The following is a 55,809-nucleotide window of genomic DNA, read 5'->3' as shown; positions in this document are numbered from 1 at the left end:
TGATCTCAGGGTTCTGGGACTGAGCCCTGTGCTGAGCTCTCTGCTCATCAGGGAGAAACTCTGCCACTACCCCTGCTCATGCCCTCTCTCTTTCAAATAAATAAAATTTTTTTTTTTTCAAATTTTAAGGTTTGAGAAAGAGAGTGACCATGAGCAGGGGGAGAGGGAGAGGGAGAAGCAGACTCCCTGCTGAGCACAAAGCCCAATATGGGGCTCAGTCCCAGGACCCTGAGCTCATGACCAGAGCCGAGGTCAGAAGCTTAACCGGCTGAGCTATGCAAGCGCCCCCGTTTTGTGTTTAGTATCATTTTCCTTTAAAAGGAAAGCTATCAACAACACATTTATTTTGAATTTCCAAATGCTGTGTCAGGTGACTAGGAGATAGCTTCCATATTTCATACCTGTAGGTGGACGTGCTGTGGACACTGCTTGTCCTGTGGCTTCCTGGGTACCACTTTTTCCTTCTGTTAAAATAAAGAGAAGACTATTTTTTCCCCTTCCTTCTTTACCATCAAAACATAATGAATCTAATTTAGGGGCCTATGGGGTGATATATGTAATCAAGTGATGGCAATTGTATGAGTACTTGTTTCATGCTAGTTTGACTAAATGGGTTTTTAGCTATTAAATCATATTTTAAAAGAATCCCCAAAAATGAATTCACATTCATTTTCACTCAGTGTTTTTATCTAGTGTTACTTGGTGAATGTCAGGGCATTCTGATTACAGACAATGCAAGTTTCTTTTTCTTCTTTCCCTCTCTCTCTCTCTCTTTTTTCAAAATAGGCTCTATAACCCAGCATGGAGCCCAACATGGGGCTTGAAGTTAAGACCCTAAGGTCAGGACCCTGAGATCAGGACCCAAGCTGAAATCAAGAGTCAGATGCTTAACTGACTGAGCCACCCAGACACTACAGACAATGCAAGCTTCTAACTGCAGTCTTCTAAGGGCAAGATCATTCTTCCCCCATTCAGCCAGGTTTAGCTTGAGTGGGTCTTTGCGTGTCCAGTCCCCTGACTCTAACCCATTGTTGACTCCTCCAAGTCTTGATTGCAGGCTTTTCCATCAGAGTCAAAGAGGTTGGATAAAGAAAAGCAGAAAACGTTTTTTGGGGAGGGGTATGTGTGAAGCAATATTTATACAAAAGTAAGAATAATGTAATTGTACCTACTTGTCACTGTGAAAGAAGCAGACCACCTGGAAAGTGTTTGAGACTGAATGCCATTGGCAGCTACTGAGGAATAGTTCTCTCGACCTGGTAGGCTATATATTCGCACGGGTCCCCCAGAGTTGCTGATTACTCCCCTGTAACACAGAAAAGCAGCTGATATTCTACCCAGGGATATCTGGCTGACTTCTAGTGCCATGGTACATCTATTGTTCTGATTAATCAAGAAAACAGTTCTTTGGGGAAGATACATAAGGATGCTGCCAGCCTTTTGAAAAACTTGCTGACACAGGTATAAAATAGGCCTGGGAGAAATAGTTTTGTGCTGTCATACTTCCTAAATGTTGACAGGAACATACCTGTGGGATCCTGTTCCCTACAGATCAGAGATTCAGAGTTAACAGAACCAAATAATTTTCTTAGTTTTCTAAGGTACTTTATATGTCCTTGGACTTCATTTAAAAAAAAAAATAGTCTTGCAGGATAGCAGAGTGGGTGGTGGATATGGGCTCTGGAGGCAGCCTGGGCTTTCAGTTCTAGCTTGGGCACTTGCTAACAGTGGCAAGATGGTTGGAAACTCTGAGTTCAGTTTCCTCATCTACAAATGGAATGAAATTGTATCTACTCCTACAGTTGTAGATGTCATGGAAATTAAAACAATGTCTAGCACATAGCTAATTCACTAATATATTACATGATTAGGCATGCTCTAAAATCATAGGGATCTAGCTATCAAGAAATAATACAATTTACCTTTAGTCAGAAAGCTTCCTTTGTGTAGCTGGTGCTTCAAGGATATTTATGAAAACCTTAAAAATGTATCCATCTTCTGTGGTCAATATTGACACCAAAAGAAAGAAGGTGGGGGTGTCCATTTGGCTAAAGAGGGAAAGGATGTTATCACACTTGGATTCCTCTCTCCTTGCATGTGTCAGCTTACCTGTGGACAGCTGCACCACATATACTTGATACAGACGCATACACTATGTTCCCAAACACGGAGAATTCCTCAAGAGCGCAGCCCCCTGGGCAAAGGACATCTGCTTTCTCTTTCCTGATGTCCAGGCCTCGGGTAAAGCATGTGATAGCAATGGGAACTGAAAAGAAAGGAGGGAATGTGATGACATTATTAATTCATTCTAGAAAAATAAAAATCTCAATTACAATGATAACTATGGACACAGTTACCTGAGGTAAAGATATTAAATCTGGGCTGAGCCTTGAGGAACATTTTCTTTCTTTCTTTCTTTCTTATTTTTTAAGTAGCCTCCACACCCAGAGTGCAGCCCAATGTAGGGCCTGAACTCACACTCCTGAGGTAAAGACCTGAGCTGAGATCAAGAGTCCCACCCTTAACCAACTAAACCACCAAGGCACCCCAATGAGAAGCATTTTCTATAGACACATGCACAAACCTCTCTAGGTCCCATCCTTTGCTTCAAGGATCAGTTATACCAGTTTTTCTCCAAATGCAGTGTCTTAAAATTATATCTTAATTTAAGGAAGCCAGTAAATAGATGTTTCCCTTTACAGAATGTCATTTAGCTCAATCACTCATATTACAGATGCAGAAATTAAAGCGATGGGGTTAATTTGCCCTAGGTCACACTGCCCAACTCCTGCAGGAAACAGGGAATTTAGTCTCTATGAAATGAAGCATTTTTATCTGAATGGAACCTGCTTATTCCTGCTCCAAATCAGTCCCAAGAGATTTATCAGGCAGTGAATGCATTTTTAGAAAACCGCATTAATACTCTCAATTTTTACATACCAACCTAAACTAATAAGGAATTGAAGTTCTTACTACAAAAGACATTAGGTAGACGTCATTGGCAGCATGTAACAATGTAAGATAATATATTAACTCATCAATTTACAATAAATATTGAGACTAATGTTATTAAATATTATTCTCCAAACATAAGAGAGTGTGGTTATCCAAAACTTTTTGAAACAGATGTTAATTAAAAAAACCAAAAAGCACATTCTTTTTTCAAGACAGGGTAATACTGTCGGGTCAAGCCCATTTGAGTAGCCTGCCTCTACCAACGACCCTTTTCTACGAACTGTGTTGAGCTGCACCATCAACTGTACTTGTCTCTGGAAGGGAAGGCAGAATGCCAGGTACAGTGCTGATTCCTTAGCTCTGAAACACTCTAGATTGCTGGGGAAGTTAAAATCTTTACCAAAAACAGTGGACTCATACCCGTGAGCCTTATACATGTGATCAAACAGCCTTAACCCTTCCTCTCACTTTCCATGTCATCAGAGGCTCTGCATTTAGCTGCCAACACTGACTTGAAAGAGGGAGAGTGAGGGTGGGGGGCGGGAGGGGGTGCTGAAAACAGCCTAGTGCAATGCTTACCCTCATTTCTCCTTTCAAGGAGAACAGGATAGATTTTGTAAAAGAGTTTGCCTTTTATATTATAGAAAACACACACGCCCATACTCAGACTTTTACATGTGGAACAAACTGTTTTTAGACTCTCTCCAATATGAAACAGTCCTACAAATAGGGGTTACTCCTAGAAACCAGGGGTTCCAGCAAGGTGGGACAAGGATGTAAGCATCTCTCTCTGTGTCAGCTCTGACAGTGTGAAGTCGGATCTGGGAGGCTTCTCCCTGTCCTCAAACGCCGGGGACAGCATGAAACTAGGTGCCCCTCGGTGGGGCTCAACGAATACTCCCCTGCTTTGACCTTTCCATGCCGATGCTCGGCTTGCCAGGTGCCTCCCGCGGTGTGAGTGTGGGTTCGGGGACGCTTGCTTCTCCGCGCCTTGGGAAGAGCGTCCCCGTCGACACGAGGGGCCCCCTCGCGTGGGAGAAATGGGTAAGCCGGAGCAGATACTCTGTGGGTAGGTATGTGTGTGTGCCGGGCAGCCGCTGCAACCTTGGCGCCCTCCAGCTTTGGTACCTGGGGCCAAAGTCTAGGGCCTCGGTCTGAGCGCGCTTCTACCTGCCGGCCCCCAACCCCTCCCACCGCCTGGACCAAGCCCTGCTTCCCCGACAGAGGAACCCGCAACTCACCAGCTCCCTCGCTGCCCGCAGGCTCCGGCAGCAGCAGCAGACATACACCTGCGAAGAAAGGACAGCGCGAGGGCTGGCTCCAGCCTCCACCCCGCTTGGTGCGACGGGAAGGAGGTGGGGAGGGGCGCGTACCCACCGAGGCAGAGAACGGGGATCCAGGCTGCAGACATGGTAGTCGAGGGGCTGCTCGGACCTGGGAGACAGGGAGAATGCGAGGGAGGCTCCCGGGAACCGAGGCCCCCATTTCCCCACCACGCTACGCCCACCACCCCTTTGGAGATCTCGCACCCCTCGGAAACCCAGGGGCGGTGGAGGGGAGGGAGGTGACCTAAGAGGCCGCTGCCCCGGAGCTAGCGCCTCTCTATCTGGAGGCGACGCTCTGGCTGCAAATCGAGCCAAACCCTGCATCGATGTGCAATCCCGGCCGGGGAAAGGGGGTGCGACGTCAAGACAGAAAGAAGCTGGGAACGACAAAGGAGAGACTCGGACAAGCAGGGGTCAGGGCCCCTCACGCCCGCCGCGGGACGCCCAGGGTTCCGCACCTGAGTCGGAACCGCCCGGCTGCGCCTGAGTGCGGAAAGCGCGGCTCCCTTCGCCGCTATAAAGGCCCGGCCGCGCGCATGAGCACTGTGCGGGGGGCGTGCGAGGAGGGGGCTGGGAGCCTGTCCCGCGGGGCTGGGCGGTGGCCGTCCAGCTCCGCCCTCACCCGCTCGCTGTCTCGGGTTGAGTCCCGCGCGGAGGCGCCTCCCCCCCCCCCCCCCCCCCGGCCCCCGGCCCCCTGGACGCCGCGTCCATCCCTGGGGAAGGCGCGAAGGCCCGGGTCAGTGTCGAGGCCCCCCGGGGGCCCGGCGTCAGGAGTGTCGGAGCGACTGTAGAACGGCGGCGGGACCCGTGCCTGGGGACTAGCCGGGTGAGCCCCGGGTGCACGGCGCCGACCGCGCAGGCTTCGCTGCGTTCCGGGCCGGGCGGCTGCCCGACGCGCGCGGCCAGCCTCACTCGGGCTGGGGAAGGACGGTCCCCTGCGCACAGTTCCCGACGGCGGAGCTGCGGCCCTCGCGGGGAACCTGGCGCTGCTTCGGCCGAGGGGGCGCAGGGCCGCTTGTCCGCCCGGAGGCCTTGCGTCCCCGGAGAGCTACCAGCTCCACGCGGCCTCAGAACCAAACTTTACAACTTCGTGCTCTCGTGGAAATGGAGTTCCTACTTGTAAATTAAAAAGCAACCTGGGTTTTGCAAACGCGGTCCTGGTATTTTTAGAAACTCTGTCAACTGGTGGGTTATTCTTTCGACCTTAGGATCCAGCCTTACGACTTGGTTTCTGCTGGAATCGGATTTTCCCCAGCGGGCTCCCTTTACTGTAATGGGGAAGGCCACGCTTCTGAGGTAGCCCGGGCCCCTCACTGTATCTGTATCTTCCTTTCTAGATCAGAAAAGATTTATGCTTGATTGCTTTTCCAAATTCCCAGACCTGTGGTGATTACACAGAATCGCCGATTTGGTAATGTGTCCTCAGTCATCCCAGTAACTTTTGACAGGTGGAAATGGGACTAAGAGCGGAATTCACAGGGCGTGTTACAGACAAGCGACCTCCATGCCAGCCTAGGAACCACCTCCAGACCCGGGAGAGGTGGCAGGATGCTCTTTTGTTTTTGTTTTTGTTTTTCCCAAAGAGTTTTATTTAGTCCAAAGAATAGCATTTTATTTTGGTCCAGAGGATAACCAATAATTTATATGCCCTAAAATCCATTCCTTTAAGTGTAAAACGCATAATTTTTAATGAGTTTACAGAGTTGTGCAACCATCTCCACAATCCAGTTTTAAAACATTTCCATTACTCCCAAAAGGATCCGTTCTAATCATTGTCAATTCCCTTTCCCACCCTCCACCCTGATTTGCTTCCCGTATATACATTTGCCTTTTATGGGCATTTTATATAAATGGAGTGATACATCTGCTTTTACTGAGCATATTTTTTTTTTAAGATTTTATTTATGTATTTGACAGACAGAGATCACAGGTAGACACAGAGGCAGGCAGAGAGAGAGAGAGAGGGAAGCAGGCTCCCTGCTGAGCAGAGAGCCCAATGCGGGGCTGGATCCCAAGACCCTGGGATCATGACCTGAGCCGAAGGCAGAGGCTTAACCCACTGAGCCACCCAGGCACCCCTGAGCATAATGTTTTTGAGGCTTATCCAGGTTGTGGCGTGTATGTGTTTTTCCTTTTTATCACTTAGTAGTATTCTCACCCATTTTGTATTAGGAAAGAAACCTACCACCATCACCTTGAAGCCAAATTTTGTAGTGGTTTTACAACTATTCTCCATCTGGAATGAGTCAGTATTTGTACCAGGCAAAGGGGGAGTGCTGATTTCATTCCCTTTACTATTTGAATGTCTTCTGAAGAGAAAGAGACTCATTAAATAACATTTGTTGGCTGGGAGGTTTTTTATTCTTATTCTCATGGCTGCTTTAAAGATTTAATCTCTTCCATGGTAGACAGTTAACGCTTTTCTTAGAAACCCAGTAATCTGGCCACACTCCTGATATTTTTCTTGGGAGAAATTTCAAGCCTTCAGGACTATTAAAGCTGTCTTTTCCTTATTGCTTATTGAATGTCTTCAATCAGCATTGGGTAATCTCCTCCCAACTGGGCTGGGCAAATTGTCATAATGCTACATCATGATGGAGAGTTCACATCCTGGTAAAAAGCAACCATTCCACAGCTCAGCAGGCAGGTGCCCAAATGGCCAAAGGGGTGACTGCTATTCAGGACTCCTATGGGGCACACCCCTCCTGTGATGTAATTTCACTGAACCGTTTGGCAGAGTCGAAACTATGCAGCTATTTCCATGACTGACCCTGAGTCTGTGACTATTGAAAAATAAAGGAAATACCTCATTGAGTTTCATAGTTGTTTACCCAAAGATACAATTTTAATTATTTTGTTTTGAAACATTTAAGAGAAGTTATTCTTCAGTTATTTTTCTGGTTTGAAAGGCCAACCAAGGAGGGTGGGGGAGTGGGGATGAGGTTTCTCATTCTCACTTACTTTGTACCTCATGCTCACCATAAGTAAAATGGGGGAAAATATCTGAACTTAAGAGGTAGTTTTCTCTACCGTGGGACTATCTGGAGAGGGAAAGCCAAAGAAATCTGGGTATGTTTGACTTCAAAAGACAAATAGATAAAATTATAGTTTTGTATTCAGTTGGGAGACATTTTTGGTTATTGTTCTCCTGAGATGCCTAATCAGTTTATCCTGCTTTAATTCAGACTATTTGATATTCAATATTTAGACTAATGAGTTTACAGAGTTGTGCAACCATCTCCACAATCCAGTTTTAAAACATTTCCATTACTCCCAAAAGGATCTGTTCTAATCATTGTCAGTTCCCTTTCCCACCCTCCTAAGTGGGCTATACAATGGAATCGCCTGGGGAGCTTTAAAAATTACAGAAGCCTGAGTCTCACCCAGGAGAGTCTGTGTAATTGGTCTGGGATGGGACCTAGGTATTAGAATTTTTTAAAGCTCCCAGGTGATTCTAATGGGCTGCCCAGGGTACTTAATACTTAGCTCAGAGTTAGAGGTTAAGCTAATAATTCTAGTTTTTTTTTCTTTTTTTTCATTATCCTTCCATTAAAATTCCATCAAAAATATGCCTCCTGTGTTTCCTGGATAAAACTTGGAAGCATCTTCTGGCCTGATTGTTGTTTAAAGACAGTTCTTAATAGAAGAGTTAAAAACTCAATTTCAAAAGTAATTTTTCCTAAATGTGCTGTCTGGTCACATTTCTAACTTTGTGTGGAATGGGCTGGCCTTGTTAAGGGAGTGAAGTACCTCTAAAGCTAACACCCTAGGTGGCATCTTTACGCTTCAGGATGCTGTTGACAGCTCAAAAGAGTTTCTCAGGAATGGTATGGTTATCGGATTAGATTTGGCTCATTACCTTTATGGATAAGCTCTAGGTTGATAGGTCCCCTCTCTGTTCTGTTTTTACCTAAGTATGAATCTAGTGTTACCTGGAAATTTTTGTGTTTTTGTTGTTGGTCTCTCATTCTTATCTTTAAAAGGAGTATCAGTCCTGTCCCACCACCTAGGCTAGTTTAGCTCCCTTGTAAATTTACTTAGCTAATACAATAAATAGCAACCTGGTTTTATTTCTGTTACAGTGACCTTAAAGTGAATTTATTCCCTTTAGACAAGTGTACATTTATTCTTCAGAATCCCATAGACTCCTATGCTTGGTTATAGACCATAATCATGGTGATGAAAACTCCCATCACGTACGTTATTTTACCACATTGATGTTTTTAACGGATCTAGTTTTCCTGATTGTTTTTGTTCACGTCTAATACTAAGCAAGTACATACATCTAGCCTTTTGGTTTTCAGTGATTTCTAGCAATGTAATAAATGTCTACAGCTTCTGAGGAGTGACAAATCAAAGAGTTGATTCACACTAAATTCTACACCTGAAACTAATATTACATCATATGTTAACTAACTGGAATTTAAGTAAAAACTTGGAGAAGAAAAAAGTTGATCTGAGATAGCCTTATGACCACTAGGAATCACCTTCTTTTTCTGGAATTCAGTTCCCTTTCCTATAAAGTGAAGATGATTAGACTAGGTGATTGGAAGAGACCTCTCACTGGCCATTTTCTGTGTTTGGGCGAATGCTGCCCTGGCGTGTATTGGCTTTGAGGGTTATGCTGTTTTTCTGGAGTTTGGGAGGCCTTAGGAAACACTGCTGTAACCGTTGTCCCTCAGTTGTCCCCTAGCTGTCCCAGGACCCTAGCTGTCCCAGGACCCATCCTGTCTTACACAAGTTCTCTTTCTACTCACTTCTTACTCTTAAACTATGAACTGGATCACATTTGCCCCTATTTAATAAGAAATAGTAGAGATCACATTGGCCACTAAAGTGCCACCGAGACTTCCCTCCTGGGCTAGGAAAGCTGTGACAGGTTACTAAATTTGTGTTATAAGGCCCAGCATACATCCCACATAAGCTTCTCAAGATCAAGCATCATCCTCTTTTTGATCGCTCTTTGATGGCTATACACTTAGTTCCCAGTGCGTGTCTAGCACATAATGAGTACTCAAGAAATATTTGTTGAATAAATGAATCAATCACATTCTATCTTGTCACTTGCTCCCTTATAGTGATATTTATTTATTATTTTTATATTATTAATAAAATTATGTATTAATATTTAATATTATTTATGTTTTTATTATTAATTTTTAAGTAGGCTCCATGTGCAAGGTGGGGCTTGAACTCACGACCCTGAGATGAAGAGTTGTATGTTCTATGTATGTTCTATGTTCTAAGAGTTGTATGTCCCCCTCTTGTACTGATTTTTAAAAATCTTTTTATTTTAGAGCAGTTTTAGGTTTACAGAAAAATCAGTAATACAGACGACTTCCTATTATTCCACTCCCAATTTTCCCTATGAGTAACACCTTGTATGAGTATGGCTTGGTTGTCACAGTTAATGAACCAATAATGACACATTAAGATTAACTAAAGCCTGTATGTTATTCAGATTTCCTTAGTTTTTACCTAATATCCATTTTCTGTTCCAAGATCCTATCCAGGGTAGCACATTACATCTAATCAGCACGTATTTACTCAGCCTTCTCTTGGTTGTGAGGCTTTCTCACATTTTCCTTATTTCGATGACCTTGACAATTTGAAGAGTACTGGTCAGATATTTTGTACAATGTCTTTCAATAGACATTTGTCTGATGTTTTTCTCACTATGGGTTGGGGTTATGGTTTTTGGAGGAGGGCCAAAGAGGTGAAGTAACACTCTCATCACATCATATCAAGGGTATGTAGATCCTATCAACATGAATTATTACTGTGGACATTGACCTTGGTCATGTGGCTGAAGTGGGGTTTGTCACATTTCTCTACTCTAAAGTTACTCTTTTGTACCCCTTTCCATGCTGTCCTCTTTGGAAGGATGTCATGATGTGCAACCCATACTTAAGGAGTGGGGAGTTATGTTCAATCTCTTTGAGGGCAGAACAGCGATGTAAATTATTGGGAGCACGGCTGCAAGTGATGTTTTGCCTCTTCTCCCCTATTTATTACTACTTGGTTTTTTATATGTGGTAATTCTCCTCTTAAAGACTATAAGCTTCTTCAAGGCTGACCATTCTATATGCTCCCGTATAGTCCCAGTGTCTTACACAATGCTTTGGTGTAAGGTGGAAGCTCAGTTCCCAGTATAAAGTTCCCCGGGTTCATAGCTTCCAGTCCCAGCAGATCTCTGCTGATGACTTATTTTTATTTTTTACTGCAAGACTTGGGCCAGAAAGTTGCCCAATTGGCTCTTGGCAAAGGTGTAATAAAAATACTATTAATAATAGTGGTCCTGGCACTGTGTTAGGCTCTTTATACATGTCCCCATAAGAATTTTTGCAACATACCTGCAAAGTGGATATCATCCTAATTTTATGAATGGAGATACTTATGTCCAGACTGATTATAAGATGTGTCCCAAATCACACAGCTAGAGCGCAGAGCCAGGACTCAAATCTAGCTCTCTAAAGCCCGTACCCTTAACCACCAGGTTATACTGTGTTTCCCCTCATAATAGCCAAGTAAATCCACAAGGAAAGCCAGAAGGTCATGGATGCAACAAAGGCTAGAAGGAAATAGAAGAAGAGGAAATAAATCTCTGAGTGACTGGTTTGTGACTCTGAGATCTGCTATGAAATTGGTACATCCAAGAGAAGCACATAACCCATAGATTAGCATAATAAGATAATTATAAAATATTATTATGTATTCCAAACACAAAGAGAGCAGATTTTGCTCATATTCTTAACGTTCAGGTCAAACAGTAATTTCTAAAATATATCCATATGGAGCAAAAGCCTAATGTGATTCAGATACCTTTTAAGATAGATGGGCATTAGTGACGATCCCAAACCTTGTCTTCCAGAGGTCCATTTTATCATATACATACAGTGGGATTATTCATTCTTCTGTATCCTAGGAGATGTGGTTGATTTTCAGTGGGATCGTCAAATGATAGTGACAGTAATGGTGATTTGAAGTCATTAATCCAATGGCTTGCTTAGTCTTTAGATCTGAAATAAAATATCTCTACATGTGGTTCTGGGGAATTACACTGTTGCTAAAACATTTTCTACTGGAAGAAAGAGTGTAAGCTAAAGCAAAATATTTCCAAATAATTATGTACAGGGAAAGCCAGTTCCTTCATTACGCATTAATCTTTATTTAATTTTTTAGCTTGATAAATTTTTTTTAATCTTTGGTAGGATTATATACTTTTTTAAAAAAGATTTTTATTTATTTATTTGACAGAGATCACAAGTAGGCAGAGGCAGGTGGGCGGGGGTGGGAAGCAGGCTCCCTGCTGAGTAGAGAGCCCGATATGGGGCTCAATCCCAGGACCCTGGGATCATGACTTGAGATCCTTAGAAGGCAGAGGCTTTAACCCACTGAGCCACCCAGACGCCCAGGATTATATACTTTAAAAAAAAGTTTTCATTTAATCAACTGGTGCTTATCACAAGTGTACTCCTTAGTCCCTATTACCTATTTCATCCATCTCCCCACCACTAATTTGTTCTCTAAGTTAAGAATCTATTTCTTGGTTTGTTCTTCTCTCTTTTTCCCTTTGCTCCTTTGTTTTATTTCTTAAATTCCACATATGAGTAAAATCATAGGGTATTTGCCTTTCTCTGACTGACTTATTTTGCTCATCATTATACTCTCTAGCTCCATTCACATAATTGCAAAGGACAAGATTCCATTCCTATTAATGGTTAAGTGATATTGCAGAGTGTGTGTGTGTGTGTGTGTGTGTGTACCAATTTTCTTTATCTGTACATCAGTTGATGGACATTTGGGCTCTTTCTATGTTTTGACTATTTTAAACAATGCTGCTGTAAACATCTGGGTGCATATATCCCTTCAAATTAGTGCTTTTGTATCCTTTGTGAAAATACTTAGTACTGTAATTGTTGGATTATAGTATAGTTCTATTTTAACTTTTTGAAGAACCTCCATACTGTTTTCCACAATGGCTGTATCAGTTAGATTCCTACCAACAGTGTGTGACTGTTTCCCTTCCTTCACATCCTCACCAACACTTATTTCTTGTGTTTTGTTAATTTGAGCCATTGTAACAGGTGTGAGGTGGTATCTCATTGTAGTTTTAATTTGCATTTCCCTGATGATGAGTGATGTTGAGCATCTTTCCATGTCTGTTGGCCATCTGGATGTCTTCTTTGGAGAAATGTCTGTTCATGTCTTCTGCCCATTTTTTAATTTGATTTTTTGTAGGTTTTTGTGTGTGTGTGTGTGTTGAGTTGTATGTTTTTTATATATTTTGGATACTAGTCCCATACTCTATATATCATTCGCAAATATCTTCTCCCATTCTATTGATTGCCTTTTAGTTTTGCTAATTGTTTCCTTCACTATGCAGAAACTTTTTATTTTTATTTAATCCCAATAGTTTATTTTTGTTTTTGTTTCCCTTGCCTCAGAGGACCCATCTAGAAAAAGTTGCTACGGCTGATGTCAAGGAGGTTACTGCCTATGTTCTCTTCTAGGATTTTTATGGTTTCAGGTCTCATACTTAGGTCTTTTATCCATTTTGCATTTGCTTTTGTGTGTGATAAAAGAAAGTAGTCCAGTTCTATTCTTTTGCATGTTGCTGTCCAGTTTTCCTAACACCATTTGTTGAAGAGACTTTTTTTCCCTCATTGGATATTCTTTCCTGTTTTGTCAAAGGATAGTTAACCATAAAGTTGTGGGTTTATTTCTGGAATTTCTATTCTGTTCCATAGACCCATGTTTCTGTTTTTGTGCTAGTAGTATACTAGCACAAATGTATGATCAGCTTTGTAATACAACTTGAAGTCTGGAATTGTGATGCCTCCAGCTTTGCTTTTCCTTTTCAAGATTGCTATGGCTATTCAGGGTCTTTCGTCGTTCCATATAAATTTACAGATTGTTCTAGTTCTGTGAAAAATGCTGGTAGTATTTTGATAGGGATGGCATTAAATGTATAGATTGCTTAGGGTAGTATGGACATTTTCACAATATTTTTTCTTCCAACCCACGAGTATGGAATTTTTCCATTTCTTTTTGTCATCTTCAATTTCTTTCATCAGGGCTTTATAGTTTTCAGAATACAGATCTTTTACCTCTTTGGTTAGGTTTATTCCTAGGTACCTTATTGTTTTGGTGTAGTTGTAAATGGGACTGATTCCTTAATTTCTCCTTCTGCTGTTTCATTATTGGTATATAGAAATGCAACACATTTCTGCACAGTCATTTTGTATCCTGTGACTTTACTGAAATCGTGTATAAACTCTAGCAATTTTTTGATAGAGTCTTTTAGGTTTTCTAAATAGAGTATCATGTCATCTGCAAATAGTGAAAGTTTGACTTCTTCCTCACTGATTGGATGCTTTTTATTTCTTTTTGTTGTCTGACTGCTGAGGCTAACACTTCTAGTACTATGTTGAGTAATAGTGGTGAGAGTGGACATCTCTGTCTTGTTCCTGACTATAGAGGAAAAGCTCTGATTCTCCCAATTGAGTATGATATTAGCTGTGGTTTTTCACATATCACCTTCATTTTGCTGAGGTATGTTCCCTATGCCCTTACATTGAGGGTTTTTTTATCATGAATGAATGTTGTTCTTTGTTAAGTGCTTTTTTTTTTCAGCTTTTGAGAGGATTATATGGTTCTTATCCTTTCTTTTATTAATGTAATATATCACATTGATTGATTTGTGAATATTGAACCACCTTGCAGCCCAGGAATAAATCCTCCTTGATCATGGTAAATGATTCTTTTAATGTACTGTTGAATTCAATTTGCTAGTATTTTGTTGAGAATTTTTGCATCCATGTACATCAGAGATATTGGCTTGTGGTTCTCTTTTTAGTCGAGTTTTTGTCTGGTTTTGGAATCAGTATTGCTGGCCTCATTGAATGAGTTTGGATGTTTTACTTCCGTTTCTATTTTTTAGAATAGTTTGAGAAGAATAGGTATTAACTCTTCCTTAAATGTTTGTTAAAATTCACCTTTGAAGTCATCTGACTCTAGACTTCTGTTTGTTTAGAGATTTTTGATTACTGATTCATTTTCTTTGCTGGTCATCAGTCTGTTCAAATCTTCTATTTCTTTCTGTTTCAGTATAGTTTCTTGAAATTTATCCTTTTCTTCTAGATTGTCTAATTTGTTGGCATATAATTTTAAATAATATTCTTTTATAATTTCTTGCATTTCTGTGGTGGTGGCTGTTATTCCTCCTCTCTCATTTGTAATTTTTTTAAATTTAGGTCCTTTCTTTTTTTCTCTTGATGAGTCTGGCTGGGAGCTTATCAATATTATTGAGTTTTCCTAAGAACAAGTTCCTGGTTTCATTGATCTATTATATTGTTTTTTAAAATCTCTACATCATTTATTTCTGCTCTAATATTTATTATTTCCTTCCTTTGGCTGTCTTTAGTCCGAATTTGTTGTTCTTTTTCTAGCTCCGTTAGATGTATGGTTAGGTTGTTTATTTGAGATTTTTCTTGCTTCTTGAGGTAGGCCTTTTATTGCTATAAACTTTCCTCTTAGAACCTCTTTTGCATCCTAAAGGTTTTGGACCATTATGTTTTCATTTTCATTTGTTTCAATGTACTTCTTTATTTTTTCTGTTATATCCTGGCTGATCCATTCATTGTTTGGTTGAATGTTATTTAGTCTCAATGTATTTATGATCTTTCCAAATTTTTTTCTTGTGTTTGACTTGTAGTTCCATAGTGTTGTGTTCAGAAAAGGCACATGGTATGACTTTGGTCTTTAAAAAATTTTTAAGACTTGTTTTGTGACCTAATAGTATTCTGGAGAATGTTCCATGTGCACTTGAAAAGAATGTATATTCTGCTATTTTAGCATGGAATGTTCTGAATATATCTTTTAAATTCATCTGATCCAGTTTGTCATTCAAAGTCATTGCTTCCTTGCTGATGTTTTGTTTAGATTATCTGTCTGTTGATGTATGTGAGGGGGTTATTAAAATACCCTACTATTATTATATTATTATTGATTAGTTCCTTTAAGTTTGTTAACTGTTTTATGTATTTGGGTGCTCCCACACTGAGTGACAAATATTAATAATTGTTATATCTTCTTGTTGGCTTTTCCCCTTTATTATGATATGGTGCCCTTCTTTGTTTCTTGTTATAGTCTTTTTTCTAAAGTCTATTTTGTCTGATATAACTATCATTATTCCTACTTTCTTTTGACATCCATTTGCATGATAAATATTTCTCTGTTCCCTCACTTTTGATCTGCAGGTGTCTTTAAGTCTGAAATGAATCTCTTGTAGGCAGCATAGAAGTGTGCCTTGGTTTTTTATTTATCCTGTCACCCGCCTTTTGATTGGACTCTTTAGTCCATTTACATTCAGTGAAATTACTGGTAGATATGTATTCATTACCATTTTGTTACTTGTTTTGTGGTTGTTTTTGTAGTCCTTCTCTGTCCCTTTCTTGTCTTTTTCTCTTTCATGGTGTTCTGGTTTTCCTTAGTGATATATTTGGATTTCTTTCTCTTTATTCTCTCATAGTGGCAGTTTTTGATTTGTGGTTACCATTAGGTTTGTGTATAATATCTTCTGCATATAAGAGTCTATATTAAGCTGATGATTGTTTAAGTTTAAACCCATTGTTTACCTCTCCCCATGTTTTAGGTCATATTTAAATCCTTTTATTTTATGAGTTCCTTGATTAATTTTTTACAGAAATAATCATTTTTACTGCTTTTGTGTTTCCTACCTTCATACTGTCATTTTTGGTCTTTCTTTTCCACTCAAAGTGTCCTGTATAATATTTCTTGCAGGGCTGATTTAGTGATGATGAACTCTTTTTAGTGTTTATTTGTCTGGGCTCTTTATCTTTCCTTCTATTCTGAATGATAGTCTTGATGGATAGAGTATTCTTGGTGGCAAATTTTTCTCTTCAGCCCTTTGAATGTATCATGGCATTCCTTTCTGGCTTAGAAAGTTTCTGCTGAAAAATCTGCTGATAGTCTTATGGGGTTTCCTTTGTATGTAACTGTCTTCTTTTTTTTCTTGCTACTTTTAATGTATATATATTTTTGGTCACCAAATTTTGCTATTTTAATTATAATATGTCTTGGTGTGGCTCTGCTTTTGTTGATTCTGATGGGAATTTTCTCTGCCTCCTGCATTTGGATATGTGTTTCCTTCCCCAGATGAGGGAAGTTTTCAGCTATCGTCTCTTCAGATAAATTCTCTGCCCTTTTTTCTCTCTCTTCTTCTTCTGGGACTCCTATAATATGGATGTTATTACAGTTGGGGTGTTTATGTATGTATGTAGTCACTGAGTTCCCTAAGTCTATTCTCATGTTGCATAATTCTTTTTTCTCTCTTTTGGTCAGCTAGATTACTTTCCATTACTCTGTCTTCTAGGTCATTAATTCATTCCTTTGCTTCTTCCAGTCTACAGTTCATTCCCTCATGAGTGTTTCTCATTTCATTTATTGAGTCCTTTTTCTCTGCTATGTATTCTTCATCTCTGTGCCAATAGTCTGACTGATGCCCTCCACTCTATTCTTGAGTCTTAGGATCATTATTTAAATTCTCCATTAGCCATCTTACTTATATCTGTTTCACTTAGATCTTTGACTGTGGCCTTGCCTTTTTCTTTCATTTGGGACAAATTCCTCTGTCTTCTCATTTTGTCTAAGTCTCTGTGCCTGTTTCAGTGTTTTAGGAAAGTCAGCTACATATCTTGTTATTGAGGGTAATGGATTTATGAAGAAGAGTTCCTGTAGTCTCCTACAGTATAGTGTCCCCTATTCCCCAGGGTCTGATGCTTCCTGGAGTGTCTCCAATGTGTGCTGTGTGTACTCTGCTATTGTGTCTGGCTGCTTTATCCTTTAGGCCAGTCATCTGAAGAAACTCTCTTTGCCTTTTGGGGGCAGTTTTGTCTCTGAATGTGGTGCATTTTAACTAGGTGTGCTCTGGTCTGCCTGTGAAATGACACTTGATGTCACCACTGCCAGAACTGAGACTCTGCAAAACTCCCCTATTGGGAGACATAGTGTGAGCAGGGTTTTGTGCTGGTCTTCTGGGGGAAGAGGTCTGGTGCACCGGGCCTCAGGCAAACATGACTGGGAGGGAGAGTTCCAGCAAAGCACAGGGGGCAGGGCTTGGTGTAAGTGAGTGTCGGTACTGAACTTTTTCCCACAGGTGGCCCTATGCTTATGCTGAAGGATAGGTGAGGGATACCTCACTGTTTCTTTGCTATTCCTTTGTTCCCAGAATGGTCACTTTGTGAATGCTGCCTCTCTGGGACTTGACTCAAGAAGAGCAAATAACTTCTCCACTATGTGCCCCAGGCGCTCCTCAGATTGCTGTTTTCACGCTCTATGTCTGCAAGCTGTTTGCCTCCCCTTCTCTCCAAGAGAAGCCCCAATGCCACCAGTCTTTCCCAGAGCCAAGCCCACTGACCTTTTGAACTCCAGGCTTTAAGCTCTGTTGGTTGCAAGAAGCCATGAAATTCAGCCTCCCTTGCTTTTTAAGCCGGTTGCTTTGGGGAGTCATCTTCCCCATGCACTCCCCTGTTTGCTACTCTGTTTCTCATCCCTCTTTGCAACAACAGCTCCTTCTCCACAGTAGCCGCCAGGATCTACTTCTCTTCCAAATCATGTTTCTGCACTTCCTACCTTCTTTGATGTGTCCTCTTCTCTATTTTTAGTTGTGGAGTTTGTTCTGCCAGTCTTCAGGTCAATTTCTGGGGTATTTAGGATTATTTAATAATTATCTAGTTGTATTCATGGGATAAGGTGAGTCTAGGGTCCTACTCTGCTGCCATCTTCTTCTTCCTTATTACACATTAATTTAAAAAAAGTCAGGCATGAGAGCTCCCTGAAATTTAGCATATATGAATTGAAGTATTTAAGAAGACTTAATTCCATCCCTAGTTTTTACTGCTCTGCTGTGATAGTATTTTCATGTTACAGAATAATTGTTGAAGACATTTTAATATTTTGCAAATCTGAGCTGCAATAAAATATGATTCATCATTATTAATGTAATTTTAAATAAGAAAAAAACTGGTTTATATTGATTGTAAGATGCATACTAATTTGAAAGGTGCTAAAATGTAAATGAAATATGCACCAATGACTTAAGTTATTACTAATTCTAAAGGATACAGTTTTATAATAAGTGACTCATAAATATAAAAATATTTAAACCACATAAAAGGAAAGGGGGATGCATAAAAAAGCAGGGAATACTTGAATTTAGCTTTGAGTTTCATGGAAAGTGAGACAAAAAAATTTTATATATATATATATATAATATATATGTATATATATATACACACACTATTCATTAAATGATTAAAAGGATTTATCCTCCTCAGAAAATAATTTTTTTTTCTGGAACCGAGTTATAAAAAGAATGCTGATTTGGAACATATGTGAAGGCCATTGTCTTCAACCACAGCAGTTGTAAAGAACATATAGAAATGCTTTTACTTGACAATTTCTTCAATCTTTGGAAGCAGAAAGCAAGATTGAAGATTTGGCCAATATCTTTAGAAATGTTAAAATAAAATTTATTTAAATTGCTTAGCCAATATTTCACACTAAAGAATATCTTTAATAAGAATGCTGCACCAAGTATGACAAACATAGCAATGAGATTTGCTGAGCTTTATATTACCCCGAAAAGCCACAATTAATTTGAAATTTAATTGGTACTGGGAATCATTTTAATGGTTGGTAGAAGAACAACACAAGTTTTAGCTGTTTTTAGATTGAACAACAATTAGATCAACAGTGTTATAATTGTAATAAAATCTGTTACATGACCAAAGCTAATTCAGATTATGCCTTAAATCCATGAGTTGTGTTTTACATTTCTTTCCTTTTTTAAAAAGGTACTATGGAAAATTTCAAACATGTGCAAAAAGTAGACACAATATTGTTGGGAACACTTTTTTATCTATTACCTAGCTTGAACAATGATCAATTTATGGTCATTTTTGTTTCTTTTATGACTTTACTCTTGATTCTTTTGAAGGAGTCCCAGATATCATAATGTTTAATCTTTAAAGATCTTTCTCTAAGGATTCTCTTTTCAAATATAACCACATTAGGATTGTCATACCTAAAAAAGTATTAATTCCTTACTAACATGACCACTTTGGGTGTACATTGCTTCAGTTATCTTATTAATTTTATTTAGAAATGGATTAGTCGCTGAATCAAGATCAAAATGAGGTTTACACTCAGAGAATGGACAAGAATAGCTCCTTCTCTATTTCTGATCATCCAGGTCCTCAACAATATGGACTGAGCGCATACAGTAACAGGCACAGGCTGGCTGCTGGCAAAACAAAGGTGAATGCAACAGAATCCTCTGGTCAAAAGAATGCATCATCCCCTGCATGGGAAGGAGTAACCCCATACTTTTGTTCATAGGGAATGCTTAGCAGCCCTCATTCCCAGGAATTCCTCTCAGATTGAACCTAAATTCCTCATTTGCAGCCTATTTCCATTCCTTTTTTTTTTTTTTTTTTTTTGATGGACAAGGAGCAGTATCACTGCAGACTGTTATTATCATATTTATTTTTGTTTTTTGGGGGGTGAGGTTTCTTTATTGTTTTTACTTTGTTGCTATTTTTTGCTTCTGTTTTTATTTTTCTTTCTGTAATCCCTTCTGCTCTCCTGCACATCTGTCTAGTATGTATGTGCTATAACCGTGTAACTATAGAAGACTGAACCACACAGTTATGGGAAAGACGTAAGATCTGTTTCTACCTGGGGGGGTTTAACGCAAAATGGCTGATTTGATGAACAATCCTTGAATTTGTATTTCCTTAGAAAGAGGGGGGTTTGAGTTAGGGTTCAAAAGAGATGCTTTATAGTGTGCAGAGCATAAATACTATTATTTTAATGTTTTAAAGTATTTTCATATCAATTATTTATTATCCTCTCTATAATCCTATGAGTTATAAGGACAAGTATGATTATCTTTATTTGGCAGGTGGGGAAAATGCAGCACTAAGAAATTATGCTTTATGAAGAGTACATACGAAGATAGAATGGGGCCAACCTGAGAGATTAGTTATCTAGACTTAGTCTCTGCTCCTCTACTTGTTGCTGATGTTGTGAAATCATGTAACACTGACTATACTTTACTAGAAGACAAAAGGAGTGACATGTCCAACATGTGTATATAGGTCATTTTGAGCTTCCTGCTCACTCCCCTCACTCTCAGCTGATGGATAGTACCTGTCCTGGCATGCAACAGATGTTACTAGATGACCTTATTGTTTGGCCAAGGACAGACACCTGAACCTACATGCAACTGTGGGCTCTTTCTCCCAGAAATTTGAAACTGGTTTATAGGAACTACTTAACATTGTAGCAGTGACTCTTGAGTAAGGAAAATATAAGGCCAAGCCTGACCCATGGGCAAGTTAAGCCCAGTGGGTTGGTCATGGCAGAGAGAAGAGTAAAGCAAATGGGCATTTACTTCCCAGTCAAGTGAATTCATCTCCTGCCCTTTAAAAAAATTTTTATTCTTAAGCAATTTTTACACCCAGCATGGGGCTCAAATCCACAACCCTGAGATCAAGAGTCACACGTTCCACCAACTGAGCCAGCCAGGGGCCCGTATTCCCTTTTGAGGCCAGTTGTACTTGCTGGCTGGGACATACTTGGTACTCATCCAATAAATTCCCTTTTTGCTTGAGTACTTTGAGTGGATTTCAGTTCCTTACAATCAAATGAGCCCCAAGACCCAATCAAATCCTTTATTTAGGCAAAAGGGAAATCACAGTAAGAGGTTTGTCCTGGGGCTTTTACTCTTTTTCTAAGCAGAGGTGGCATTTGTGTTGGTGTTTTTGCCTTTCTAGGGGTAGGTGGGAGTGTTTGTGGATTTCCTATGGAAGAGTAAGAGGAGGAACCTGCATCCTTTTAAACTTTCCCACAACGGCACCTGGGTGGCTTGGTTGGTTCAGTGTCTGACTCTTGGTTTCCACTTGGGTCATGATCTTGAGGCCTGGGGTTGAATCCTGCATCGGGCTCCACGCTCAGCAAGGAGTCTGCCTGAGGATTTTCTCTCTCCCTCTGTCCCTCCCCAGCTCTCTCTCTCTCTCTCTCAAGTAAATAGATAAATCTTTAAAAAAACCCACAAACTTCCCCATCATTGGAAAGTTTTTTTTTCTGCTTCTCCAGTTGATTTCAGATCTGTAGGAGTTGGAGGGAAGGACAGTGCCATGATTCTTATCTCTGGGGCTTCAGAGCAGACCTGAAGCCAGTGGTGCTCAGCTCTGGGGTCCCTAGGAGCCAGTAGACTTCCTCCCAAGCAAGTTTATACCTTGGGGTTTCTGTTGTGCAGAAATCTTGCCAGATCCTACCCCACTCTTACTCCTTGCCATCTGACTCATGAGGATCCTAAGAAACCTCAGAATTCAATGTTTTTTCATAGATATTTCATTTCCTTAAAACAACAACAACTTTGGAATGTATTGTCACCCATGAAGCATTTATTGTGTTACTACAATGAACATTGTGGTTATCTGTGTGACATTCATATCACCTTCCCCCATGTATAACACCTGTCTACTGAGTCTCCACAGTTTTACCTACCAGTGAATGACAGTCACCTGTCCACACTGGCTAGTTCAAGGGTCTCTGGAGCTGGGACTCTTGTTAGTTGTGAGACATCATGTTCTTTCTTCTGAGGAGGTTAAAGGGAAAGTGTGTTTTCCTGGCGGCTGCTGGCATGCATCTTGCAACGGTGGGGAGACGCCAACCTGAGGGAGAGGCAACATATGGAGTCAGGCAGAGTCAGTAGAGCTGCAGAGAGGTCTAGCCAGATCCTACGTGCACAGTGCCTGGGGTTTACATTTCCTATGGATTTTAAGGTCCAGGTGCCAATGAATTCCCACTGTTATTAAAGGAAGTTTGAGTTCAATTTTCTGTTATTTTCAACATAGCAGATTCTGATCCAGAACTTTTAAATTCTTTTACTTCTCTCACATTTTGGATTACTGATTTCACATTCAAATATGAGCACCTTCAGTGTAGAGCACAGCACTGTGTACTCCCCATATCTTCTGCCCTCATGGCAACCTTATGAGATAGATAATATTATAATTGAATGTCCACTTTTCAGTCAAAGGTACTCAGGTTCTGAGAGATTGTGACTTCTCTAAAGACCCAAAACCTATAAGCAGCCATAGAGTCTGAATTTGAGCCTATTGCAAATGCCATTTTATTATATAGAAGATATTAAAGATAAAAATTCAGCTTTTAGGGGTGCCTGGGTGGCTCAGTGGGTTAAAGCCTCTGCCTTCGGCTCAGGTCATGATCTCAGGGTCCTGGGATTGAGCCCTGCTTCAGACTCTCTGCTCAGTAGGGAGCCTGCTTCCCCCTCTCTCTCTCTGCCTGCCTCTCTGCCTACTTGTGATCTCTGTCTGTCAGATAAATAAATAAAATCTTAAAAAAAATTAAAAAATTCGACTTTTAGACAGTTGTCAGTAATCACTCATATTTGTGAAATACTTTCTGTATTTCCAAAGCATATGTGAACCCATGTTACCACCATGTTGACGAGGTATCAACTCAACTATAAGGAGCTGACTGAAACAGAGAGGCCGGACACAGAGAGTATCTAGGAAATAAGTCTAGGTGTATTTATCCCATCAGTGCAGGTAGAAGAAGGTGTTACACAGTAAAAACAATGTTCTCCAATGACAAGCACAGTGTGTAAATCTCTGGGTCTTCCGGAGAGGGCTTCAATGTCATTGTACAGGATTAAGTCCGAATGAGGGAGGAGCCTACTGGGACTTGTAGGAAGTGTCACTGAGGAGTAGGCAGAACACCCCCACCCCCCAACGCCAAGCTCAGCTGGATCTTTATGATCAGATATCTTGGTAATACACAAAATGACCATAGAGACTCATGTAAAATAAGTATCAACACACCTTTATTTTTTCTTTCCATTATTAAAAGTATGAAACATCCTGCAAATTTGCATGTTGTCCTTGCACAGGGGTCATGCTAATCTCGGAAGTATTCCATTTTTAGTAGATGTGCAGCTGAAGCAAGCACCACATCTTTTAATGTATTTATTCTCTTTAGGCTAGCACAGTCTGGTCTTGGACTTTCTGGTCTCAGAGCTGCAGAATTAGGGCAAGGGTCAGTTACCCTGATGCCTCTGAGAACCTTACAAGCCCTCAGACTAGCTATAAATCTGTCAGATTGATGATTATGATTTTATAGATGGGAACGTTAAGAAAATTAAGTGTGGGGGGGGATGTAACATTACTTTGATTGGCTCTTCAATCCTTATTTAATTAGAATGCATTAGCTTTTCATCCACGGGAAGTTTCTTAAGCCAATTTTGTTGTTAACGAAGCCCAGAATAAATATAGGAACATCAGTAGAGGGCCAGGCTGTGCCTTTAAGTATAAAACCCAAAAAGAGTAAGCCTGAATGTGTTTTCAGTAATTCATTTTGAAGAGTTGGTAATGAGACTAGACATGTAGTTTAATCAGACTGCCTGGTGGTCACCCAGAACAGACATGCTATGATGCCTGTGGAAAAACCATGGGTTCTTGGTCAAGGGAGGGACTGTCAATCCCAGGACAGTGCTGATTTCCCAGTAGGGTGAGGGGCTTCAGGGCCATACAGTTTCCAAGGTTTTCCCCCTGTGTATTTTGATTAGTGCGTTTTTGATAAAGTAAGTAATAGTCTCATATTGATAAAGTAAGTAATAGTTTTGATAAAGTAAGTAATAGTCTCTTTTTTCATTGCTAATATCCTGTTTTGGTGCACCAGTAATAGCCTAAAGAAGAAGAAGTTTCCTACCACCATAAATGCCCTTGGCTAACTTAATGGTATTGGATATACTAGAATTGGGGGCACCTTAGATAATGGATAATTTCAGACAGTTGCCATGTTTCACTTTATCATTCACTCAGAAATATTTATGGACTACATTCTCTGTGTTGGGCACTGTTCTGGCTCCTGGGTAGAGGGTAAAGAGCAAACAGTTGTGATTGTTGTCCTGCTAAAGCCCATAGATGTATAATTACAAAACATGATGGGTGAAATGCAAAAGACTCAAGTGCTATTGATGGAGTTGGTTAGTTATTTAACATTGGTTTTCTTGGCCCTTTCCCATTATCTTGCAACCTGAATAATCAAACACTGAATGATCTAGAGTTAATTATTATTTAAGAAATTTCAGTTACATCATGGACATTACCTTTATTAATTATAACATTTAGACTCAAATGTCAGAGAGAACCCTTGCTTGAGTCTACCCTTGAGAGATACTCAGTTTCATGTTGGCTTAGCCTTTTATTTACAAAATGGCTGTGATTTTTTTTTAACTTGGAAAAGATTGTTTTGATGCATAATATGAAAGCTGACTGTGTGACTTAGCAAACCAAAAATATTTATTCAGAAAACATTTCATTGCAGCTATCTGTCATGTTGAAAAGGCAGCTTTTTGTTTCAGTGCAATGAATGCAACACAGTATGTTTTGGTTTATTAACTCTGATGGTTGAGCGTGGTTATATGAAAACACTTGGGCCAGTATTTCCAAATATAACGAGTGCCCCAGATTCTCAAACGTTAGGAAGATGTCACAGGATAGATTCATTCTTCCAAGTAAATGAACTAGATCAAAGAATCCTTCTGTTTCTTTCTTTCTCCACCCTTATTATAATACGGCCTATTGTGAAGGGATTTCTCGAAGTGGGAACTAGCACTAATATCTTTCAAAAAAGCTTCTACAGGGAGTTTATACTTCACACCGTCTTAGTGGCTACCTCTGTGACCTAGAACTACACCTTTGGCTTCCATGGGCCTTAGTGTAAGATAGAACACCATTGTGTTTCCTACCAACCTCACAGGATTGTCCTGGGCATTAAACTAGATGCCATTTTTAAAATAGTTGAGAATGGGGAGCGTTCATTCAACAAATCTACCTGAATGGAAAGAACCAGAAGTGCTCTTTCCCAGTTGGGCCCAGATGTTTTATTTGATAATAGTTAACAACCCTACAAGGTAGTCAGGGCAGTAGCTCTCAAGTGCTGGGGGAGGAGTTAGGCACTATATGATGAAGATTTTTAAATTCACTTGCTATGTTTCTCCAAATAATTAAATCCATAACTCATTTTGTTGTTCATCGACCTGTGCTGCCAGTAGGTCCTTTTCCTTACAGAACCCTCTAAACCTTCATTGTTTACCCTTGCCTTCTTGCTTTTGAATGAATTGTAAAATGGCTCTCAAAGACTGAAAACAGTCATCTCCTTTTTAGCCTTCTCTTTTTAAGAAGTCATAGTTGTCCTGAATCTTGTATATAGTTTTCTGTTCTTTTATAGTTCTAAATTTTATAGTTTTCCTGCCAAGTCTGCTGAACTTTTCCCCTAGGTCTTTTTTCCTTCCTTGTTGTCTCTGTAGCTCCCTCTCTTTTTTGTGTAAAGGAGTGTTTCCTTCCCACGAAGTTATGCTGATGTCCCTTTTAACCACGGAATTGTAATCTGTTACTTTTCCAGCCTACTCGGTTGAATCCCTGGGCACTTTGGGAAGGCCTAATGTTGTCCGATGGAAAACTACTGGTCTCTTAAAATGCAGGACACTGGCTATCCCCTGCACATCCCCTCTCTAGGCTGGGTGTCCCATCGCTGGGAGGCCTTCCTCTCATTAGGTCGCGGTGGAAGTGTTTCCCCTTGCAGGATGGGGCACATCAACTGCATTCCAGCAAAGGGGCTTTCCTCTTTCCCTGTGAACATTTTATCTGATGGTGTAATTCGGAGGGAAAGGGGAAGAGCCAAGGCGGGTTGCGCAGTTGCTTGCTTTTCCTGGCAAGGCTGTTGGGGCATGTTGTTCCCGGAGCCTGTCCTCATCATCTGATCATTCTCATCCCGCCAGGGTGGCCCCGAGGTTGCCCGATAGAGCAGCAGGACAGGATGCCCGCAAGTTTATACAGAAGAGGACACCGAGGGGCCCTCTCACCCATGGTGAAGGGAGAATGCTAGTAAATGAAAGTCCTGAATCTCACACTTTCCTTCAAGTAGAAGTCCCAGATGGAAACTCTCTGAATCACACCCTATAAATATTTTCACCCAGGCTTATTCTCCTTAGACCTTTTGTTGTCAGGGAGAAACAGCAAGGAAAAAAAAAAGTAGAGATGAAGGAAGAGGAAAGTTCAGAGAAAACTTGGGAACTTGACTCTTAGAAGCAGCCGATTCAAAAATATATGTTTAGACAATGTTGAGAGCAACAGGGAGGATGTTGACTTTCCATAAAGTGATGGAAGGCAAGGGTACCCAGTTTTACAATCTGTTAAGTGACTGGTATATGAACATAAAAGACATGTAAATTGGTTTATTTCAGACATCCCAAAGAATGAAGCATTTTTATACAGGGCCAAAAAAAAAAAAAAAAAAGGAACTGCTATTCAATTTCAAGTATAAGCAGAATATAGAGTCAAAAATTATAATTCTTCAAACACCAGAAATTATCTATTAACTATTGACAAATATACATTTTAATGGATTCATAATAGTAAAATCCTGGTCCTAGTTTTTAAAATGAAGTGCCACTTATTTAAATCCTGTCTTTGAGAAATAGTGCAAAACCTAAAACTTATCTCTAAAAATAAAGCTCTCTAACCTGTAATTTGAGAACTCTCCAATTTTAATATGAATTTCTTTGACAAGCTCTGTTTCCCTTGTGACAAAATGTCTCTTTTCAGTTTGAGTCATCATTGCACGTTTATGAAATCTGACAATGCTGACACAGCCTGAGATATTTGGGTCAAGGTGATGGGCGAGACATTGCGAAGGTGAAGTAATTTTACTGATTGGATGTGGGTGGTGAAGAAGGTTTACCTGGAGGTGACAGAGCATTACAGAAGGACGGGGGGAGACAGGACAGGGGGTTCCAAAGGTGCATTTCACTGTCTTTACCATTTTGCCTGCCATTTGAATTCACAGATGCCTGAGGCTGTAATATCCAATCCTTCATTAATCTTTGAAATTAGCTAAGAAAGGAAATTTATTTTTTTTTAAGATTTTATTTATTTATTTATTTGACAGACTGAGATCACAAGTAGGCAAAGAGACAGGAGGAAGCAGGCTCCCTGCTGAGCAGAGAGCCTGATGCGGGGCTCAATTCCAGGACCCTGGGATCATGACCTGAGCAGAAGGCAGAGGCTTTAATCCACTGAGCCACCCAGGTGCCCTGAAAGGAACTTTTCTTGTAGCTAAGTCCAGTGTTCTGAAACTGGGGCCATGGGTGTATTTGATTGTTAATTCTGTATTTCTCTACCAAATGCAACATCCATTCTTTTTTCCCCATTTTCTTTTAGTTAGTAATAATGGTTATCTTAGAGGATACAGTTTCTTGTTTTGTTTATTTTTTTGTTTCCTTTAAAAATATATGTATTTATTTATTTAAAGTAATCTCTATGCCCAAAGTGGGGCTCCAGCTCATGACCCTGAGATCAAGAGTCACATGCTTCACTGACTGAGCCAGCCAGGGTCCCCTTTTTCCTATTTTTATCAACAAAATACTAAGGGACTGAATTTCATGTGCTGCTGGAGTCTGAAAACTTATGGAAGCCACTACATAAAGATGGACAAAAGGAGTCTCTTTTCCTTGGCACTCAACACAGAATGCATTACTGGAATTCTAACATATTCTAACATGGGGAAGGCCACAGCTATGAAGGCAATTAATGGCCGTTGCATTTGCAAAAAAACCCCACAGATCCATAAACTGCCATGATGTCTTTTAAATGTGCTCTGTATTGGGGGGAGGCAAAAAAATAATTTACAGGCAGGGTGGGATTATGCTTAAAGCAGATGGGTATGTTTTCAATGTGGCATGGTATGGGGTGGAGCATGGGAATGGCCAATTTTACCATAAAATATTAAAATCTGCTGGTGTTCTGGAACTTTTTTTTCCTCTTATGATTGTTTCTCTGGCCTCTCCAAATGCCCCTGCCTTCTGTCCAGATCTGGATCCAGATTCTGGCCAGCTACATAGACCAGAGTATTTAACTGGTTCCATATGTTACTGGCACCCAATTCTTAGAAAAGAAACAAACAAACAAAGGAGAGTCTAATGATTAACTTTTTCCATCAGCTTGCCGTATTCTTGGAAGTTTCAGGTGTGGTGTCTACTAGTTGTTTACCCCTAGGCTGCTTGTTCATAATATTGATAATATCTTTTTAGGGTGCCTTTGATTAGTGGTTCTTAAACTTTAATATGCATCAGAATTATCCTGAAGTCTTGTTAAAAACAGATTGCTGGGTCTCGCCCCCATAATTTCTGATTCAGTGTATAGGGGACAGAACCCTATAATTTGCATTTTTAACAAATTCTCAGAAAATGCTGATCTGCTGGTTTGGAGATCACACTTTGAGAAACTCTGTTTCAGATATAAGCTTCTTAGTTATTAATCCCAGTCTTCTTACTGGATTTCTTGATTAGCCACTGAGATTAACACTTACTCTTTTTTTTTTTTTTTTGAAGTAAGGTCTACACCCAGTGTGGGGCTCAAACTCATGACCCCGAGATCAAGAATCACATGCTCTACTCACTGAGCCAGTTAGATGCCCCAGTGTCTATTCTCAATAAGGGTTTCTAGGAAGTGCAGTACTATAAATCAGAGGAACTCTTCATAGTTTATGAACAGACAGAACCTAGGAACATTCCACTGGAAGAATTTTAGGAATTTATGTTAGCCATGTGATATCTGCTACACCATGGGAGTTTGTCAGTGTCCTGGAAAGACCTGGAGTTGCCAGGGTCAGAGATGTTAGATCTGAATATCTCATCACATGGAGACATCTTTTGATTCGTCTTGCAAGCTGAATCCCCAAATCTCAACTACTATCGAACTTGATAAGATGGGATCTCATAGTCAGGACCTTATTTTACTTTATTTATTATTTTTTGAGAGGTAATTGACAAGTAATATTAGTTTCCAGTGTGCAATAAAATGATTTTATATATGTATATATTGGAAAATGATCACCACACAAGTCTAGGTAACATTTATTACTACACATAGTTACAAATTCTTTTTTCTTTTAAAGATTTTATTTATTTATTTATTTGAGAGAGAGAGAGAGAGAGAAAGAGTGTACAAATATGAGCAAGGGGGAGGGGCAAAAGGAGAAGGAGAAACAGACTCCCCGCTGAGCAGGGAGTCCTATCTCATGACCCCAGGATCACAACCTGAGGGGAAGGCAGACGCTTAACCAACTGAGTCACCCAGGTGTCCCTACAAATTCTTTTTGTTGTGATGATAACTTTGAAGATCTACTCTCTTAATAACTTTCAATTATACAATACAGTATTATTAACTGTAGTCACCATATTGTAAATTATATCCCCAGGACTTACTGATTTTATAACTGGAAGTTTATACCTTTTGACCCTCTTCACTCATTTCATCACTCTCTCCTTTGCCACCTCTGGCAATCACCAATCTGTTCTCTGTGTCTGTGAGTTTGATTTTTCATTTGTTTATTTTTTAGATTCCACATATAAGCTCATACAGTATTTATCTTCCTCTGTTTGAGTTAGCATAATGTCCTGAGCTCCATCAACGTTGTCTCAAATGGCAGGATTTCTTTCTTTTTTATGACTGAATAATATCTGAGACCATATTTTATTTGATTGGCATAGTAGACCACCTGTAATAGGTTTTTAATAATTAATAAAACAAAAGAGTCTTTGGATTTTCTTCTGTTTAAATAACAGTGATTGGAATTGTTATGTTTGTTTTCAGTAACCCCATGGTAATATTTGTTAACCATTCCCATATGCTCTAAAGAGGAACAAATAGGTCAGACACTAAGCCTGAGCCTCAAACTCTTAACATCTGGATGGAAATTAGGAGGGGGAGTCAGAAATTTCTAGTATAGACTCCTGGATGCAAAAAGGAAGAGCTCCCTATTTATCTGGAAATATCTGGGGATAACTTTGATGAATAGCCATCTTCAGTGGCTTTCCTTATCATGACTAATTTTCTTCTACAATACTTATTATGTTGGAATTTACACCATTTGCTTATTTATTAAGCCACCTGTCACCATCAAATGTACACAATCTGAAGGCAGGGACTTTGCCTTTTTCACTTCTGGGTCCCCAGTGCTAAATGGCTTCTGGCATGTTTTTGTTGCTTGATAAATATTTGGCAAGTGAGTGAATAAAAGAATCTCTCTTAGCAACTCATCTCATTCCAAAATTATCAAATCACCAATAGATTTAGCATTTTCCCTTAAGGAAGTAGGTCACCGAAATGTCATAGTTCTGTAGGACTAGTTTCTATCAGCAGCAGGTGGCGACAACAATGGTATTGTGAAGCAGTTAGGCTAACATGTTGAGGAACTCTGGAAGAGAATGGGGAAAGGCAGCCTCTTTGAATGTGTTGTCTGAGTTATTAGAACTCCTTATAATTATTGTCAAGACCATAAAATTAATACATCTCATCCTGGTTTAATAATACCTCTTCTTTACCTAAATAGTTTCCTGAGTTAATTCTCTTAATTTTGGGTTGAATCATCCTTAATAATTGCCTTAGTAGGTTTTATTGGTTGTTAAAACTTTTTAACTGAGAACCCCTTATTCATGGATGTAGCCTGAGTTGAGAGCTACTGTGCCATGCATTTGCTCTCATCAGGGGAGAGTAGACTCTTTGACTTATCTGTGAGAATTTAAAAATATCTTTGTTTTTTATTTTGAAGATAATTTCAATAAGTGTAATGTAAACATATTCTAGATCATCAGGCTGACTGCCTTATATACCTTAGTTCTACCATCATATTTCAGTACCCATGTATGCATTTGTGTTTATGATGGTTGGGTTGGGTCATGTGTTTATTTTTAATATATATACACTTTAATTAATTAAGTAAGTAAGCAGGCTCCATGCCCAGCGTGAAGCCCAACGTGGAGCCCAACGTGGAGCCTGAACTCACAACCCTGAGATCAAGACCCAAGCTGAGATTAAGAGTCAGACTGTTTAACTGACTGAACCACCCAGGTGCCCTGGGGGTCATCCATTTATAATAAACTGTCGTGCATCTAGGAGAAAAAAACAGTGACAACTGATGTATAATGACACGTTTGTACCAACTGAAGATCAAAACACAGTGCAGAGACACCATACGAAGGAGATTGTGTCTGATCTTGTAGATCCTGTGATGACAAACCATTGAAGGGACTCAGATCAGGTAGAGATAGCAAAGATAAAGAGAAGAAATGTTCATGATATCCAGTCAGCATGAATTAGTAATTATTTGTCTCTTGTGGGAGGAAGGTTAGGATGGTAAGGGAGTAGTGAAGGGAGACCCATGTTTCTCAAGCCTGAGCAATGGAAAGATTTCCCTAAAGGAAAAAAAAATTACAGCATATGGCACTGACTTGAATTTATTATATGATAATATTACTTTAATATGTCTATACAAAAAGACATAATTTTTATAAGTCTTATAAAACCAAAACATATTTACAAATTAAATATAAAGAGCCATAAAACCAGTTAATTCTAAATTAACAACTTTATTATTTTTTTAAAGATTTTATTTATTTATTTGACAGACAGAAATCACAAGTAGACAGAGAGGCAGGCAGAGAGATAGGGGGAGGCAGACAGACTCCCTGCCGAGCAGAGAGCCCGATGTAGGGCTCGATCCCAGTACCCTGGGATCATGACCTGAGCCAAAGCCAGAGGCTTTAACCCACTGAGCCACCCAGGGGCCCCAACAACTTTATTTTTAAAACGACATTAATTTTATATGACAAATGGTATTGTTTTGATAAAACTAAATTACTACTAGTGAACTAAATTTAGCACAGATTGCTATAGCATGGGATATTTTGAGTTAGGATAGAGAAAAGTGGTGAAGAATTGTCAATACATAGCTCACACATAAACTCAACCCTCTTAAAAAAGAGCCTCTACATTTCTCAAGTTTGAAGGACTTTTTTTTTAAGACTCCACTCAAGGGTTACTTCATTTAAAAAGCTTCCCTGTCAAACCCAGCTGGTTCTGTGCAGAGTTCTGTCAATTAATTTATCTCATAGCATTGTGACTCTTATGTATTTTTTTCCCCTGAAAGCAATTTCTGATTAATGTCCTTCAAGATTGGAACAGTGCCTAGCATATAGCAGGGAACAGTAAAGGTTTTTTGGTTGAACGAAAGCTTCATATAGACGTTCTGGGCTTCATTCATTCATTCATTTGACAGAGAGAAAGAGAGATCACAAGCAAGGGCAGGAATAGAGGGAGAGGGAGAAGCGGGCTCCGCATTGAGCAGGGAGCCCAAGGTAGGTCTCGATCTAAGGACCCTGGGGTCATGACCTGAGCTGAAGGCAGATGCCTAACTGACTGAGTCACTCAGGCATCACTGTTTTTTGTTTTTTTGTTTGTTTGTTTGTTTTGTTTTTTTTTAAATGATTCATTAAGCAAATTAAAAAAGTCAGAGGGTATGTTAGGGTTTGGTCTGAAATGAAGAGACATTATGAGTGCTATGGGATAAGGGATTTTTATAGGAGTTAACTCTTAAGTAATTGAGCAAGAGCTGGGGAAGTGAAGGTCCAGACAGGGAGTCAGATAATTGGAGAAGGGTCACCAGCAAGGCATCAGAGAAGCCAAGTAGGTACAGTGATGGGGAACCTCATGGGTAGGTCTGTGCAAGCTGGCTATTGTGTATGTGTCTAGTCATGAATGTGGGTCAACAGGTCAATAGGAGGGAAGACATGGATGTGGAACAGAGGAGAACAAGGACAAGCTTGATTTTGTAGGCTACCTTTGCATATTTCTGTCACCATGTCTGACTATACAACTTCCAGAGAGTAATGACCATTGCTTCACTTCTGCTTTCTAACTCTCATTCAAGTTCCTCTTGGTCAATTCAACCCCATAACCAGAGAAGGAGAGGATTTGGGGAAACGTAGTTCCAGCTTAATGAAGTTAACATAGCACAAACCACCACAATCAGATCTCTGCTTCCGCTAGGGCACACTGTTTGAGGCATCTCTGGTTTCATAAGAGGTAGTGGAAGACTCCAAGGACCCTCTCCCCACAAATACAAAAACCAGTACATCAGGAGGCAATGGAAACATGAGGCAGGGTTTCCCTGAAAGTAGATATCAATAACCACACTGCTACCAAGACAATGGGCCTTGGCCTGGAGGCCAGGGGAGGAAATTGAACCTGGGACACCCAATGTGAGCAGAAGCAGAGGCCAATGTTTCTGGAGAAAATCTTCAACTTAATCTGCAAATATTCAGATTAAGCAGTCATTTCGCAATCAAAATCACTCTGCACATTGGAAGGTAAGCCACTGCAAATAAGAACAGAAAAAATAAACCACAGATTTAGATTCCCATAGACTTCAGTTGTCACAATTGTCAGTTATAGAATGTAGGCAGCTATGTTAAAAATATTTAAAGAAATAATGGATGTACTTGCCAAGATGAGTGAACAACAAAGACTGTCAAGAATAAATAGGTAAAGTTAACAACACAAGAAACAAAGATGTTCTTGAGGATGTGGAGAAGAGGGGAACCCTCATGCACTGCTGGTGAGAATGCAAACTGGGGCAGCTGCTTTGGAAAACAGTAAGAAGGTTCCTCCGAAAGTTGAAAATAGAACTAGGCTATGACTCAGCAATTGCACTACTGGGTATTTATCCAAAGGATACAAAAATACAGATTTGAAAGGATACATGCACCCCAATGTTTATAACAGCATTATCTACAATAGCCAAATTATGGAAACAGTCCAAGGGGCCACTGACTGATGGATGGATAAACAAGGGGTAGAGTGTGTGTGTGTGTGTGTGTGTGTATGTCGGTGTGTGCATACACACACACACACACACACACACATATATATACACAATATTCTAGTATCACTCAGCCAAAAAAAAGAATGAAATGTTGCCATTTGCAATGATGTGGCTAGAACTAGAGTGTATTATACTAAGTGAAATAAGTCAGTCAGAGAAAGACAAATACCATTTGTTCTCACTCTTATGCGGAATTTAAGAAATAGAACAAACACACAGAGCGGGGAAAAAAGAGAGAGGGAGGATGACCAGGAAACAATTCCTTAACTATAGAGAACAAGCTGATGGTTACTAGAAGGGAGGAGGGTAAGGGATGGGTAAAATAGTGGAGGGGGATTAAGGAGGGCATTTATTGTGATTGAGCACTGGGTACTGTAGGAAAGTACACACCTATTATACACTGTATTATACACCTAATTTTTATACATTAATATATATTTTATATATTAATATATACTAATAATTATATATTATACACTATATTATACACCTAAAACTAATATCATACTGTATGTGTGATGTGTTAACTAACTGGAATTAAAACTTAAAAAAACAAAAAAAAAATAAAAAGATGAAGGATAAAATAAAATAAAATAAAATACCAGAGAAAAGAAAGCACAGCCATAAGGAAAAAGAAATGAATGGAAGAGGAAGATTTGAAAATAAAAGGGAATATCTGGAAATGAAACTATAATTGTTCAAAACTTAAAAATTCAGTGAGTGTTTTTTTTTAATTTTTTAAAGATTTTATTTATTTATTTATTTGTCAGAGAGAGAGAGAGAGAGAGAGAGAGCGCGAGCACAGGCAGGCAGAGTGGCAGCCAGAAGCAGAGGGAGAAGCAGGCTCCCAGACAAGCAAGGAGCCCAATGTGGGCTCAATCCCAGGATGCTGGGATGATGACCAGAGGCAAAGGCAGCCACTTAACCAACTGAGCCACCCAGCCATCCCTCAGTGAGTGTTCTGTATTTTTTTCTTCAGTGAGTGGTTTTTTTTTTTTTAAGATTTTATTTAGTGAGTGGTTTTAACATCAGATTTGACACAGTCATAATCACCACAGCAGAGGGAGAAAGGGAATCAGAAACGTAAGAATAGAATGAGGGCGGGCAATATTTAAAGAGGTATGGGCTCTAAGTTTTCCAGTCAAACTCTTCCACAGATACTAGAAATAGTTTCAGAAAGAATGGAAAGCCCAGATAATTTTAAAACTATGAAAGAATTCCACTTGTAGGTGCCTGGGTGGCTCAGTCAGTTAAGCATCTGTCTTCAGCTCAGGTCATGATTCCAGAGTCCCAGGATGGAGTCCCACATTGGGCTCCCTACTCAGCAAGGAATCTGCTTCTCCCTTTGGCCCTCTCCCATCTCATGCGTGCTCACTTGCTCTCTCTCTCTCACTCACTCTCTCAAATAAATAAATAATAAAAATCTTAAAAAAAATTCATCTTGCTGTTGATATCTTCCCATGAAGAAAACCCCAGATCAAGGGGTGCCTGGGTGGCTCAGTGGGTTAAAGCCTCTGCCTTTGGCTCAGATCATGATCTTGGGGTCCTGGGATCGAGCCCCACATTGGGCTCTCTGCTCAGCGGGCAGCCTGCTTCCCCCTCTCTCTCTGCCTGCCTCTCTGCCTACTTGTGGTCTCTGTCTGTCAAATAAATAAATAAAATCTTAAAAAAAAAAAAGAAACTCCAGATCCAGATTATTTTTTTAGAAAGATTTTATTTATTTATTTGGCAACTTGAGAGCACAAGTAGGCAGAGTGGCAGACAGAGGGAGAGGAAGAATCAGGCTCTCTGCTGAGTGGGGAGCCAGATGCCAGGCTCAATCCCAGGACTCTGGGATCATGACCCTGGGTTGAAGGCAGAGGCTTAACTGACTGAGCCACCCAGGTGCCCCTAGATTATTTTTCAGACAAGTCTTGCCAAGTTTTCAAGGAACAAACTTATATAAATTCTTTCAGACAACTGAAAACTCATTCTAGAAACCACTGTTGCCTTGATAGCAAATCCAGGCAATATGAAAAGAGAATTTACAGGTCAATCTTATTAACATATATACAGATTGAATCCATCAGTCAATAATGAACACCCAAAGGACCGTAGTCCAAAGCTGAAGGAAATGGCTAACATAAGTAAAAACAAGGGACAGAATTTACCAACATTGAAATCAGGAAGCTCTGCCAGGCACATTCTATGATTTCTGCTTAAAAGGAGAGGACACACTCCACCGAAAGGCGAGGTCAACATAAGTAGATAGAAGTTTGGGGCAATTTTCTGTTTTTTAGATTGTTAGTCATACAGAGTGTTCTTTATCTTATTTTGCTTAAAATTTACATATACATTATATATATTCTTTTAAATATATCAAGAATTATGTACAGATATATAAATGTATAAATATGTGTATATTTTTGTGTGTGCGCACATACTTATGTATGTATATGTGCGGTTTTCTTCCATGGAAAGGTGATGGCATAAAAATAAGCTTATAATGGAACGAAATGGTCCAAAAGAAGTACATAGAACAAAACTTCCTTGGCTCTGAAACTAAGAAAGAAGGCTCAGCATAAGCCATGGATGTTTGGGAATTTCAGGCAGATGAAATACAGTTTGGACCCAAGTGACAGAAGTTAAAGCAACTGAGCCAACACTCAAATGCCTTGTTAGAAGCGAAATGCAGTGTTGCAGAAATTGGGTGAGAGAAAGTCTCTCAGCGCTTCCAACATTCCTCATTCAAGGATTCTCAACTTTGTTTTGGGACCCCAGGGTGTCAGAATCTCTTGGAGGACTTTTCCAAAATATACCCATAGTGTCACTGGTTTTTGATACCTACTCTTTTCTCTGAGACTCAAGCCCTCATTTCACACTGCCCAGGGCTGAACATGGTGGTTATGACAGCAAGTGTGGAAGTGCCTCTCCCCATTCCAAACTGGAATGTGGCCTTTGTAGACCAGGCGAATGTGATTGGCAGGGAAATTGTAGGTCTTTCCTGCCATTTTTTTGCTGACCTGACCTCTGCTTTATGCTGATTCACGTTTGCTTCAGTGAGGAGAGCAGGTAACCCGGAGAGGTGGGTAAGGAGTCTAGATGGACTTTATTACCCTTGTGAACCTGAGCATATCATAGTTTCTTCTTAGCATCTCTTTCTTTCTCTCTTTCTCTTTCTCCTCCCTTCCTTCCTTTCTCCCTCCCTTCCTTCCTTCCTTCCTAAAAGATTTTATTTATTTGACACACACAGAGAGAGAGCACACAAGCAGGGGGAGTGGCAAGCAGAGGGAGAGGGAGAAGCAGGCTCCCGCTGAACAGAAAGCCCAACGTGGGACTGGATCCCAGGATCCTGGGATCATGCTTAACCAACTGAGCCACCCAGGTGCCCCAATCATTGATTTCTTGACTGTAAATTGAGGAAACATAATTTTTACCTAGCAGAGTTTTTGTGGATTAAATGGGAAGTATGTGAACCCTTCATATAGAGCATGATCCATAGTGAATTCTCTCTAAATAAAATTACACTTTATAACAGTAAAAGTGTAACTGTCCCAAACCATTATCTATGACATGTTGATACTGATACATAGATACAAGAAAAATATTTGCTTAGTGGACTAAGGTGGTTTTGCGTGTTCAGCAATTGTGAGCTGTTGTGGGATGGAACCACTCAGATATATTACTGAAGAACTTTGAAGGACTTTTGGACTAATTTATGAGAATCTTGGTACTGCCAGCAAACTGAAGAAATGGTATTGATAAATGATCCTTGAATTCCTCATCTGTGGTTCTGAAATGGAACCCGGAGGGGTCCTGAGGCTCAGATCTCACTGACTTTGAGCACTGAATCCTGAAGCCTAACACTTGGTACCAGCTGGTTCAATTTGCTGCCCTTCTGGGTCTCACTCTAGCAGACCTTTTAGTTTCCATTGCATTGAGCATTCACAGAAGTGCTGGTCTAGTTACTGTTTTCTTCTTGAAGATTTTATAAGAGCTGCAGAAAATTAAAGAGAACTTGCTGAGTTCAAATATCCACTATAATTTTTTTTTTGCAAATGTATCAGTTGTGGTCATGAAATTAATCAAATACAGAACCTAAAACAAACAATGCCGGAAGAAGGGTAAAGTTTAACTCTCCTGTGGAAGAAGGCAGATGTTCTTCGTCTAGTTGAAGAGTAATTGGACTCCAAAATATTGAGATGATCATCTGGTCCTTCACTTGAAGTCATCATATCTTCTGAGTTTCAGCCTCACTGATAATGTTTTCCCTTATAAATGATCTGTTCATTTCTTTTGCCCATTTTTCTATACAATTTTTGTTTTTTTTCTTGATTTTAAAAGTTTCTGTTTTATTAACCTTTTATTTAAAAGATATATTGGAAAAAATTTTCCCCATTAATCGTTTGTCTTGTGACATATGCTTATTATTATACAATAGTTTTAAACTTTTCCCTAGTTGGAACTTCTTTTTTCTTTTACTGCACTCAGATTTTGAGTATGGTTAGAAAGCATTTAACTTTGGAGGAATTCACCTATATTTTCTGTTACCCTAGTATACTTTATTGTTTTATGTTATATTTCTGATTCATTAGGAGCTTATTCTTGTGTATGGTGTGAGGAATGGATCTAATTTTATCCTTTTCCAAGTGGCTATTCAGTGTACCAACAGTATTTACTGAAAAGTCCATCTCTGCCCAGTGATTTAATATGTCATCTTTATTATATACTAGATTTCTATGTGCCATTGAATCTGTTTCTGGACTTTCTATCCTAGCCTATTAATCTCTCTATTCATTTTAATTAGAGAAGCTAATCCTCTCTCATAACCTTTCCTTTTTCAGTGTTTTTCTTTTTGCATGTTGATTTTTCCGTGTGCGTTTTAGCATCAACTTGTCTAGTTCCAGAAAAGGATCATTTGTTTTTTGTATTTTTAAAATTAGGATCCTATTACATTTATAAATTACACAGGGAGAGGTGACATCTTAATGATGTTGAGATGTTCTAACCAAGAACATGGGATGTCTTTCCATTTGTATAATTCTACATTTGTGTTTTTCAAGAAGACTTTTAGTTTTCCTCACATAGGTTTCAAAAAGTTCATATTAGGTAAATTTTTGAGTGGCTTTGGGGTTGTTATTCTAAATGAGATTTTTTTCTTCCACTATATCTCTCAGTTGAGAATTTGCGTATATGAAAGTCATTGATTTTGCATACTAGTTTCATATAATGCTATATTGTTGGATTCTTTTAAGGTTTTTTTTGTTTTTGTTTTTTTTTTTTTTAGTGGTTCTTTAAGGTTTTCCTATTATACTAGCATGTCATCTGCAAGTAGTACTGGTTTTGCTTCCTTTCCCCCCCAGTTCTTAACCTCTCTAATTCTGGGGGGAGGTTAGGAGGAATTTTAATTGTTGTAACCCATAACTCTAGTACAATGTTAAATAATAGTAGAAATAGTGAGCATCTTTGCCTTGTTCCTGAACTTAGTGGGAAAAATTCTAATACTTCTCCATTAAGAAGATGTTGGTTTTAAGATTAAGATATATAGCATGCTAAGGAAATATATATGTAATACTATTTTCCTGAGAGTTTTGATTTGGAATGGTGTTGATTTTTCTTGAAGATCTTTTCAGCATTTATAACGGAAAATCATATGATTTTTCTCCATAGAACTATTACGATGGTGAGCAATATTAATAGATTTCCTAATACTGAAACATCCTTGCAATTCTGGTACAAATTCCCTTGACTGAGGTGTGTTATTTTTGCAGTGTGGTACTAGAGTCTATGCAGTAATAATTAGGATATTTTATGTGTATATTTATAAGTGATATCAGATATACCTGTTATATTTGTTTCATAAAATTAATTAGAAAGTTTTCCTTTAGTGGCTTTTTTCTGCTTTAGATGATTTTATTTATTTTTTATTTTAATTCCAATATAGTTCACATACAGTGTTACATTACTTTCAGGTGGATAATGTAGTGATTCAGCACTTCTGTCCATCACCCACTGCTCATCACAAATGCACTCCTTCATCCCTATGACCTATCTCACCCATCCCGCCATTCACCTCCCCTTGGGTAACCATCAGTTTTTTTTCCCTGTCACTAAGAGTCTCTCTTTCTTAGTTTCTCTCTCTTTCTCTCTTTTCCTTTGCCGATTTGCCTTGTTTCTTAAATTCCATATATGAGTGAAACCGTATGGTCTTTATCTTTCTCTGACAGGCTTATTTCATTCAGCATAATATTCTCTAGAGCCATCCAGGTCATTGCAAATAGGGGAGACTTTCAGGTTTTCTACATATTGTTTTTTTTTGTTGTTGTTTGTTTGTTTTGTTTTTTAAAGATTTTATTTATTTATTTGACAGACAGAGATCACAAGTAGGCAGAGAGGCAGGCAGAGAGAGAGAGGAAGGGAAGCAGGCTCCCTGCCGAGCAGAGAGCCCGACGCGGGGCTCGATTCCAGGACACTGGGATCATGAGCTGAGCTGACGGCAGCGGCTTTAACCCACTGAGCCACCCAGGCGCCCCAGGTTTTCTACATATTGTATCATGTCATCTGCAAAGAGTGAAAGTTTTGCTTCTTTCCTACTGATTTGGATGCCTTTTTAATTTCTTTTTCTTCTCTGATTCTTGTGATTAGGAATCCCAGTACCATGTTAAATAAAAGTGGTTGAATAAAAGTTGTTTTGTTCCTGACCTTAGGGTGGAAGACACTGATTTTTCCCTATTGAATGTGAGTTCGCTGTGGATTTCTCATACGTGGCCTCTACTATGTTGAGGTACGTTCCCTCTTAAAACCTACTTTGTTGAAGGCTTTTATCATGAATGAATGTTTTACTTTGTCAAATACTTTTTTTCTGTGTCTATTGAAACAATCATATGACTTTTATCCTTTCTCTTTATTGATGTGATGTATTACACTGATTGATTTGTGAATAGTGAACCACCCTCACAACCCAAGAATAAATCCTACTTGATCATGGTGGATGATTTTTTAATGTATTGTTGGATTCATTTTGCTACTGTTTTGTTGAATATTTTTGTAATGTTCATCAGAGATATTGGCCTCTAGTTCTCTTTTTTGGTGGTGTCTTTATTCCGTTTTGGTAACAGGGTGATACTGGCCTCATAGAATGAGTTCGCAGGTTTTCCTCTTCTATTTTTTGGAGTAGTTTGAAAAGAAGAATGAACTCTTCTTTAAATGTTTGGTAGAGTTTGCTTGTGAAAACTGTCTGGTCCTAGCCTTTGTTTGTTAGGGGTAGTTTTTCTTTAGTCTTTACTTTCTGAATGAATTTATATAGCATTAATACTATCTGGTCTCTAAAGGTTTGGGAGGATTCTTAAACCATCCGGAACTGTTTTTTTTTTTTTTTTTCTTTATGGAAATTGGTCTATTTAAGCTTCTTATCTTTACTGGGATAAATTTTTGAGCACTGGGTATGGTGCATAAACAATGAATTTTGGAACACTGAAAAAAAATTAAATTAAATTAAAAAAATTTTATTTATTTACGTGTGTGTGTGTGTGTGTGTATGTGAGAGAGAGAGAGACAGAGACAGAGAGAAAGGACAACATGAGAGGGGGTAGGGGCAGAGGGAAAGGGAGAGGGAGAAGCAAGGAGCAGGATGCAGGGCTCCACCCCAGGACCCTGTGATCATGACCCAAGCTGAAGGCAGACGTTTAACTGACTGAGTCACCCAGGTGCCTCACTGGGGTAAATTTTGCTGAATAGTCCTTTCCTAAGACATCTTTTGTGTTGTCTAGGTTTTGAACTTTGTTTATATATGTGTGCAAAATTATCTTTTATGACTTTAAAATTTCCTCTTTATTAATACTTACTATTTCTGTTTATACATTATTTTATACATTTTTGCCTTCTTCCTTTTTGTCTTGTGTGACCTATCTAGCAGTTTGTCTGTTTTGTTGCTTTTAAAAAAAGAACCAGGACTTTTGAACAACTTGATCTATTGTTTTTCTGTTTTCCATCTCACTGATTTCTGCTTTTATTTCTGTTATTTCCTTTATTTTGGATGTGCTTTGGTAATATTTTTCTCACTTTTTGAATTTTTCTCACTTTTTGAATTAAATTCATTTATTTTAAAATGTTTGCTAATATTGGTCTTTAAGACTATACCCGTTTCCTAGGTGGTAATAAATTACCACAGGGTTAGTAGCTCACAACTGCAGAAATTTACTCTGTTACAGTTCTAAGCGCCAGATGCCTCAAATCAAGATGTCGGGAGGACCATTTTCCCTATGAGGTGCTATGGAGAAACTATTCTTTGCCTCTTCTGGTTTCTAGTGACTGATGGCATTCCTTGGCTTGCGGTTACATACTCCAATCTCTGCTTCTGTCTTCACATCACCTCTTCTGTGTCTGTTTCCCTGTGCTGCTCTCTCTGAAGCATATGTGTGATGTTATTTGGGGCACCTCTGCATAAACCAGGATAAACTCCTTTTTTCAAGGTCCTTACTTAAATCACCTCTTTTGCCATATAGGCAGAATTAGCAGGTTCTAGGGATTAGGAGGTAAATCTGTCTTTAGGACACCATTATTTCCAACTTGCAACAAAGGCTACAAATTCTCCTTGATCACTGCTTTAAGCGTACCCACATACTTTGTTAGGCAGGTTTTCATCAGCATAATTTTTCAGAGATTCTTTGACTTATGTTTGTTTCTTATTTTACCCAAGATTTGTATAATAGATGACTTTGTAATTTCCAGAAGTGGCTTTCTACTTTGATTTCATTTTAAAATTTCTAATTTTATTGCATTATGGTGCAACAGTATTGTTTGTAGTATCTCTATTTTATGGAACTTAATGCTTTCTTTGTGACCTAAAATGTGATTAATATTTGTGAAAGCTCTACATATACTTAAGGAGAAAGTATGTTCTTTATTTTTAGGGTATAGTAATCCAAGAAATATCTATATGGTCAACCTTATGGATTATTCTGTGTCCTTGCTTATTTTTCCATTGGCTTGCCTTGGTTGTACTGAGAATGGGAGGCATTGAAATATCCTATTTAGGGACCTACCTATTTCTTACTCTCTTATAGTTTCTACTTCATATAGGTGGTTACTGGGTTATTTGGTACAAGTTGTATGTTCTTTATGAGTTGTGGCTTCTAGCATTATAAAGTATCATCCTTTGTCTGACTTTTAGCCTGAATGTTGCTCTGAATGATATCAAGATAGCAACCCCACCTTTATTATGGTTTCCATTTATCTAATATATTTTTGCCTGTTCCTTTATTTTGGTCTTTTAAAAATGGCCATGTTTTAGAATTGTCCCTTATGTACAGAATAGAGTTGTTTTGATTTATGAGCCAATTTGAAGATCTTTTTCTTTTAATGGGAAAGTCAAGTCCATTAACACTTATATGGTTTATTGGTACTGATATCTATGATTTATTATTATTGATATCTATATCTTATGATCTGTATCGCTCATCTTTGTCATATTATCTTGTGTTATAATTACTGGATGTAATTATACTTACTATGTTTCTCTATGTAGTGTGTCTTCTTTGTTTTTAAATATTTTTATATTGGTATTTAAGAAAATTTGTATTGGTTTTCTTGTGATTATCTTTGTATTTATCTCTTTAATAATGCCCTTAATCCCCCCTTTCTTACTTATTACTAGCTGGTCAGTTTTAAATTATGTCCTTTGACTCCTACCAATTACTTTTCTTTTAATTGAAGTATAGTTAATGTACAATGTTACATTAGTTTCAGGTGTACAACACAATGAGTTGACAAGTTTACTTGCTATACTGTGCTCACCACAAGTGTAGCTCCCATCTGTCACCATACAATGCTATTACAATGCCATTCACTATATTTGCTATTATGTACCTTTTAACCCCATGGCTTACTCATTCCAGAACTGAAGCCTCTGTCTCCCACGTCCCTTCACTGATTTGCTCATTTTCCCACCCCTCTCCTTTGTGTTTGTTCTCTGTATTTATGGGTCTGTTTCTGCATTTTGTTTTGTTTTTTAGAATCCACATGTAAATGAAATCATATAGTATTTGTCTGACATTTTTCACTTGCATTATACCTTCTAGATCCTCTCATGTTGTCACAAATTGGCAAGATCTCATTCTCTTTTATGTCTGAATAATTTTTCATTTTATATATATATATACCTTCTTTATCCATTCATCTGTTGATGGGCACTTGGGATGCTTCCATATCTTGGCTATTGTAAATAATGCTGCAACAAAATAGAGGTGCATGTATCTTTTTGAATTAGTGTTTTCATTTTCTTTGGGTAAATACTCACAGGTGGAAGTATTGAATTGAATGGTATTTGTTTGTTTGTTTTTAGAGATTTTAGTTATTCAGAGAGAGGGAAAAAAAAAAGAGAGAGCACAAGCAGGGGGAGGGGCAAAGGGAGAGAGAGAATCTCCAGCAGGCTCCATACTGAGTGCAGAGCCTCGCACAGGCCTCAATCCCATGACTGCTGAGATCATGACCTCAGCTGAAACCAAGAGTTGGATGCTCAACCAACTGAGCCATCTGGGAACCACAATGGTATTTCTATTTTTAATTTTTTGAGGAACTTCCATACTGTTTTCCACAGTGGTGGCACCAATTTACATTCCCACCAAGAGTGCATTAGGGTTCCGTTTTCTCTACATCCTCATCAACACTTGCTCTTTTTTCTTTTCTTTTAGCATTGGTTGAATTTGTTTTTATTATTTATTATTTATGTTTTCTTTAAATCAGAGAGAGAGAGAGCATGCACAAGCAGGGGGAGTGGCAGGTGAGGAAGAAGCAGGCTCCCCGCTGAGCAAGGGGTCTGATGTGGGACTTGATCCCAGGACCCTTAGATCATGACCTGAGCAGAAAGCAGCCACTTAACAGGCTGAGCCACTCAGGCATCCCAACACTTGCTATTTCTTGTCTTTGGTTTTAGTTGTTCTGACAGGTGTATGGTGATGTCTTATTGTGCTTTAGATTTGCATTTCCCTGATAAGTAGTGATATTGAGCATCTTTTCTTGTATCTGTTGGCTATCTGTATGTCTTCTCTGGAAAAAATGTTTAGTCGGGTCCTCTGCCAATTTTTTTCCCTGTCCATTTTTTTTTAGAAGATTTTATTTATTTATTTATTTGACACAGAGAGAGAGATCACAAGTAGGCAGAGAGGCAGGCAGAGAGAGAGGGAGGCAGGCTCCCTGCTGAGCAGAGAGCCCAATGCGGGGCTCAATCCCAGGAATCTGAGATCATGACCTGAGCCAAAGGCAGAGGCTTAACCCACTGAGCCACCCAGGCACCCCTCTCTGCCCATTTTTTAATTAGATTATTTGTGAGTTTTTTTGTATGTGTTGAGTTGTATAAGTTCTTTATATGTTTTGCATATTAACCCCTTATTGGATATTTGCAGATATCTTCTCCCATTCAGTAGATTGCTTTTTCATCTTATCAATGGTTTGTATTCCTTATTGGTCTTCTAGCCTCCAGAAGTATAAGAAATAAATGTATGCTGTTTATAGCTATCCAGACTATAGTATTTTGTTATAGCATCCTAAATGGACTAAAACAATGATCATTCTATTTATTCAGACCTTCCAGATTGAGTTGGTACATTAGCGACTTTTGCAAGGAGTTATTTTTTTTTATAATTTGTTATGGTTCATTATGAGCTCATGGATTTTTTGTTGAATGTAAAACAATCTGTAATTTCCTAACATAAGTACCAAGTATTTTAATTTTTATGGAGTCTCTTCTGATTTTGTCCAACAGCTTACTTGTTGTTACCTAGCTATAATCAACAGGTATCATTGACTTTATCTTCTGCCCAATATTACAGAATGTGAGCTTAATGAGAGTGGGAATTTTATTCTGTTTTGTTCACTAATATATTCCTAGTGCTTCAAATAGTGATCAGCACATAGTAGATACTCAATAAAGTTTGTTAAATGAACAAATGGATGAATATACTTCAGAAGTGTTTCTCTTAAACACACTTTTCAATTCATCAAGCATACTGAAGTGTTATGACATGGTTAAAGACTAGTGTTGTTTGTCCCCATAGTAATTCTGTTAACTCTTTTGAAACTACTATTTACCAGTCTTTGAAAAGTGACGTCCTGGAGAAAAAATGCTCTACTATATTTCCTGGAAGTAATTAAGAATATTATTATTTGTGTCATGTCAGTCTGGAAGGAACATAATAACAGGTGTTTTTGAGGTCTTATTTTTAAGCTATGACCTTTGCTATTTTTATTCATGTTTGGAATTATATAATGAGGCGAATAGGGCAAGCTGAGTGTGGTTAGGAAGTACCTAAAAAGATATTATTAGAATCCAGTATGGACCTAGGAATTGAAGGGGAGTGAAATGTGGCTGAAATAAAATTCAGTGTGGTTAATTATCGCTGGGAGGAATAACAGAATGCCCTGATATACAGTGGGGAATTAGAAACAACTATGACTAAAATTTTGAATTTTAAGGGTATGGTAACCCTTCTTTGATTCAACAATGTTAGTAGATGTGTTAGGAGGAGAGGGCATGATATTAAAAGGCACAAGGGCAGAGAGTTATGTAAGTATCGGGATCTGGGTGGTGTACTAAGGACCAGATTGAAGGTTCCAGGACAGAGGTTACAAACTGGCACCTCACAAAACCACAAAACCCTTCCAGATGGGTTTCGTTTGAATGAAAAGAAAGAAAGAAAGACCTTTAAGAAGGGGGGAGATTTGAGCATAAAATCCAATTTCCAGCATCTTGTAAAAGCTTGAAAATGTGGTGACTTTGTGTCCTCATTTCTACCTGTCAACAGTAGACTGGTGTGGCACAGCAGTTGCCTACTGGAGTTAGGGCAAGTCCTGTCTGGTCCTCTGTGTCCCTGCCGCTTCCTAGCTGGAAGGCTCTCAGCCTAGGTGTTGTTACATTTCTAACTCTGGCAGCTGTGTTTCCCATACCGGGTCCATACCTGCTTTGATTGCCTCCCATTCACCCCATTAGTAAGGGAGGGATTCCTGTCCTAGGTTACACCCAGGGCCAAACACCTGACATGGGACAGATGAGATGAATAACAGTTTACTTATTTATTTTTAAATCTTTATTTTATTTATATTCAGTTAATAAACATAGAGTATATTAAGAGTTTCAGAGGTGGAGTACAGTGATTCAACAGTTGCATGTAACACCCGTGCTCATTATCTCCTGTGCCCTCCTGTTAATGTCCGTCATCCAGTTACACCATTCCCCCCACCCCCCCGCAACCCCCTCCAGCAACCCTTGAAGATTTCAGAACAGTTTATTAATCCCAAATACAGCCCAGGGGGAGGAGGACACACGTGTTGGAGGACAGTATGAGGGTTAGACTCAGGAAAAGGGTGAACAAGCAGGGGCTTTGGGAAGCAGACTATGTAGTGTCAAAAGGATGAGGTCACCCATGGTTCCCACAGAAAGATGGGGCTGATTTGTCTGAATAATTCTATAGGCTGGCAGGAAACTTAAATGTGCTCCTCAGGGAGAAGCAGGAACTGTAACCTGGTCTCCGTGATAAGGAGGGTTGTTTGGCTAGGAGAACTTATTCATGGAAACAGTGAGGAGGGAACTTGTAGTGAGGCCATGGGAAGCCCTCCTGGTATCACTAGCTGTCTGTCAAGGCAGCTTGTAATATTGGGCCTTTCACCAAAATACCGTGCTTCGCTCATGTGCTTGGCTTGCTGAGCCCTTGGAGACATTTCTACTCTATCCAGGGGGAGGAATTTTTCTAACTTTGGAGGACTGAAAAATTGATATACATTGGTTATATAGTTTTTTTTTCCTGAAAATTAAAAAGAAATACGATGGAGAAAAGCCAAGAAAACTTTATTTCTTTTAATGTGCTTCTGCCCAGAGTTGGTAGCCTCTAGTATCTTTCAGGGATTTTGCTATACAGAAGAGTATTTAAGTTGATAGTAAAAACTTTATAACAGAATTGATAGTGTAATAGGTTACCAAAGAAACAATTATTCATTCAGTCAACATTTTTCCATTTGTCCAAAAATGTTGATTAAGCACATACTATAGAAATATTTCACATTAAAGAAAGTTGAGGGGTGCCTGGGTGGCTTAGTTGGTTAAGCAGCTGCCTTCAGTTCAGGGATCAAGTCCTGTATAGGCTCCCTGCTCAGTGGGGAGCCTGCTTCTCCCTCTCCCTCTAGCCCCTCCCCCAGTTCATGCCTTCTCACTCTCTTTCCCTCAAATAAATAAACAAAATCTTAAAAAAAAAGAAAGTCGAGAGACATGATAACTAGGAGCAACCACTAATCCTAGACTGGGTCCCGTACTAGAGAAAATCTTCCCTGGAAGGGGAAAAATGCTAAAAAGCGTTAGTAGGTCAGCTAACAAAACTGGATTATGGACAGTGCATTGTATGTATCAGTGTAAATTTACAACCTTGATCACTGTCCTGTGGTTACACAAGAGAATATTCCTGTTCCTGGGAAATACATGTTACAGTGCTTATGGATAAAGGCCCTGATGTATGTAACTTACTCTCAGATAGTTCAGGAAAATTATGGATATATGGGGAGAGAAAATATGCACAAATAAAAAAAAAAGCAAATGAAGTAAAAAGTTAAAAATAGGTAAATCTCTTAGATAAAAGATAAATTATTTTGCTTTTGTAATTTTTAAAACTTTTTTTTTAAGACTTTATTTATTTGACAGAGAGAGACACAGCAAGAGAAGAAACACAAGCAGGGGGAGTGGGAGAGGGAGAAGCAGGCTTTTTGCTGAGCAGGGAGCCTGATGTGGGCCTCAATCCCAGGACCTTGGGATCATGACCTGAGCTGAAGGCAGATGCTTAATGACTGAGCCACCCAGGTGCCCCAATGTTTAAAACATTTGAGTTGTTTTCAGATAAAAAAAAACTTTTTAAAAATTTATTTATTTATGTATGTATTTGATAGAGAGAGAGAGCATGAGAGAGCACAAGCAGAGGGAGAAGCAGGCTCCCTGCTGAGCAGGACCCTGGGATCATGACCTGAGCCAAAGGCAGATGCTTAACTGACTGAGCCACCGAGGCGTCCCCCAAATAAAAAAACTTTTTAAAGGAATAAGGGAAATAGTGTTTCAAGTCTGTATATCTCTGATAACAAACTTCCTTGGTGGGTTATTTCTAGTGAACTTCATATTGACTCTGAAGTCCGAAAGGTGGGTCCTGGCATCTTAGCTGTGGACTTAGGCCTGCTGCAGAGGGCACGCACATGTCTGGGAGAGGACAACAATATTTGTGGCATCCCATCATTAAGCAAGTGATTGGCCATGATTTTTTTTTATTTTTGTATTTTTTATAAACATATAATATATTAATAACCCCAGGGGTACAGGTATGTGAATTGCCAGGTTTACGCACTTCACATCACTCACTATAGCACATACCCTCCCCAATGTCCATAACCCAACCACCCTCTCCCGACCCCCACCCCCCCAGCAACCCTCAGTTTGTTTTGTGATATTAAGAGTCTCTTATGGTTTGTCTCCCTCCCGATCCCATCTTGTTTCATTTATTCTTTTCCAAACCTCTGATGTTGCATCTCCACTTCCTCATATCAGAGAGATCATATGATAGTTGTCTTTCTCCGACTGACTTATTTCACTAAGCATAATACCCTCTAGTTCCATCCATGTCATCGCAAATGGCAAGATTTCATTTCTTTTGATGGCTGCATAGTATTCCATTGTACATATGTACCACATCTTCTTTATCCATTCATCTGTTGATGGACATCTAGGTTCTTTCCATAGTTTGGCTATTGTGGACATTGATGCTATAAACATTTGGGTGCACGTGCCCCTTCATATCACTACGTTTGTATCTTTAGGGTAAATACCCAGTAGCGCAATTGCTGGGTCGTAAGGTAGTTCTATTTTCAACTTTTTGAGGAACCTCCATGCTGTTTTCCAGAGTGGTTGCACCAGCTTGCATTCCCACCAACAGTGTAGGAGGGCTCCCCTTTCTCCACATCCTCGCCAGCATCTATCATTTCCTGGCTTGTTAATTTTAGCCATTCTGACTGGTGTGAGGTGGTATCTCATTGTGGTTTTGATTTGTATTTCTGTGATGCCAAGTGATGTTGAGGGCTTTTTCATGTGTCTGTTGGCCATCTGGATGTCTTATTTGTAGAAATGTCTGTTCATGCCCTCTGCCCACTTCTTGATTGGATTATTTGTTCTTTGGGTGTTGAGTTTGCTAAGCTCTTCATAGATTTTGGATACTAGCCCTTTATCTGATATGCCATTTGCAAATATCTTCTCCCATTCTGTCAGTTGTCTTTTGGTTTTGTTAACTGTTTCCTTTGCTGTGCAAAAGCTTTTGATCTTGATGAAGTCCTAATAGTTCATTTTTGCCCTTGCTTTCCTTCCCTTGGCGATGTTCTTAGAAAGAAGTTGCTGCGACTGAGGTCAAAGAGGTTGCTGCCTGTGTTCTCCGTAAGGATTTTGATGGATTCCATTCTCATATTGAGATCCTTGATCCATTTTGAGTCTATTTTCATGTGTGGTATAAGGAAATGGTCCAATTTCATTTTTCTGCATGTAGCTGTCCAATTTCCTAACACCATTTGTTGAAGAGACTGTCTTTTTTCCATTGGACATTCTTTCCTGCTTTGTCGAAGATTAATTGACCATAGAGTTGAGGGTCTATTTCTGGGCTCTCTATTCTGTTCCATTGATTTATGTGTCTGTTTTTGTGACAGTACCGTACTGTCTTGATGATGACAGCTTTGTAATAGAGCTTGCAGTCCGGAATTGTGATGCCACCAACTTTGGCTTTCTTTTTCAATATTCCTTTGGCTATTCGAGTTCTTTTCTGGTTCCATATAAATTTTAGGATTATTTGTTCCATTTCTTTGAAAAAAATGGATGGGATTTTGATAGGGATTGCATTAAATGTGTAGATTGCTTTAGGTAGCATAGACATTTTGACAATATTTATTCTTCCAATCCAAGAGCATGGAACATTTTTCCATTTCTTTGTGTCTTCCTCAATTTCTTTCATGAGTACTTTATAGTTTTCTGAGTATAGATTCTTTGCCTCTTTGGTTAGGTTTATTCCTAGGTATCTTATGGTTTTGGGTGCAGTTGTAAATGGGATTGACTCCTTAATTTCTCTTTCTTCTGTCTTGTTGTTGGTGTAGAGAAATGCAACTGATTTCTGTTCATTGATTTTATATCCTGACACTTTACTGAATTCCTGTACAAGTTCTAGCAGTTTTGGAGTGGAGTCTTTTGGGTTTTCCACATATAGTATCATTTCATCTGCAAAGAGTGATAGTTTGACTTCTTCTTTGGTGATTGGCAATGATTTAAATCCAAAATATAAACAATTTGAATATTCTTAGATGTTGTATGGAGTTATATGTGTCTTTCTTCCCTTACTTCTGTTGGCATAAACTGGAATTTTCTTTCTTTTTTTTTAAGTTGCTATGAAAGACACTTGAATATTAGTAGGTTTCCTTTTTTTTTTTTAAAGACTTTATTTATTTATTTGACAGATAGAGAGAGCACAAGTAAGCAGAGCAGCAGGCAGAGGGAGAGGGAGAAGCAGGCTCTCCGCGGAGCAGAGAGCCCGATGCGGGGCTCGATCCCAGGACCCTGAGATCATGACCTGAACCGAAGGCAGAGGCTTAACCCACTAAGCCACCCAGGCACCCCTGTTTTTTGTTTTTTTAAGATTTTTTAAAAAATTTATTTGAGAGAGAGAGAGAGAGAGAATGAGCAGGGAAAGGCAGAAGAGAAGCAGAGGGAGAAGCAGGCTCCCTACTGAGCAGAACCCTGGGATCGTCACATGATCCAAAGGCAGATGCTTAATGGACTGAGCCACACAGGTGTCCCTAAACCAGAATTTTCTTAAGTGTATCCTGTGGAATACCAGTTTCCCTAGACACTTTGAAAATAAGAGGGAAGTTCTATGATCAAAAGCATTTGGGAAATGCAGCATATGGTATATAAATAGCCTGTTTTTTTGTTTTTTGTTTTTATCATCCAGTGTTTTCAAAACTTTTTTGTAAGTGACCTGAAATTTTTTTTTCCTAATGTATGTTTGTATGTTTTAACATTAGCATTAGGATTCTGTGCAACCACTTTGAGAAATCATGTTTTCAGCAGGAAACAGAGAAATGATTTGAAGAGATTTTAATAAAGAAAAGATTTACAAAGTGTGGGTAGAATGTATAGAGACCATGTGATTTATTGGGCTATCCCAGGGGTGGCCAATAGGGAGACACTACGCTGGTTCCACTGGGGCAGGGAAGGAAGCAATTACCAGCTCTCGCAGAGGGAGAGCTATAGTAAGAAGGACCTCCTGATAGGAGTTGTGGCCTCTGGGTGAACTATAAATGTAGCCACTCCATGGTGACCCCTTTGCTTTGATCACTTGCTGGTGCTTTTCTTTGGCTAAACCCAGGGGGGAAACCAGAGGGTCAGGGAGCCAGTATGGACAGTCAGCCTCTTGAGGCACAGAAAAGTGTAGAGGGCATAGACATGGAGTGAAAAACAGCTGATAATCCACCGTACAAATAATTAAGAACTGATTTTGCTGGAACAGTAAACCAGCTTTTATTCCTAATAACTTTAAAATGTCACTGGAAGAGATTAACTGAATTACCTGTGAATAAAGAAAAAGTGCCCCAGGCGCGTTTTCCTCAATGTTTCCTTTTTGTTTTTGTACTTTGGAGAACAGAGAAGGAGAAAAGACTTAATTTCTACAACCTGATTATTGTGGAACAAGATTGGGGTACCACTGCCTCTCAGTAATAAGAAATGATAAGAGAGGTTTTGTTGTTGTTCAATCAGACCAAATTTCAGCCCCGAGTGTGTTTACTACTTGTAATTGCCACATGTTCAAAAAGCACAGCAAAGCTAAAATAGTAAGAGACCCTGAATTTGAGAGATCATTGGCTGCCTGCAAAGTTCGTTCTTTCCTTAGTCCACAGTGATGACATTACAGTCAATTACCTGATGAATAGGAGGGATTGCCCCTTCTGAACTGGAGCTTTCTTGGAGAATAGCAATTCTTCCTCCATTCACTTTTCTCCTGGCTCCATGCAGATGATAGGGAAGTCACAGAATGGATGGAACTTTGGTTCCTGAATCAATGCACAGAGAAAGGCTGCCTGCTGACCTGAACACCTGTTCTGAACAACTATATAAACAAGAAACAAATTTCCGTTGTATTCAAGCCATTATGTGTTTGCATCTATTCAATTCAGTAGTTTACTTAGCTTATCCTGATTAATACAGATGACTTTTAAAATTTTTATCTCAAACACTGTAATCATTTTTATATATTTAAAGCCCCTAGATGGTAATCAGGATAGGCACCTATTTTATAGGTAAAAAGGTGGGGCACAGGGAGAATCATTCATTCTTTCAACAAATACTTGCTGACCACAAGGAAATTTTGTTGCAAACAATTTATGAAATCATTCTGGTAGAGTATTCATTCTTTCATTTATTCATTTATAAATATTTACTTAGGGCTTCAGTGTATCCTACAGGGGCTCACTGTGTAGGATAAAAGACATACTAAATCTAAAAAAGTTTTGACATAAATTGCTACAACGTTTAGCACTCATGAGACTAATGTAATTTATGAAACATGTAAGAGGGGAATTTGACCTGGTCAGTGAAGAGAAGACATTCTTGTAGAAACGATGGCTAAACTGAGTTTACATATATAGGCTGGTGAGAAAGAGGAACTCCCCTAATGGGGAGAACAGTATGTAGAAAGGCCCTGAGTTCCACGGCCGGACAGAAGGGCGTCTGGTCTGGTGAACATATGGGGACAGGACGGAGGCTGTTGTGACTAGAGTGGCAGCAGGGGTTTAGGACTGAATCATGAGGAGTTCTACATTTAAGTTCACAGGAGACTAAGGAAATAGAGGAGGCAGAAAAATTGGGCCCAGAAGTGTCTTACTCAGCTCAGGCCACCATAACAGAATGCCACAGACTTGGGGGCTTCAACAACAGGCGTTTACTTCTCACAGTCCTGGAAGCTGGCATGTCCAAGATCAACGTGCCAGCAGATTCGGTTCCTGCTGAGGGCCTCTTCCTGGCTTGCAGATGGCCCCCTTCTTGCTGTGTGTGCCCATGGCAGAGAGAGGAAACGCTGGGGTCTTCCCCTTGTTCTCAGGCACGAGTCCCATCTTGGGGGCTCAACTCTGGCCATCGGCACTAGACAGTCTCTGGGCCAGCCTGTGTGAGCTCCAGCTTTTGTTCTGCTCTCGGCTCCTGGTGACTGTACTTTTCCCTGTCCTTGTTCTTTCCGTGGTGTTTCTTCTCCGTCTAGCCTTGCCAAGTCTCATCCTGAGGGTGCACAACTTACTATGCAGCCCGGAGTTCAAGGGATCCCATTTAAGTTTCTCAGTTTCTCTCTACAGCAGCACCCCCGGCCCTTTTTTTTTTTTTTCTTAAAGACTTTATTTATTTGACAGATAAAGATCACAAGTAGGCAGAGAGGCAGACAGAGAGAGAGAGGGGGAAGCAGGCTCCCTGCTGAGCAGAGAGCCTGACTTGGGGCTCCATCCCAGGACCCCGGGATCATGACCTGAGCAGAAGGCAGAGGCTTTAACCCACTGAGCCACCCAGGCGCCTCCCCCCCCCCCTTTTTTTTAAAGCTGAAACTTGCCATGCAGGTTTCAGGAGCCTTGGTGGCTTTAAATTCTGCTGTCTCTTTTCTCAGTTTGTTAAAACTGCTCTGTTTGGGCATCTACCACTAATTACATGTATTAATATGTTTTGGTATTGGTTTTCTCAAATGGAATATGTTTGTTGAATTAGATAATCTCTAGAATTCTTTACAGAAATTCAATGATCACCTCTGGAATGATCAGTTTTAAGAAGCTTTTATCACAAAGAATCAAATACTAGGTTTACACTTAAAGTCTAAAAATTCTATTTTTGAAATTTTATACAACTTAACCAACACAGTTGGGGGGAGAATAGGCAGTTACGAGTAATGAAATATTCTGGTTAATAGCTTATTATCAAATATGCCACACACAAGTGGAAAATCTGAAGTTTTCAAAATTAATAACATATGCAAAGTGCTATGTTGTACACAATTTTTCTTAGGTGACTCAGAAGGTGTTTTGGGATTGTGGTTCCTTACATGAACCCTATGGACATGAATTATCATCATACTTTGAAGTAACAAGTGGTAGAAATTTCTAGTTGCTAGAATCTTGTTATAAGCTACCTTTTACATTCCCTATTCTTTCTTTCTTTCTTTTTTTTTTTTTTAAGATTTTATTAATCTATTTGACAGAGAGAGACATCGAGAGAGGGAACACAAGCAGGGGTGCAGGAGAGGGAGAAGCAGGCTTCCTGCTGAGCAGGGAGCCCGATGGGAGGCTTGATCCCAGGACCCTGGCATCATGACCCTGGCCAAAGGCAGACGCTTAATGACTGAGTCACCCAGGCACCCCTCATTCCCTATATTCAGTAGTTTAAAGGTGTCATCAATCTTGAAGTATAACTACTGGTAAAAATTGACCACTTGCAGGGTCTTCAACTAAATTACCAATGGTCACTTTCTTTTTTAAAATTTAAGGTATCGGGGAAACCTGGGTGGCTCAGGTCATGATCTCAGTGGGGAGCCTGCTTCTCCCTCTGTTGCTCCCCCTGCTTGTGCTCTCTCTCTCTTTCCCCTCCAACAACCCTCAGTTTGTTCTCTGTAGCTAAGAATCTCTT

The 55,809-nt window shown here is 39.4% G+C and overlaps 1 non-coding gene across 1 annotated transcript; it reads right to left on the bottom strand.

Annotated features, from left to right (window-relative positions):
- Positions 1-23,241: 23,241 nt before the first annotated feature.
- On the bottom strand, positions 23,242-23,345 carry LOC116863114. Its single transcript, XR_004381768.1, has one exon. It is a non-coding gene; the product is annotated as a U6 spliceosomal RNA (small nuclear RNA).
- Between the last annotated feature and the right edge of the window lie 32,464 nt (positions 23,346-55,809).

Source organism: Lontra canadensis, unplaced genomic scaffold, assembly GCF_010015895.1.
Source record: "Lontra canadensis isolate GAN:19392208 unplaced genomic scaffold, GSC_riverotter_1.0 scaffold555, whole genome shotgun sequence".
Lineage (NCBI taxonomy): Eukaryota > Metazoa > Chordata > Mammalia > Carnivora > Mustelidae > Lontra > Lontra canadensis.
This window is presented reverse-complemented; position numbering and strand designations above follow the sequence as displayed.